Source organism: Papaver somniferum, chromosome 1 (assembly GCF_003573695.1).
Source record: "Papaver somniferum cultivar HN1 chromosome 1, ASM357369v1, whole genome shotgun sequence".
NCBI lineage: Eukaryota > Viridiplantae > Streptophyta > Magnoliopsida > Ranunculales > Papaveraceae > Papaver > Papaver somniferum.
Window position 1 is genome coordinate 200685985 of NC_039358.1, and position 72089 is coordinate 200758073.

A 72089-nucleotide genomic window follows, 5' to 3' on the forward strand; every position below is an offset into this window, starting at 1 on the left:
TGACCATTATTATGGTCAACTTTGTAAGTCAAATCTGATTGACTTAGAGGATCCCCAATTATTCAGGTTGTTGTTATGTGCTTTTAAGTTCTTAGTTGAGTTTTTCTAGACTCTAATACCTGAATCGGATCTTAGCTATGAGGAAATGCAATCCATGAAAATATTTTATCTAGACCCTTTTATAGAGCCTGAACCTGAACTAGATATAGTTGTCTTAAACAAGGGTATGTTTGGTATCTTCTTGGTCTGTTGCAGTTTCCTCTTCTTGTGGTTAGCACTTTTTGATCCAGAAGACCCACAGTTATTCCGGCTACTTCTATATGATTCTATGAGGTCACTAATTCCTTCTGATGTCTGGCTGAAGACTTTAACCTTAGCACTTCTTGGGAAGTTACCCAATCTCATGCAAAACGGTAATATCTTTCCTTAACTCTTTTGCTTCAAATGGTAACAGTTTCTCCTTGTTCATATGATTTTAATTTTATCTTTAGAACATTAAGGATAATGTTAGATTTAAGTTTGGGGGTGTGGGAGAAACTTTTTAGTTGCAATAAATAATCTCCAGAGCCTAGAAATTTATGCCTATTAAGGATAGCACTAACTAATCTAAGTGGATGGGAACATTTTGGTTGTAGGAGTTGAGGAAGCAATCTGATTAGATGGAAACATCTTGAAGAGTCTATTCATAAAAGCACAGAGCTCAGGTGTTAGAAAAGAAAACATGGTAGTTTCGCCATATCCTCGTGATGGAAACATCGAAAGAATCCTGATCACTTCTTTTTTCTTTTTACCATTACTAGGGTGAAATAGAGCGACTGAGATACAAAATAAATAAATTGAGAGCAGACCAACCAGAATAAATACAATAAAGTCGACCACTAGTACCCTTGTATTTGCTAGTGAGTTGACCTAGAGTTAGGATTATCGACTACTGGTTCCCTTGTATTTGCCAGTGTGTTGATATTAGTCCAAACCAGTATCTCAGTCCATTAGGATAGGTTCACCTTAGTCAACATCATCTACGTTTTTCTCTACATCCATCTTCTTAATCTATCCATGTGATTGGTTGACTCCGGTTTATGATGTCCAGAAACTATCAGTGTAGGATCAGAATTTCGCGACAACGATACGCTCGAGAAATTCTTAACAACGCATTACAAAAATGTCGTAGAGCACTTTGAGAAACGATACAATAGGTGATATTAGCTTAAACATAAGAAAAATGTAATAACTTTGCGAAGATTAGAAGATCTTCGAAATTAACATTTGTAAGCTTGCGATATCATCGCAAGCCAGATCCGAAATTAGGGGAAATCTTAGCTGCATATGAGCTGTCACCCACTAGGTAGAATCCTATATAAAGAGAAAGACAAGAGAGAGAAAGGGGATAGATAATCAGAAAGAGAGACACACTTTAGGAGAGGATACATTCTGTAGAGAGATAAAGTATAATTGGTTGTATTATTATTATCTCCTTCTTCTTCCTCCTTCAAGAACCTAGAGCTCCAAATACTCATTAATGGAGTCTCAATTGTAATCCATATGTAATTACAAACAATCATAGTGAAGATCCCTAACCCCGTGGATGTAGATCATATTGATCGAACCACGTAAATATTGTGTCTTATTTTCTATTTTCATTATTTTTATCTTTATTTTCATATCAAATAAGTTTAGATCTAGAAATTATAGTCATGATAATACAAGGGGTGTGTTGTGGGATTTCCTGCAACTACATTTTGGCGCTAAAACAGAGACGAGTAAAGGATTTATCCTTCCTGTAACCTGTTGATTCAAGAAATTTTCATGAAGATTAGCTACTGTTCATATTTTCTAGATCTACAAAATTTAGGTTCAAAAATGGAAATTTTATGGAAGAAATCACACTTTCAGGGAGTAAACATCATCAACAATTCAAAGACATGAAAAGAGTGAGAGAAAAAAATTAGTTGTTGTGGTGTAATTTAAGGAGAAAATGGATGTTTCAGTGGAAGATTTTCATGTTCAGGAGAAGAAGGAAAATGTGAAAGAAGTTAAGGAAGGACGAAGAAAAGATAAGAGGCAGATGCTGCATTTTCTATCACAAACAGAAATTCGCACAGATGGTTTGAGCTGGAGCGAGTAAGCGATAGGTCACGGGTTCGAATTTCGCAGAGATACATATTTTTCATTTTCTTCTCTTTTGCATGGGAGAATAAAAGAATAAGAGAAAAACATTGTGCGTTTATTTCGCAAAGAGATTCTTGAACAGTTGGTCAAGAGAACAATATGTACGTTCGTGGTCGCAAGTTCGAACTTCCCTGCAAGCATAGTTTTCTTCTTTTTACAGATAGCGAAAAATGAATAATATTGCAATATTGTTTCATTAGTTCGCAAACAAGAGGTAGCACAGTTGGTCAAGCTTCGCTAGAGTAAGTTGTAAGACTCGAGTTCGAATCCCTCATCAAGCTTAATTTTTCGCACATTTTTGAAATCCTAAAGGCGAAGAAATGGAATAAAGCACAGCATTGTGTGTTTCTTTCGCAAGCAACAAGTAGCGCAGATGGTCAGAGAAGGAGTATGCAAACTAGAGGACATGGGTTCGATTCTCCCTGCGACCAGATAATTTTTGCTTCGCAAATATTCATTTCGTAGAGTTGATATTTGATTACTTCGCACAGTCTTTGATTATTTCGCAAGAGAGGGTTAGCACAGTTGGTCAGGAGGTATGAATGCAAGCAGCAGGTCGTGGGATCAATTCTTGCTTCTCGCATGTTTATTTTTATTATGCGAAATTTATACATAATTGCCTCTTACACGGTTGGAATTTGATTACTTCGCAAAAACTTTGATTATTTCGAAAGAGAGGCTTAGTACAGTTGGTATGGTGCGAGAAAATCCAAGAAGCAGGCCAAGGGTTCAAGTCTCACTTCTCACTCTTTTTTTTCCTGCGCGAAATTCATACATTTCAAGGCATTTATTCACTTCTTTGACAGCGACTCACATGAAAGATAAGTATCACTTCCTTGAAAATTTTAATTTATACTAAGAACGAATAAAAAGATTTTTGATTTGATTTACAAAAATCGATTCAATCACACGATTACAAAGATTTCAAGATTTCAAATAAAGATTACTAAGATTACAGAGACTTCAAAATTACAGAGATTTCGAGATTTAAAAATTACTGAAAACTGAGAAAATTCAATTTATATATTTCTCTAGAATATTTATTTTGCAGGGAATAAAAAGATTTTTGATTTGATTTACAAAACGCGATAGAATCGCAGAATTACAAAGATTTCACAACTATAAGGATTTCAGATTTACCATGTATTAGAATTTCTCTTGAATATTTATTTTGATTCAAATGATATGATATTATGAAATGAAAAAATGAATGAAAGAGATGACAGAAATGAAAAAATGAATGAGAGAATAAAGAAACGCGAACATTTTGCAGAAACAAAGAGACGCGAAAATTTCGCAGATAGGGGCGAACCTTTATGGCGTACACTCTAGTTCGCGAATAAAATTTCGCAAGAGGAAAATGTAAGACCTAAAGTACGTCATATAAGGGGGTACCTGTTGCATGGCTCAGGGAAAGGTTACACCGCCCCCGGAACCCGAGTCATGGAGATTTGGGGTCAATAAAGCCCATCCGGGAGAGGCACCTTGGATTCTCAGCTTAAGCATATGACTTAGGTTGGGCGACTAAGGTAATAAGGACTCTCCCAAGGAGTGCAGAATCTGATCAAGCCGTCGAGGTACACGGTTGAGTCAAGAGTGTCAGGGGCGTTTGAAGCGTCCTTGCCATTCTTGACAAGTGTTGGCTTATACTGAACTCGGCCCGAAGAAAACCCCACTTAGGGTGCAGTCTCGTAACCATAAGATCTATAGGTAAAAGGGATAAGCGGCTGCGAAAACAACTGGTTGTTTTTAAGACCGGATGGGAGGAGATAACCTTGTATGGTAGAAGTACGCCTCCTTGAAGGGGCAACCAGGGGGAGATAAGGGCGGCACCCTCCATTAAGGAGCTGATAAGTGTCTTAAGACGCAAATTTCATGAGGCTTTTTACTCGCAAGGGTATTAAGGCTTGTCATATTTGTGCAACAATCCTGAAGAGGCAATAATACTAGAGAAAAAGATAAGACGAGATCAATGGGTCATTACATGAAAGTGTGAATACGTCCTGCGATTTCGTCGCAAGACGGCAATGTCATGGGGATTTATTTTCGCAAGAATATTTAGGCCTATCATATTGTCCCAACAATCCTGAAGAGGCAATAATACAAAAGAAAAAGTTTAAGGCAAGATCAATGGGTTTTTACATGAAAGTGCAAAGACGTCCTGCGATTTTGTCGCAATGACAAGAGGTGGCAAAATAAGACCTTTAACTAGGAATGCAAAATAAGACCACATAAGAAAATGAGTAAGCAAGTAAGCTTGCGAGAATGATTATATGTAAGCAAACAAGCTTGCGAATATGTACATGGAAATGAAACTGAGGCAGTGAAAATGCCGCAGACTTGATATTATGATCATACTGTTATGAGATACTAATAGTGCAGGAAAAAGGAAAGATGGAACACAAGTAAGAACTTGTGAGGAACAATAACTACACGAAGAGGAATGCATACACTAAAGAAAAATCCAGAGAAATGGAGAATGGAGGCAATTTAAAGCTACATCAATTTTAGCGTGCAAAATGATCTAAGTAACGCAAACATTAGCTATACATTGCAATAGATAAGCATGCTCATTATACAAACATCATACTCGCATCATAAAAGCATTGCATAAGCATTTCATAGCATAAACATCGCATACACATTTCATAACATAATCATCACATAAGCATTATATTCGCACAAGTACTTTACAAAACTGTACGGAATAATATTGCAGAACTTCGCAATAATATCGCAGAATTTCGCAGAATTATTCAGAATTTCGCAGAATTATTCAGAATTTCGCTGGATTATTCAGAATTTCGCAGAATGTGTCAGAATTTCGCAGGATTATTTCAGAATTTCGCAGAATGTGTCAGAATTTCGTAGGATTATTCAGAGTTTCGTAGGATTATTCAGAATGTGTCGGAATTTCGCAGAATGTGTCAGAATTTTGCAGAAGGTGATTATTTCGCAGAATGTGATTATTCCGAATGATATGATCATTTCGCTCAATTATTTCGCACAATTATAAGAAACTTGAAGAGATTATATTATCGCATGAGCACAAAACATGAGACAGAGGAAAGATGAGAATGAAGAAACAATTCGCACATTCAACACTTTCTCAAAGATTCTACCCTCATAGATAAAGAACAGAGGCAACTTGGATTACCAAGAAAACATTTTATGTTCTTTATCTTCTCGGAAAGAATCACCAAAAATGGAGTAATAATTTCACACGAATAGAGGCAATACTTATTATTCTCATTCAAGATCGAATAATTCTTATACTTCATCAAGGATACTTCATGCTTCTTATACTTCTTCAAGGATACTTCATACGTCGCATACTTCAAAAGATGATACTTCTTATTTACTTCGTAACATTCCGGAACTTCACAAAAGAATAGAGGCAAGTACGTACTTTTCAGATCCAGTATTCTTTCGCTCGTTCCTTCATCAACAAAGATCAAAGACTACTCCAACAACACGTATCTCTCTCCAACAACTACAACAATGGATTTTTTTTCCTGAAGATCGCTCTTCAAGCAATATTCAAGAAAAAAGAGGCAAGATGTAGGATCAGAATTTCGCGACAACGATACGCTCGCGAAATTCTTAACAACGCATTACAAAAATGTCGCAGAGCACTTTGAGAAACGATACAATAGGTGATATTAACTTAAACATAAGAAAAATGTAATAACTTTGCGAAGATTAGAAGATCTGCGAAATTAACATTTGTAAGCTTGTGATATCATCGAGCCAGATCCGAAATTAGGGGAAATCTTAGCTGTATATGAGTTGTCACCCACTAGGTAGAATCCTATATAAAGAGAAAGGCAAGAGAGAGAAAGGGGATAGATAATCAGAAAGAGAGACACACTTTAGGAGAGGATACATTCTGTAGAGAGAGAAAGTAGAATTGGTTGTATTATTATTATCTCCTTCTTCTTCCTCCTTCAAGAACCTAGAGCTCCAAATACTCATTAATGGAGTCTCAATTGTAATCCATATGTAATTACAAACAATCATAGTGAAGATCCCTAACCCCGTGGATGTAGATCATATTGATCGAACCACGTAAATCTTGTGTCTTATTTTCTATTTTCATATCAAATAAGTTTAGATCTAGAAATTATAGTCATGATAATACAAGGGGTGTGTTGTGGGATTTCCTGCAACTGCAATCTGAGTAGAGCTCTGTCACTTTATATGAATTTTAGTATGCTTGAGTGCAAACTCGTGTACATCAATTGGAATTTCGCATCAGGGTACTTCCTCCTGTAGTCAATAAGTATGCCAACCAAGGAGATTATTTAGTGCCTTCCAAGGTTCTGCATAGATAGCTAGGGTCTGGAGTAAAGGCTTTGTGGGTACACCTTTGGTAAACCCCCCGGAGACAACACTCCGCCGCTAGGGCCACCTAGCGGTTTAACGGCTTGCTGCACATGCTAAGTGTAGACTCTAATAATAAGTTTGGGGGTATTTGATAGACACATTTTTGTGTCTAAATTGTCCTCAATTTTCTCTATGTTGGTACTCGATTTTGTACTTATTTTGGTGTTTTGTGTGTTTGTAGGTATTTTTTGAAAATAAACTTTTTTGGAAGAATCGGCTCGAAAAACTGCTAAAGGCACCCCTGGAGGACATTTTCTAAGCGGACCTCAGATTTGGCTAAGGGGAACCCGCAGTAATGTGCAGCCCAAAGTTTTTCTCAGCATCCAAATTACTATCGGCACCCCAACAAAAGGATAAGAGGCACCCTTCATCTTCAACATTCAAAAAGAATATTTGCGGGAAATTTGGTTCCACCGGTAAAGGATTTATTATCTTTAAGATAAGAATATCTTCTTGCCTTATAAACAGGAAGAATTTGAAGAAAAAGGAAGTTATCTTGTATTAAACAAGAGAGATATCCTTGGAAGATTTTATCTTGGATTTTATTCTGCGAATTAAAGAAGATATGAGTTTAGTAAAGAAATATGGAGAATAAAGAGAAAGAAAAATTCCTGAAGATATTTTTAATTAAAAAGAAGAAGATTTTGGAGTTATGGAAGAATATATTTGAGTAATGTGTACTTGTGTGTATAAATAGAGAGCTAGAGAGCACATTTGAGGGGAGAGTTGGGGAGAGAAAATAAAATCATTTCGTTAATAATTTTCTCCCATTTTCATTATTTGTAAACACTTTGAGCAATGAAATTATATTTCGAGCGTGTTTCCAACCTAATGAGCTAAACCCAACATTGGGATGACGGAGGAAGCTGGATTTCATCAATGTGGTAATTTGATTAATTATTTTATTTACTTTTTGCACCGATTTTAAATGATTTATGATTTCTATTAATCAATTGTCATCTTGTTAGATAGTGTATGCTTAGTCTTAGGTGCTTTAGATACACTATGCTTGTAATTTACAATTGATGTTTTACGAAATCTATCCTTGGCAAAATATTAGAGTTGGTATTTCTTTTGTTTGAGCGATAAATGTCTAGGATTAATTTTTGAACCACTTGAATATGAAAGCAGTGAAATCATGAGTCCCAGTGAATTCTTCATCCCGTGACATATTTTGAATATAATTTCTTATTTTTTGTATTTTTATATTTAAGCCTAGAATCAATTTCAACAAGTCTGAGTGAACGACAACTCTACTTACCACTATCAAAATTCCAACAATACAGCTTGGCTTTGTTACAATATGAGGATAATGAGGCAGTCTAATGCAAGTTTTTTCCATCTAGCCTCGCAGGAGAAGCCTTGAAATGGTTCGATGGGTTACCAGTAGGAATAATAAAGTCATTCGAGCACTTACAGAGTCTGTTCTTAGGGCAATACATCAGCATTAGTATGTTAAAACCAGGAATCGAAAAAGCATTCAGCCTACGAAAAAGAACAAACGAAAGTCTGCGAGACATGACCAACAGATGGAGGACGATGAGTAGTGAAATGGCGGGGCGAGTGGATGAAAGAAATATCATCTTGTCATACATCAATGCACTGCTACCAACTGACTTGTTGTTTACACAGATCTTCAGAATGAAAGACAGAATAACAATGGCTGAGCTGCGCGAGTACCAAGAGGAGTACATCGCACTCGAAGGAAAGCATAGGGATATGGAGTGTTACCCAATCGCAGTAGCGAATGAAAGGACATGGAATGCTAGTCTATTACCAAGGATGGCAAATGCAGTTGCAAGTACTTCGCAGGGAAGCAAAGAAAAATTAATTGCAGAAGATCAATCCAGGCAAGTTGCAATGAGTAGCAGCGACCAAGAAATGTACGAGTAAGAATACAGAGAGATGCAGTATAAAAACCACGGAGGAAACATCAAAGTAGCAAGATATGATAATCATGAAGACGGGTATGGAGGAAATAAGAGGTATTACAATCAGGGTGCGAACTACAGAGGAATGGAGGTCAGAATGCCACCTCTAAACACAACAGCGGAAAAAGTTTGGGAAGCTGTTATATTGATGGAGGAGATAACACCACCACCCAACCTTGGGAAAGAACCACCGTCGGAAAGAAGAAGCAAAGATTTTTTCGCTTATCATCGTTTCCACGGCCACACAACAAATAACTGCAAGAATATTCAAAGAATAATATTAAGAATGATCGGACAAGGAAAAATTAATCACTTCCTAGCTACGCCACTACCTCCACCACCACCAGTGCAACCAACAACAGGAGGATCCTCGTCAGGAGCAGATAAAGGCAAAAATACCTTTTTTTATTGAAGTGGGAGCGAGTGCCAAAAATCTACAATGCAATTCAGTAATACACTCGTACAAAATCATAGAGGACTTCCATGACAATGTGTTGAGTCGGGTATACGCGAGGGATGCTGAAGGTAAAGAAATTCTTAATTTAGCAAAGATACCAAAACTTAAGGAATGGCAGAAACAGCCAATAACATTTAGCGCAGAAGAAGTAACTGGGGGAGGAGAATTTCACGACAGTCCATTAGTGGTTAAGTTAGAAATAATCCCGAAAGAAAACCCGAACAAGGAAGAAGGGAAAGAAGACCTCACGTGGGCGATAAATAGGATATTAATTGATTCAGGAAGTTCTGTGGATATTCTCTTTTACCACGCATACAAGGCAATGGGAGGAAGAGATGAAGATTTCATCCCGTCAACATACAAAATAAACGGCTTCAATGGGACGGCAAACAAGCCGAAAGGATAAATCACCATGCGAATACCACTTAAGACAATCTCTACCGAAGTAACATTTTGTGTTGTAGATGTCGAATCTCCATATAATGCACTCATTGGGAGACCATGGTTACATAGCATCCTGGGCGTGGCTTCAACATACCATCAGTGCATAAAGTTTCATTGCCCCAAGGTGTTGGAATCATAAAAGGAGATACTAATGAATCAAATACATGTAATGAAATAGATGTGGAGAAAAGTGAAGAGCGTGCGGTTAAGAGAAGGAACGTCTGGAAGCAAGATGCAAAAGAAAGCAAGAGGAGCGAAAGGCTGATGGTTAATTTCATAACAAAAGAAGGGGATGATGATAAGAGTGAAAAATCCTCAAAGGAAGAAGGGAGTAATAGTGACCTAACTCAGAAGAAAGTCGAAGGAACATAAGGGCTTAAGTATGTGAAACAATCCAAATGGGAAGACTTTTAACCAGGAGAGTTAGTCTTAAGCTAAATGCCACCTTATCGAAAACAAGGAAGAAAGAAGAAAGGAACAAATATATGGGTTGGACCGTATGTGTTGAAGAAGTATGTTGGTGATAGGATGTACCAGCTGATGGAAAGGGATGGAGGAAATATGGATAAAATGGAGAGTCGACTTTACAATAAGAAGTACTTGAAGCAACAGTATGGTTAATATATTATGTGCATGCAAAATGAATGAAGGGATAAAAGGAGTGAAGCAGTGACTAAGTTTTTAAGTACTAGTAGGATATTTATATGTGTGCGAATAAAGATGAAAAAGAGAAATCAGATGTGTAAGAGCAAAAAATATTGTGAGAAAAATTCTATTTTTCATATATATGAGTATTTAAAATATGCAAAAGAAGGACAAGACAAAAACAAAGTAAGACCTCAATAGGGGGAAATAAAGCTTAAAACCTCTAACTAGGGAGGCTGGGTAACCAATTATGGCGTGCACCCTAGTTTGCACTTGTGCAAGAGACAAAATAAATAAGCCCTAACGCGCGTCATAATTGGGAGAAACCCTAGTAATGCATGGCTCAGGCGAAAATAACCTAAGGCAAAAATAAGTCCTGTCAACATGGGAGGTTGATTAAGACCTCTACTTAGGGAGGCTCAATAAGACCTCATGAACAAACACAATAGACCATACTAACATCATTTTTGGAGACATCAAAGGAGCGACCAATCCATGAAATACAACCACGCACAGGTGATCACAAATGTAACTTGAAAAAATAATGATTTAGAAGAAGCAATCACCCTGATACGAATATCAGAGGCAAGAAGGGGATTGTAAACTTAATGGGAAGATGATATTCGCACTAGCCTGATTTCTTTGAATCAAACTTGATAACAATTGAGAATTCGCACGTATGTTAGACCCCCGCACATGTATTATTACATTCGCACATATGACAACATTATAGCATTAACAATTATTCGCATGAATGATAGATATATACCATATATTATTATAGTTGTACATATGACAGGATCATGCCACGTATTGTTATATTCGCACACATATAATACGCATACACTCCTATTAACATATTCTTATGAATGATGAACTTATGCACATAGGTTATCATACCTAACCTTGAAACTGACATAAGTTGTTAGAAAGACAACATTCATTCTTTGATCAACAGCCAGAAAAAGAGGCGAAATCTATTAAAAGAGGAAATGTGTTCAAAACATTGACTTCGATATTTTGATCGTATACAAAGAAGAAGATGTAATATAAAGAGCGTTAAAGAAGAAAGCATTGAACGACTAACTCTTCCCAACATTGTCGCTATCAACTCCAGAGTCACGATCCTCCTCAGTACATTCATCAGTTTCAGAGTCATCACCATCCTCCTCAGAGTCCTAGTCCACAAAATCACTGTCAGAAATCTCAGAACGTTCCTCGTTTGGAGGGGGATATGCGGACTCGTAATGTGAAGGAAAGAGAATGTGATGCTGAGAGCAGAGCTCGCCCAATTCTTCTTTAAGGGTTGAATCACGTATACGAATAGCATCCTTAGTAAGATTTGAAACAGTGGCCTTGAGATTTCTTTTGAGACGACTATACTTGATATTAGGAGCATCAAGCCTCGTTTCCAACCTCTGGATTTCAGCCTGAGACTTCGCCTGCAGACTTTCAATATTTCGTTGATAGACCTTCTCCTTTTCAAGAAATTCCTTTTCTGAAGTTGCGAAGAGAAAAGAACAGATGTTAAAATCACGCACAACTTATAGCCAAGGGGAGAAATAAAGCGGTATAAAGGGAAAAAAACAAATGGGAAACCTTCTTTTTCGGAAATAATGGTTTCCACTAGGGAATCATAATCAGAATTTAAACTAACACTCATAGCCAATCCCAATTTAGCATTATCAAGGACTCTAGAAGCCCATGCGAATTCAGCATCATTCCCAATCAGAAGTCAAGAGAGAATTTCATTCTCGCGAGCGAGTAGAGCATTCCTGTCATTAATAGCACGATCTATTTTAATTTGAACTTCGACTATAGTATCATGAAGATCTTTCAAAGCTTTCGCACCATTAACAGTCACCTGATCTTTCTCAGAGATAAGAGCATTCTTTTTGGCCTCTAGGTTTTAATTGTCTTCTTATACTCATGGGTACGACATTGAAGATTCCTACAGCAAACTAGTAATGGCCTATGGTCACAAATGAGAGCTTCATATTTTTGCCTCAGCTCTTTCCATCTAAGATCCTCAAGACCACACATGGGAAAATTATCCAATGAGGTGTTAAGGAGCTCTAAAAGGGCATCATTATCATCTGGGAGTCTGGACGCCTCTTCAGTCAAATTATAGAGCTCTGCAAGTATAAGTAATAGAAGAAATATAAAGATAAAGTAAAGACGATGTGAAGCAAGAAAATGGAAAAAAAAAAACACCTATTAATTGGTTATTTCTCTGACGAAGGGTCTCGGAGTCCTTGGTCTTATCCGAAAGTTCCCCTCTAAGCTTCGCGCACTTAGCTTCCAAAGATTGGATCTTCCTTTGTGAGTCAGAGGCAACTGCATGAGAAGTTCGCGCCGCCTGTAAATATGGGATAACAAAGGAATTGAATCAAAGTACAAGGGAGGAATGTCAATTTCGGACTGACACTAAAATACAAGAATAAGGATACAACATACCATAGAAACCAGGAAAAACAAGAATTCTGGAGAAATAGCTGAGGCAGATCCTCGCAGGGATTCGTCACTCAAGGTATGAGTGTCGCATACGGTTGAGATCAGCTGGCATGTGAGAATTAAATTCTCATCACCAACAGTTGTGAAGGGATCTTGGAAGATGATAGACAGCTGAGACATTAGAGAAACCGATGAAGATGCATCAGGAAAGGACAACTCATCTCCCCGAAGCTGTGGAGCAGAAGGATTAGGAGAAGAGGTTGTAGAAGAAATCTTCTTTTTCTTCGAACGGGTGTTCTTCTTACTGGCATTTTTTGAAGAAGTTTTAGAGGCAACAACCTTGCCCTTCGCACGAGCAGCAATTTCCTCTTCGTGCTGAGAAGAATCTTCGTCACCAGAATCATCAGAATCCTTCCCGTCCACCTTCGCACACTGATAAAGATAAGAAACAGAGGCAAAAATATTGTTAAAGTGCGAATAGAAGTATTTCTTACTTCATCAGTGATTGAATATAGCGCTTTCAGAGTACTTGGTCTTTTCTTGGCCTTATAATCCTTCTTTAGTTTGGCTACCTGCGAAAAGGAAAAGAATATTGTTAAGAAAAAGAAAGAAGAAAGATTGGAAAGGGAGCGAAATTCAGAATGACATACCACTTTGATCTCCTCGATCCAGTTAACTTCCCAGGGAGAGAAAACTAGAAAACCCTCAGGAAGAGGATTTATCGATTTGTTATCACCATAACCAGTGATATAAGGACCTACAAGAACTACATGATACACATCCCAACGATTTTCATTGGAATTTCGTGCAGCACGATTGGTCTTGTCATTAAAATCAACATCTCGCATGATCCTCTGGTTCTCTGCAAGGCCATATTTTCTCTTTAGGCGAACATCCCAGCGAGACGACTCATACTTCATGATCTTTACTTCATAATTAGCAAAGAAACTGTCAATTGTATAATCAACGGGATTAATTTCTAAACCAGCCGACGCTGCATTCCTATATTCTTTAGGATAAAGGGATTCTAATCCAGCTGCACGACGTGCGAACTCCACCATGATTCTTATACCGTTCCCACTCAATTGAAAAATCGCACGCTTAAAATTCTCATGCGATAAGATTTTATAGAAAAGAGGAATTCGCGTATCTATAAGAGGGATAGGAAGACCAGCAAGAAGTTTCCCTACTGAGATTATGATCTTCTGATCGTTCCGTTGATCAAGCTTGAAGAATTTAGGGTTAAGCGTCATAGTAGGTCCTGACCAGGAAGGAGCGGATAGTGTGTAACCCCTATCTCCAAGTTCAACCCGAAATCTGGTGAACTGTTCTACCATTCTCCACCCCGCTTTATGACCCATTGATTACACTAACAGAAGGGGATTGTAAATATCGAAATTGATAAAGACGATCAAAAAAGTGAGATAAATGGGAAGTTGAAGCAAAATGAAGGAAAGGAAAGTTATAGAGAAAAAAAGATTGTAGAGAAAAGAAAGTTGCAGAGGTTGAAGGAAGAAGAAGGAGAAAGTGAAAAAGGGAGAAAGAAAGTGAAAAGGAGGTATATAAAGGATTTTGTTCCCCCGATGAAAATTCACTTTTATGAAAGCATTGATGGATGAAAGGATGTGAAGAGACGGTTACGGATATCAGTCATAACGTGTCCAAAACTAAGACGAGGAAAGCGACACGTGGAGTAAAAGAGGCCGAGATCTCGGAATGCTATCAGTTAAAGAATATGGACAGATAAAGGTGTGCGAAAGTCGACATGTAAAGGTGCGAAAATAGCTGAGAAAGAATTTCTCTCATCGCTCATTCCATGATCAAGAGCGATAAGAGAAGAGACAAAATGTAGGGGTTAAGTATCGCACACATGAATAATCGTGCGAGGCAACTGAATTACTAAGGAGCGAACGGAGTTCGCATGTAGCGTATCTTAAATGACGTCACAAAGTCACGAGTAAAGTGTGAGAGCTGTGCAAAGTCCAAGAGTATGTGCGAGAAGACACAATGTACGGGAGCGAGCAACTCACATGTTATATCCGAAAATAGGGACTTTATTAGTTGTCCCCCACTATGTAAAATCCCTATATATAGGATCAGCCACCCTTGTGGTAGGGAAAGATCTTTTTTAAAGTAGAGATAGAATTCTAGGAGAGAGAAAGTAATTTGTTTCCCAAGTTAGGTTTCTATCTATCATCTTTGTATTGGTTTTTATACTTAATGAAATTATTCTTTGATGTTCTTCATAATGTTTTCTTAGTTTGATATATAGATTGTTTAAGGGGTGTACGTAGTAGTAAGATTTTCTACTACTACAAGTTCATATAGGCAGTAAAAGATAACCCTTCTTAGTTCAAGCCCGTGTACACCTATAGCCAAACCACCGTAATAATAAGAAAAAACCAAATTTATGCGTGAAAGAAGAAAGAAGTTTTCTTTTCTTATATGTTCATCCTACGGGAGAAAGAGGGAAAAGGAGAAAAACCCTTTGTAAGATTACTTAACTGATTTGATTTGATCCAATGGGTTACAGATAAATTTATTATTGAATCTACTAGTCAGAAAAACGTCCCAAAATTTTTTGCATCCTTCGGCCGCCTTATATCATGTATAAATTTTTTTATCCAAACCTCCCTTAATCTTTAATCCTAGTTCCCCTACCGGTTCCACTATTCTATGGTAACATCGGCTAATTGAACTTGTAAAGTTCGGGAGTAGTTGTTCTCCAACCACCGCTGCCCAAAATAAAACCAGAACTTTTATCCCCAAATCTTTGTCAGTCTCAAAACTATGCTTTTCCAAAATAAAATATGACAATTCTTCACTTTCCACAGAGTCCATATGACAACTAAAGGAATCATCTCCCAAATGATTTTCCCAGATATTCAAAAGGGAGGATGATACCAAGCCATTGCCAAATGAATTTGAGACTTTCAAAGAAAGAAAGATCTATTTCTAATTTCTGAAAACAATTTTCATCTGTGAAAAACAGAAACACTTGTATTTCTGATCGACAGGTAGGATATTTGGAGGTGGAGCCATGACATACTTACATTCGACTAATTAGTGCATGCTCTTGATCTTTCGTCGACATGAAAATGATCTAAGACGATAATTTTCACGTGCATAACAATAATACACAAAAAACATCACCAACTTGCTATTAACTGTTAAGAGTTAAAAAGAAAAAAAATGATCATTTAATAGACAGTACACTCCTACATTCCCCACTATAATTTGCACTTTTATTGTGGCTAAAACGCGGGCTTTAAAGACATAACTGAAGTGATGGATTTTGAGGTTCATTTTCATTTGCGTACAACCGTAGAATTCATACACTAAAAACCCAAAAAAAGAAGTCGATTATCGCATAAACCAGAAATCCAATCCATTCGAAGCTTTGATAGTGTTGTTTCAACTTTAGGACTTTGATTTTAATTAAGACTTTGAGAAACAAAATTCATTAATAGTTATCTTATGCATGAACATCTACTCATATATTCATATATGTAGTCCAAAATCTTAAAATTCGATCAAATCAAATGAGTCATCGACCGAAGAAAAAAATGCTTTTTATTTGGTCGATGTAACCATCTCACTCCACCTCTTTTTTTCTTTTTGACTTAAATGGTTAAATTCATAATGGTACACAAAAAAGGAGAATATGCAAGAAGAGAAACGCCAAATAGTTACAAAGAGAAGACTAAAGACAACCTAAGGGCAATTTCTATGGAATGAACAAATTTGGAGTTTGTTCATTTTACTCCCACTATGGAGTGAACAAACACAAAATATGGATGTTCAAATGAACAGATCTGTTCATTTGAACATCGAGTCGGAATATCAGGCGCGCGTTTATTATAAGGACGCGCGACATCCCTACTAACGCTGGCGTCAGAAGAAATTTTGTTGAGCCACGTGGATGGTCAAACGTGTTTCTCCACATAGATTTGGTTTTCTAGGTAATGTTTAAACTCAAAATTTTGTTGAGCCACGGGTCCTATCGGGTCCGGGTAGTATACTACCCAGAACCGGATCCTATTATTTTAGCCGATTCCGGATCCTAGCGGTTCCGGGTCCAGTTCCCAATTTTATGGACCCAGAACCGGACCCGATAAAAACACCGGGAGTTACTGGGTATCATGAACTCTGGTTTTAATTTTTTTTCCCTGTACGTCTTATGTTGTTTTGCCGTCGCGAACAACAATGATAAGATTAAAGAGAAATATAATCCTCGAGTGGCGGCCACTTGGGTTAATCGAATTCTCAACTACTGTTAGTCAAGTTCACATCTTCAATTCATTTTACCACTACATGACAGATCTAGCTTTGTCTTTTTTTGGCTTGGATTTAAATAATTTTTATAAAATTTATTATTATTTTTTATTAATGTACTAAATAAAGATTAAATATAAGAGAAAAATTTAAAACAAGTAAAATATCAAAGCTAAATCTAGCAAAAACATGAATAAAAGTATGAATAAACGGGTACCCGATATCCGCGGGTACCCAACAGGAATTACCCGTTTGGACCCGTTTAAATTCGGATCCAATCGGGTAATTACCCATCGGGTCCTAAGTTGTTAATGGGTCCAACTTTAGGATCCGGAACCGGATCCAAGTCTACCGGATCCGGATCCGGATCCGGTTCCGGTTCCGTGTAGTGAGTACCCATTGACAGCCCTACCCACCATACATTAAAAAAAAAAAAAAAAAAATTCGTCCCTTGTTTTCAAATCCGAATACTTCTGATCCTGCAAAGCTTGAATACATCCTCAAGACAAACTTGAAAACCGTGAGAATGATAAAATTCATATACAAATTCTTTTTGTTTTTCGTTCACATGAATAAATAAATTAAAGATCGATTGGTATTTCCTTTTGCTTGCGTGGTTTGAAAATATCTAACCAAGATCTCAAATTAGCTGTTTTACTTTGCTGGTCTATTCTCCATTTATCTAAACCATGCAATTTGAGATCTCTAGTATCAGGTTGATACTTTATTCTAAACCAACGTACACGGAGACGCAGACATATACAACGGTCTGAAAAATCTGTTCAAACCCATCTTTAGAAACAAAGCAAGAACATGAAAATCCATGAAAACAGACCAAAACCAAATTGAAATGAAGTTGAATCGAATAAACTCAAGTGAAGGAAATTGATACGCTTATGAAAATCTTAATTACAGTATAAGTATGGATGTACGATCTAGATGAAAAACAACAGAAATGGAAGAGTAGCCATTACAATGACTGATAGCAAATTTTATACATTTTATCGAGTACCCGGTATCCGCGCGTACCCGTCGGGTAGACCCGATAAATACCTGATACTAATCGGTTCCTTATCGGGTCTACCCGACGGGTCTGAAAACTGTTAATGGGTATCATATTAGGACCCGGAACCGGATCCGGATAAGCCGGGTCCGGTTCGGTTCCGGGTAAACGGATACCCATTGGCAACCCTAGTTTAAACATTATCATAGGAACTGCTCTAACACACACGGCTTGAAGCCAAACCGAACATAATACACAAAACCCGGACACACAAGGCAATTGGAAAAAGACTAAGGCCTTCTATATGGGTCTTTTACCTCTTCTTAAAACCCGAAAAACACAAAGTTTTGTTATAACAAGATTCCGACTCATATCGTTAATATCATGTTACCACCAGTTCTGCAGTTCAGAAACAAACAACTTTGACTACTCTATTTGAGACGCATTGATTTGAACCAATAATAACGATTCAGGTGTACTTGCAATATGGTGGAAATTCATCTAATCACCTCGGTGCGGTTATAATTGTCGAGACATAAGCAAAAAATTAAAAGGATTTACTGTTTAGTCCAGAAAACCCGATCCAGGTTACTGGCTAGTCCAGCGCCAAAAAATATTTACTTCCTAGTCCAAAAAAGTTTTGAAAAGAATAAAATTACTCTACTAACCCTAATATATAACATTACGTATAATAATACATATGTTAATATGTAGTATACTAGTTACTACTAGTATATAGTAATAACATATGTAGTATGTAATATACTAGTAGTAACTAGTATGTAGTAATAACATATGTAGTATGCTAGTATGCTAGTAGTAATATGTTATGTATTGATACTACATATTGATATGTAGCATGTTATGTAGTATACTAGTAGTAGTTAGTAGTAACTAGTATAATAGTATGTAGTATACTAGTAGTAATTAGTAGTAACTAGTATGCATATGTAGTATGTAGTATACTAGTAGTAATTAGTAGTAACTAGTATGTAGTATGTAGTAATAACATATGTAGTACGTAATATACTAGTAGTAACTAGTATGTAGTATGTAGTAATAACATATGTAGTATGTAGTATACTAGTAGTAATATGTTATGTATTGATACTACATATTGACATGTAGTATGTTATATATTGATATGTAGTATGTTTGATATGTAGTATGTTATGTATTGATACTACATATTGATATGTAGTATGTTATGTATTGATACTACATATCAAAAAAAATTATTATGTATTGATACTACATATTTTACCATTAGTACTAGTTACTACTAGTATACTAGTTTACTAGTATACTATACTATAGTAGTATACTAGTATACTAGTTTAATATAGTAAAGTAGTTACATAATTTATTAGTAACAATAAGATATTTTTGTTACTACTAGTACAGTACATATTAATATGTAGTATCACCGTATTGATACTACTAGTATGTAGTAACATACTACTAGTAACATTTACATGTGTTGATACTAATTAGACATGGAAGGGTATTTTAGGAATTTATAAAATACACTTTATAATCTCCACGAAATTTTTGGACTAGAGAGTAAATCTTTTCCACGGGTGGACTAGCCATTAACTGGGTCTGCTAGAACTGGACTAGCCAGTAATTCCTACAAAAATTAAATACATTATGTTTGATTTATGAGCACATTTTTGTCACGAAATGCTGAGCACATTTTTGCTCTTTTGACATAGCAAAGACAATAATCGTTGTCCCATATTCGTTATTTACACCAAACTATCGTTAATGTTCATGATTATAAAGGGGATACCAGTTCTAATAAGTGTTGAAACAACGCTAAATGCCGAATGTTTCGGCGCCACATAATTTTATTTTTTTTAAAAACTAATCGTTATCTCTCTCTCAACCTTTTTCCTCTGTCTCTCCAATTTTTTCCTCTCTCTCCTTTTTTTCCTCCCTCTATCATGTTTTCCCTCTTTTTTCCCTCTCTCTCTCCCTCTTTTTCTTCTCTCTCCATCACATTCTCTCTCAAAAATTAGTAAAATATATGGAGCGCCGAATGGTTCGGCGTTTATGTCACTTTTTGAGCGCCGAACGGTTCAGCGTTTCAATCTCGCTCATAGTTGGACTGCGAGCACTTGCTAGGTGAGAGAACTATCAACTATCACTGTTAACTTTTTTCCAACACTTTTTTCTTGATTTGCAACACTTTTTAGCCAATTTAGCACTCCAATCTAGTCCATAGGGATTAGCCTTAGTAGGACTGGTATCCCTTTATAAATCATGTTAATGTTCGACCATGTACTGTTTGGTGATCATCAACGTATACCCAATTTCCATCCTGGCTAGTTGATGAATTGGGGGAATCCAATTTTCAAACTTTGACCTAATTTCAATAATGTGACTCATGTCAATGCTATCAACCCAGCCGGTTATGCTTACCAAATTATTACAGTCCTCTTTTTTCTTCCTTTCTTGCGCTTTTCATGTCTTCTTTTTTGCTTCATAATGGAATTGCTTTGAACTACCAAACAAATTTTTGATACACAAACGAGATGTAGGGCTAGGGCGCACCTCTACTTTATGTTAGAAAAACTTTAACTAGCTTTGGAAATCAGCTTACAAACAGGTGCGGAGCCAGCTTATGACAATCTGCTCACCTTATCTAGCTCTCAGACCTAATGCGGCTATTTAAACCTTTGTATGTCATAAAATGAGCTCCCAAGGCCAAGGGCCAAGTCCCAACCACATTTTGCACCCAGTCCAGATTATGGTTTCCTAAGTGTACTTGCGGATTATTCTCACTTTTGTGCACTATTTCTGAGTACTTGCTTGCAAACTTCAAGTTGATGAATGACAGACAAGTTCCATGAGTAATTTAAATTTCGTTTCAACAATGGTTGTGTCAGCATGAGCATAGCCCAGCCAGCACGCTAAAATTTGAGCACAGCCCGGCCCATCACGTGACTTAGGCCAACACGGCACATCAACAATAGATTAACGGGACGGGCTGGGTTTGACTAATCGGCGCAGTACCACAGCACGCGGCACTGATAAGCACGTGGCATGGCATAGCACATCACGTTAAGAAAGCACGTCATAATATGTGTACAAATACTACTACACAACATGGCATAATACTACACAACATGGCACATTTTGTGTATATTTCACAAAAGAGCCATTATTCTAGCCAACTATTGACATTTTTATTATCATTATGTTGACATATTTTCATAATAGCACATATATTACCTAAATATTTGGAAAACATTTTTATTGGAAAATATAAAATAAGTGTGCCCGGCAGCATAATACGACACAACAAGTTTATTTTTGTGGCACAATTCTGCCCAACACGTCTTCTAGCACGGCGCAACACGACACGTCATAGTCTCCGGCACAGCCCAGCACAACACATAACGCTAAACACGTGATTTCATGGATTGGGTTGTGCTGGGCCTGCACCTTTTACACCTCTAACGGTAGAATTCATACACTAAAAACACTAAAAAGAAGTCGATTATCACACAAATTAAAAATCCAACCATTCGAAAACTACTTTTCATTTTGATTGCGTTGTTTCGACTTTTAGGACTTTAATTTTATTTAAGACTTGAGAAACAATTTCATTGATAGTTGTCTAATCCATGAACATCTACTCAAATTATGTAGTCTAAAATCTTAAAATTCGATCAAATCGAAATGAGTCATCGACCAAAGAAAAAAGTGCTTTTTATTTGGTCGATGTAACCATTTCACTCCACGTCTTTCTTTCTTTCTTTCTTTTGCTTTGACTTAAATGGTAAAATTGGATACCCAAAAAAGAGGAATGCAAGAAGAGAAATGCCAAACAGCTATATAGAGAAGACTATCACTTAGTCTTGTGAGCTAGATTGAGCCGCTAGATAAGCAGAAAAGTATTGCAGTTCAAAAAAAAAAGTGTGGTCTATTTGTTAACACTAATTCTCTCTCCTAGCATGTACTCGCACTTGAACTATCAGCCATTCAGCGCTAAAAAAATGACCTTTTCGCTGAATGGTTCGACGCTGGGAAATTTATTTTTTGATCTGACGGCTGAGATGTAACGCGCTGAACCAAATAGTGTTGGACGCTGAACCAAACGGCGCTGGGCTGACGTGACTGAGGAAATAGTCCTAGCTGATGTGAACTACTAATCTAGCTGCTAGATTAGCACACCATAGGACTAAGCCTAAAGCAAACCCTAACACACACCGCTTGAAGCCAAACCGAACATAAAACACAAATCCGAAACACGCAAGGCAACTGGAAAGAGCCTAAGGCCTTCTATATGGGTCTTTGACCTCTTCCTACACCCCAAAACACACAAACTTTTCTTTTAACAGGATTCGAACTCAGATCGCTGATATCATAATATTCAGAAACCAACAACTGGACTACTCTATTTGAAACGCATCTGATTCAAACTAATATTAATGGTTCACGTGTGCTTGCTTATGGTGGAAATTAATTTAATCAGCTCAGTGCGGTATAATTTCTGAGACATAGCCAAAACAAAAAAAATAATACGTTATGATTTTAGTTAAAGGTGTTTATTTTTGGTAGAATTGCCGGGAATATTGGTGCAACATAGATGAGCACATTTTTTGGAGTCTCTTTTGACGTAGCAGAGACAATATATATATATATATATATATATATATATATATATATATATATATATATATATCGTTATTGTTGTCGACAGACAATGTTGGACCATGTACTGTTTGATGATCATCAACGTATACCAAATTTTCATCCTAGCGAAATCGGATAGAATCATCCAAACTTTCACCTAATTTCAATAATGTTAATGGGACTCATGTCAATGCTATCAATCCAGTCGGTTATGCGTTACCAAATTACAGACTTACGGTCCTCTTTTTTCCCTTTTTTTCCTTTTTGCGCTTTTCATATTTCTTTTTGCTTCATAATGGAATTTGCTTTAAACTATCAAACAAATTTTCGATACCTAAAGTGTGTAAAAAATAAGCAGTCCGAAAGAAAGAATATGACCACATCTTCCAAATCTTGGATATGGCATTCCGAACCATGACATACCCTTATTTCACTTTTTGGGTGCATTTTCCTTATGTTTTATGTTGGCGCTCGAACGATGTAGCGCCTTTGGAACCCAAAAACATCTACTAATTTCTACTGAGGAATTCCATAGGTCTTAACTAATCTTGAAAATCGGCTTGCAAGCTTCTAAGTGAAGCAAGAATTATAAAGGACCATTTACAGAATGGTCATACTTTTTGTAATTGGATCACAAAATGGTCACACTTTCTTAATTCGTTCACAAAACAGTCATACTTCCATCTGATTTAACACTTTTGAACAGAACGGCGTTGTCTTTTCCTAAAATACCCTCCTTCAAAATACCCTTCTCATTTAACTAATTAGTTGAAGTGGTGGTGGTGGAAGCTTGAGAGTCTTCACTAAACCTCAGAGAGGAAGCGGTGAACCCTTTGGGTGAAGGAGGTGTAACGAACCTGAATACGGTGTTACGATCCTGAATACGGTGTGTAAGTGGCGCACCACCACCTACAAATAGCACCACCGTCAAAACAATTACAATGAAGACAAAATTTAAAATTGTGTATGAAAGGATAAGTACGAAAGACACATAGGTAATTTGGTTAACATATTTAACTGTGGGTCATCACTTAACTCTCTTTTTAATGGAAGTATAACCATTTTGTTAATAGTTTGTAACAGCAGAATGGTTTTGTGAATCGGGTCCTATGACCATTTTGCAATATTTCCAATTATAAACTAGTACTTGTTGATTATTTTCGTGTTTATGCACTATTATTCTTTTTCTTTTTTTCTTTTTTTTTTTTGATAGTTTTATGCACTATTCTTGAGTACTTGCTCGCAAAGTCAAGTTAGATAATTGACGGATACTGCACTAGAAAAGCCTTGAAAGAATCAAATAAAGATATATGAGAGAATGAAATAATCAAAATGAAAGGATATGCCTGCTGATGATGAATGAAAGAAAATAATTCATGGCCATGGCGTGCACATCTCTCCCTTTCAGCTATCTTTTTTGCCCATTTAAAAACCAAATAATTTTGGTCCCATTTCCTCTTCCATACCAGAATATAAATTTGGCTTTACCCTACATCATTGGAAAATCAAAGTAGACCGACTTTTATTAAATTATAAACATAACTCGATTTCTATTATAAAACAATTAAGGAAGAAAATCACAAATAACAGAGTGGATAGAATTTGTTTCAAAAGAAAATAAACAAAATAAAGTGGATAAACTTTGTAATTACAAACATTTTTAATTTCGATCAAGGTCGACCACCTTTACTAAACCTGTAAAATTTTGTAGTAATACATATTGAACTCTAGTTTAAACTACCTTTCAAATGGTACAGTACCGGTAAAAGCTAATAACTGACTGAAATTATTAGTTTTGAAGAAAAAAATGCCGAGAGACAAAAACACTTTACTATGCGACCACTGTTGACATGCCCTGCCCCTGGCCTTGATTATACTTTTCCATTAAATTGCGTGTGATTACTAATGGCGGGTACTAGTTGGTAATAGTTTTGTTATGACCGGTACCAATTCAGAAATCTATGGTCGGGATTCTGTTGTTTTATATGGATTCATACCAGCCCTAACAAAGCTGGTACCCTCATGCAATTTTAAAATTTCGTGAGAAATGTTAGCTAAAAGATGTTTTATGCCGAGTTTTTTTTTTTTGCTGAGAAAGACACTATTTCATTAAAAGAAAAGACCATTACAAACTGCATTTAGTGATACTTTCCTCATAACATCTTCTAAGAACAGAGGAGGAGAATCACAAATGTTATTCAATCTAAACCTTCTAGCTCTACGAGCAAGTTTGTCTGCCAACTTATTTTTACAACGCTTAATATAGCCAACCTTACAAGATAAAAAAAAACTAGATAGGGAAAGACGACAATCTTCTAAGAGATCAAGACTTCGCCAATCCAGATCACCCTTGCCACTATTTACATAACCAACCATCTGAAGACAATCACTAACTAAGAGGACTTTAGACAGATTCAAATCTCTTGCTCAAGAGATCGCCAAAATGAGCGCGGTTGTCTCAGCCCCAACAGCGCTAGAAATCAGTCCAAAATCCGCTCTAAGACTCTTTATTGTCCCTGCAATATCACAGAGTATAACGCCAACACCCAAGTTAAAATTTTTAAAAGAACCATCCATGAACATGACATAATCAAAATCATGTTTTGGAAAAGTAACTTCCATACTAACTGAATTAAGAGACAAAGAAGGAGCTATATAAGTATTAATAAATCTTCTAACATCCAGCACAATCCTATCAAGATTGATTTGCACATGTTTAAACACAACATCACATCTCAGCTTCCAAACAGACCATAAAACAATGGCTCCAACACTTGGCCAACCCACAAAGTAAGGAGAAACACTAAGAGAATTATCAAACCAGGACAAAAAGATGTCTTCAACCCAGTTCTTATCAATATACCCTAAATGTTGTAGAGAAAGAGCAAACCAGATATGTGAGGCAATCGGACAGAGAAAGAACAGATGCATCACAGGCTCAGAATCATTTTTACAAAGAGGATAGCAATCATCAATATCAGGATTGTAGAGCTTAAAAACAGAATTAACAGGTAACATATGCGCGAAGATTTTCCACATAAAGAACTTTATCTTAGGTAAACAGTCCAGATTCCAAATTTTCTTCCAAAAAGAAGCTTCATCAGTTGAGTAGACTTCATTTAAGAAGGTTTTATAAGTTGATTTAACAGTGTACATGTCATTAGAAGTATGAGCCCACATAATTTCATCTTTCTTGGTTGTATTAATTCTAATAGATCTTATTCTAATTACATCTTCAGAGGAGAAGAGAGAAGAAAGAGTAACTAAATTCCAGTTATTTTCAACATTATCAATAAGTTCACCAACATACTTATAATCATCACAGTTTGAATTAGCTAAAAAGGGAGGAGAAAAACTACGTGGTATCTAGCTTGAAGACCAAATTTTAATGGAATTACCATCATTTATCTTATACACCATGTTAGCTTTTAAAAAATTTAAACTGTTAATAATATCCTTCCAAATCCACGAAGAATTGTTGTGCCCAATTAATACACAAGAATATTTACCTCCCACCCAGTAGCTAACTAGGCAGCTTGGTGCAATTTTGTTATCTTAAACCAACCCCACCAGGCCAAGAAAACAAAGACCACACTAGAAAAAGTAGTTTTTGACGTATATTCCCCATCCATGTTTTTTAAATTCTTCATGGACCAGTAAAATTTGCATACGTAATTCCTCCTCCACCATTAATTCCATCCTTCCTTAATCTCAAAGAACAAAAAAAAAAAAAAAAAAAAAAAACAAGTAGAAATTCTGTTGCTATCATGTCTTTGTACAAAATACTAAGACATGGATGCTGCTTTTTCAACTTAGCTAATTAATGAGATTCCTCAACCACTAATCTCCTTCCATGTGTCACTGTTTGTCATGTCTTCCTTCCTTCCTCTCAAAGTCTGCTGCTGTATAACACTGGCTCTGTTTGGCCTTTGCTTTCTTTGAACATTTCAAAGGCTACAAAAAGAGAAGAGATAGATACCACTTGTTTTTGTCTCCTTGAATCAACACGAAGTAGAAAACAAGAGTTTCTATTTTTTGAGAAGATTAGAGCTCAAGTTTATCTTCTTTTGGGTTACAAGATAAGTTTGAATTTGGTTTGTTGTTTTTGGGGTTGTGGATTAGAGTAGAGAAATAGAATGGAACGTTTTGAAGTGGTCAAGGAAATTGGGTCTGGGAATTTTGCTGTTGCTAAGCTTGTCAAAGATAAATGGTCTAAAGAACTTTTTGCTGTCAAGTACATAGAGAGAGGTCAAAAGGTTCTTAATCTTATTCTACTCCAACTTCGAAAATTTGATTTTTCTATTATGGGTTCTGCAATTGAATTTGATTATGGTTTTGCAGATTGATGAGAATGTGCAGAGAGAGATTATGAACCATAGATCTTTGCAACATCCAAATATTGTCAGATTCAAAGAGGTGGGTGGAATTGCCTTTTTGCTTTTGTTTTTCAATTGTTGAAATTTATATTCATCTTGGTTGGATTGATTTGGAATCAAAGAAATGAATTCTTATTCTGTATCTTTGCTGGAGTGAAAACAGAGTACTCTGTTAAATCATGTCCTGTTTTTTTTTTTTGTCTTTCTTTTTTCTTATAATTCAATAGTGAAGTACTATTCATTTGGTTGTGATGAATTGACTTAAGCCTAATTGAGTACAGTTCGGAATCATGGAGGATTTAATTTTGAGGTTCTGAATTGTTAGTTTTGGGTGTCAGGATTTCGGAAATAATCCTGATTAAAATGATCTTGATCCATTTTCAGGTTCTTCTAACACCAACTCATTTGGGTATAGTTATGGAGTACGCGTCCGGCGGTGAGCTCTTTGAGAGGATATGTAATGCCGGTAGATTCAGCGAAGATGAGGTACATATTCGACTACAAATGATATGTTCGTTCTTTCTTGAGTGATATCTGAGCACTTTCTTATCTCATACAGGCAAGATTTTTCTTCCAACAATTGGTATCAGGAGTCAGCTACTGCCATTCAATGGTATGATATAAAACACTCCAATTTTTCTCACTGGATCAAAAATAATTGCTCATTCGGTTCTTGTTACAGCAAATCTGCCACAGAGATTTAAAGCTAGAAAACACCCTCTTGGATGGGAGTATCGCGCCTCGTTTAAAAATATGTGACTTTGGATATTCCAAGGTAAATTAATCTTCAATCAAAATCCGCTTTGGTTGGTTCAGTTTGCTAAAACTGAGAGTTTTCTGTTTTGTAGTCATCGGTGTTGCATTCTCAACCAAAATCAACAGTCGGAACACCTGCCTATATCGCACCTGAGGTCTTATCCAGAAAAGAGTACGACGGAAAGGTGCATACCCATTATTAGATTTCTTTCGAATATTAGCATGTTGAGTTGTCAGTATTGGTATGTAATCCTTTAGAAATTATGCGTAAATAGATTGCAGATGTTTGGTCTTGCGGGGTTACGCTATATGTGATGCTGGTTGGAGCTTATCCATTCGAAGACCCTGACGATCCAAGAAACTTCAGAAAGACAATTGGGGTAAGTTGTGGTTGTGGTTAGTTTCAATTCAGCGCTGCCTATATCTTCAATTTGACATTCATTTATTCCTGTTGCAGAGAATCCTTAGTGTTCACTACTCAATTCCAGACTACGTTCGAGTATCCATGGACTGTAAGCATCTGCTTTCCCGGATATTTGTAGCGAACCCTGAAAAGGTAATTGAGGTTTAATCTCAAGCAATTTTAGTTATTGACAAGTAGAAAACTGCTCATTTTGCCTGAATTTGTATCTCTTCAGAGGATAACCATGTCAGAAATGAAAAATCATCCATGGTTCTTAAAGAACTTGCCAATCGAGTTCACAGAAGCAGGAGAATACCGAAACAATGACGACATGGGTAATTCTTCGCAAAGCATAGAAGATATATTGGCTATAATTCAAGAGGCACGGAAATCTGGCGATGGCAGCCAGCCTAAAGTTAGCAGCGGGCTCTTGATTGGTGGCAGTATGGATCTTGATGATGAAATGGACGCAGATGTAGACCTAGAGGAAGATCTCGAATCGAGTGGTGAATTTGTATGTGCAATGTGATTTATATCAAGACAAATAAGTTGGAATGACGATGTTTGTCACCAGTTTATATGTTACTTGTAACCTCTGTTCTTTGTACAAATATTAGTAAAAAATAAAAAAAGTGTGATAATTTATCGGTTTTTGCAATGTTCATTTTTTTCTGTTTGTTTAAACTTTTTGCTGCTAAATAATTTAACACTTTACAATGTTTTAGAAAATGGTTCCGACAAGAAAAATTCCTTAACATTCAAATATGTTGTTGATTTCTTCAGGTTCCATCAATTTTACCCATCAATTATCCCAATATTAAAAGGACCGTCTTCCTATCAGTGATAAGTCCCCGGAAAAATCGACATGAGTGTAAAATTGTTGGATGGCTTATATTGCACTAACAGTTTAAAAAGGCAAATGAGATTGACATGTCACGGAGCCTAGTACCTATATAAAATCTGGGACTGGGTTTATGGGTTAGAATCTTTGAGATGTCACAACTCATAATCCTACTTGCATATTTTATGCACATGCATCTCATAAATTAAATCAACTGCAGTCCATATACACAAAATTAGTACTTCTTAGGTCGGTAAACAACCTACCTCTTTGTAAATTGAATGGGTAGGTAACATCGTCTGCAGAGCGGATCATGTTGGCTTTTGTGTCAATGTTGCTAATGAAGAAGACAATGTATTTTGTCTTTGCCGTTAAATACCATTTCATGTCTTTGTTGCCAAAGATATCGCCATAGATACGCTAAAACGCCTAAAGGCTGCGAACACTAAACAGATGTGCGGAAACTACTGCAGCAGATTTATTGACAACTCCAGGTGACAAATGACTAGCAACAATGCACATCGATCACGGTTATAACCTATGTGGGTAACTCGATCTTTCGTCAATATTAGAATAATAATATCATTAAAAATGGGTCTAAGACTTTTCAAACAAAATCTTGGAGATCTCGTATTTAAGATTATCTTTATATATTTATTTATTTAAACATTTCAAACTATACTTCTATAACAAGGCTTAATCGGGGGACAAGACCCAATTTATATCCATCCCATGAAAGATAAAGGGCTTCCAAAATATTGTGAAAATACCAATTTAACCTTCTCTAATAACTACCCTAACAATCTCATTAACCACTAACCTAAGAGCATCCACAGTGGGCGAGTATAACCAAAAATTTGGGATGAGATCGTAACACAGTGGGACGGAGTAAAGATCAAATCCCAACCAAAGATCAAATTCCAGACCAAATATGGTCGCGACCAAATCCCAAATTCTAATATAGTCGGGCGTAAATTTAAAGTACGCTTGTTGCTGGGCGTAAATTTAAAGTACGCTTGTTAATGGGCGGAGATTTAAATTACGCCCGATGAAAATTCAAATTAAATAAAAAAGAAAAAGAATGAGGCGGACTTTTAAAGTCCGCCTAATGAAAGTTACGAAAAAATGGGGCGGACTTTTAAAGTCCGCCTGATGAAAGTTACAAAAAAATATAAATGGGGCGGACTTTTAAAGTCCGCCTGATGAAAGTTACAAAAAATATAAATGGGGCGGACTTTTAAGGTCCGCCTGATGAAAGTGTAAAATGGGGCGCAGCCATAACAGTCCGCCTGACGAAATTTTAATCATGTACCGTTGCGTCACAACACGGACTAAACCCAAAATTTGGTCTTTTTTTTGATCTTTGATCTTTGGTTTTGATCGCAACACTGCAGTTGCTCTAAGCCCCCAATCTTCATTTCAATCAAAACTTCTTCTCCTCCCATTCTTCTTCTCCTCCGCTCCCTCCCTCCCACTGTCTCCCATTCCATTAACGATTTTTGAGGAAAAAAAATTCTCGGATTCATCGTCATAAGTGAACTAAAACCCCCTAATCTAAGTTGGGTTTGCGTTTAATTTGATTTGTTGATTGAAAAATTAGGTTTTCAACTGCAAAATTGCAGTTACAGTTCCAGGATCGTTAACCACGGTTTTTTATTGCTTAACGATTTTTGATATGCATGTTGAATTGATGAAAAATCGTTAATCATTAGGGTGTAGTAGATAACGACCCTAAACCCGGTTTTCTGCCCTAGAATAGTGTCGTCCAGGAATTTCTAAATCATTAACGATTCTTCTAGACGACCCTTTTTAAATACGAACGACTCTATCTTATGAAGAACCACCTCTCTGTCCCAAATAGTGATAGGGTCGTCAATATATTTCTAAAGTATTAACGATTCTTTGTTTAACGACCCCTTTATGAAACTAACGACTCTATATGATACAAAATTTGTTCTCTGTTCAAAAAATAGGAAGGGTCGTCATGTCAAATGGTTGTACTCGTTAACTATGTTGAAGGGTCGTCATGCCAAATTTTTGAAGTCGTCAACATTGTTGAAGGGTCGTTTGGTTTTATAAATTTTACCAGACCAACCTAAATGTGTCTAAATAGGCCCAACTCCTACCTGACCTGCAGCGGTCCAAGACAAGCCATGTTAGCATTAACATGCATGTCGAATCATATGAAGCGTTCTAAACCCATTTTCCCCAAATGCTTGATTAGGATGCATTTGGAGTACGCCAAACAAACACATGCAGCAAAGAAATAAGAAATGATGCAGCCATATCGTATGCATATCGACATTCAATCACTTCGATAAAAAAGACGCACTAGTTGCTTTATAAGATATAGCTTGAAGATTACGGATGCGTCCATATGCATCTAACCACTTCATCCAACCATCATGTAAGTATAAGAGCAAGTCTTATGGCGGAATTCATCCATCTTCCATCTTCCACGCCACCTCATCACTTGGAACTGTGGATGGAAGCGCAAGTGTAATGATGGAATAGTAGAAACGCTATTCTTAATGGAGCTAAAAAAACGCAATTAAGAATGGAGCTTTTTTTACAGCCGTTAGATTTCAACAACTCATTTTAAATCTACGGATAAAAAAACGCAATTCTTAATGGCGTTTTTTTAGCGACAATCTTATTTGCGTTTAGCGCTATTCTTAATGGCGTTTACATGGATTCCACAAACCCTTCCACCAAACCATGGAATCCTCCTTGGATTTTTTGTGGAAAGCCCCAACTTGGAAGCCGCTAGACTTGATATTCCATGATTTTTCCATACCTGGAATAGGTTGGATTCCACCGTACGCTCGTTTAATAAAAGATTAAATTATTTTCAGCTTGTTGTTGATTGTACAATCATTTTTATCGGCAGGTAAACACTTCTTATGCAACGAAAATGACTCCATTCTCACGTCAGCTCAACTTTGTCGCGTCCCTGACTTCCATCTCTTCTCGGCTAAACTCTATTTTCCATCTTTTTCCATAACAGCAGTCAACTACCAATCACTCACTGGTTCATCATCTATTGCCGTCTCTCCAAATAATCTATTCACCGTTCTTCCTTTGCTCATTAGCGACAGCGCCACCAATCTCGACAAACCCATTATCTCTCCGTGAACTCAACTGAGTTTGAATGATATATTCACTAGAAACTCTTCCATGGATTTCCATTAATGGCAGCATCATCAATCATTCTTCCATCGACCCATTTTAATCACTGCCATGCTCGAGTTCTTCTTCTCTGTTCTCCATGCCATCGATCACCGATAACACCACAGTTTCGAACCATCAAAGAAAGCAAACTACTCTTCTCGAGTCAATTAACCACCAAAAATCCCTGCTGCTCTTCTTTCTATCATACTGTCCAACTCGAGCTCTCGATCTCTGATCACGATGGCAGCAATTTGTTCTCATACGATCCATTATCTACTGTCGATAATGACAGCATCTCAATGCTCATCTTCACTGCCTTCAGTAGCTAGTGACAGCAACAACTCAAACTCGAGCTCCGAGAATCCATGAACAACAGCACCATCCTTCATCATCACGATCACCACCGATCATCCATCATCACTGGCGTCGAAGTCGCGGCTCCAAACTCTACTCGAACTCCATTATCGTTCACTTCCATCACCTGAGCTCCATCCCTGCCATGCTTGAATAACTACCAATGGCAGCAACAATCACATTCCGATCATCATTCATCCATTACCGTTTATCGCTGGCAGCAACCCAATGCTCAACGCAGACTCGAGTAATCCTCAATATCTCTTTTCAGTACAATGACCATCGATGGCACCAATCAGTTCGAGCCACAGACGGTATCCAATTGGGAGACGGTATTCTCCTAATTTTCTGTTTTTTGCTTTTGTTTCTGCCTACCTGTTATAGACATTTATAAATTCTTATCTCCTTAATGAATTTCTCTATTCTTATCAAAAAAAAAAAAGGCTCGAGCCACAGACTCCACAACCACGAGTTTGATTACCATCACGATAATTCCATGTCATAAGTGGCTCGAGCCGCAAGTGATAGAGTCGTTACTATTTATACATGTGGGGAATGACGACTCTCATTAATCTATGAAATGGCTCGCTAGGGTCGTCAGTATATAGGAATGCCACATTAACGACCCTAAGAGTAACATTTTCAGAGAGTAAAAAGTTTTAGAGTCGCTGGGTTCTAAATATATTAAGCTAACGATTCTGTGTGACCTAACTAGCTGGAGTCGTCAATTATATCACACTTGGTTGGCGATTTTTCATAACCTGCAAATGTTGCAGGTTTGAGTCGTCAAAGCTTGTGTCAAGTAATTGACGACTCCTTAGAGTAGTTCATTTATTACCCTCTCGATTTAACGACCCTCACTCTGAGTAGTTGCATAGTGTACATGAATCGACCACTTGGAGCATCATTCATACAATTTGAAGAGTATAAGAAGTTTACCTGATTGTTTTGAACTTCGGGTTCTTCATTTTGAGGATTGGTTCCTTCATTTCGAGCAATAGGATTCCTCCACTGGAATCATTCATTTCAAATAACCCTAAATTTTCGCCAAAAACTCAACTTCTTCCTCTCCACAACACAAAAACACAATTTTTTTTAATCAAAATTTTATCCCTAAATCTAATTTTAATCTATCCAAATTAATTAACAACTAATCAACAGTCAATTAACACTAATGATTTAGGATAGCTTAGCTATTTTAAAAAAATGGAATAACGGATAACTCCCAATTATTATTTCATGATCTTCTTTTATCATGTAGCTAGGGGTCCTCAATTATTTTTGAGGGCCCCAATTCAGCCTTGTTCTATAATTCTATAAATTATATCATCCATCCAAAGACTGTGACGAAATGTGGATCATGAAATAGTAGACTCGTCCCATCTCTCATAAAATAATACAACTTTGTCAACGTATGTTTCAGTTTAATATTTTATTCAAGCCAAATACTAATTAGCTTTGCAGGTACTAACCAAATAATTAACTCCTGTTAAGCACCACGTCTAGATTCATAATCACTTATAATTCAATCACAAAAGACCTTTAAAAAAAATGTACTTAGCCCATCAAATACATCATGAAGATGAGAGAGGACCACTTTTTATGGGACGGAGGGAGAGTAAATTACGACACTTCATACCTCTGTTATCCAAGCTTCACTCTACATCTATAGAACATTATATCGAACGCATCTTTCCAGAGAATTTCATTTAGGCGTTTTGGAAAATCACCTCGTTTGATCTCACTTAGCTCCTCATCACCAGGTGAACTCCTTTCTCCGTTGTTCTCAGCTTTAGGTCTTTTCATTTTTGCTATATAATGCGCGGCTCTATTGATAACCATTGGATATGCATCCAAATATTGTAGCTTTTGGCCATGAAGTGCCATAGCTTCAATTTCCCTCACAAGAGGCATCACCGCAACCCTCAGCGTAATTAAAATAATTCAAACACCAGTCACAAGCAGTAGATCAATTATCTGTGCTTCTACAATCAGCAACCGTGCATCGCCCTAAGTAATCAACGACATGCAGAACTTCATCCGAATTGCATATGACACGGAGTTGAGAAAGTTTATGCTTCTTAGCAAGTGCGATACCAGCATGTACACCCGTGAGAACTTGGCTGCAGCAGTGGTTGGCTCTGCTAACCAATCGCGTAAAAATAACTCCATATCCTCCATAGTGTTTTTCCTTACTGTAATAACCATACGCATTGACCCAAACAAAAGGTGTTTGATGATGTTTTTTCTCTACCCATGAATCAACCCAAATTTTCAGTTGTTTGTTCTTCGCTCTGCCGGCAATAGCTTTCCTTTCTGATTCCGACAGATGATTTTTCTGAGCCACGTCAGTAGTTGGTACGGCCTCTTTCTTCCTTGCTGTTGCTGTTGAATCTTCGTCTTCGTCTTTGTCTCCTCCTCCCTGTGTGAAAGTCGGCAAAACTCATCGACAAGGCATCTTCTTCTCTTTCATGTCTATCAGATTCTTTTTTAGGATCTAGTAAGCACTCATAAACAGCGTAAGCCATTGATATGATCTCTTCTCGCTGTTTGAAGACCTGTTATCATCACCGAAAAGATCTTTGCCTTTAATAATGCAAGATTTGATAGGGTACCAATATACACGGCGTTATATTGCAGGTTTAGAATGGTCAGTTCAGCGGGGTTATTGTGAACACAAAGATCATTGTCATCTGAGTATTCACAAAAAAATGCGCGCAGACTCATGACAATACAGTAAATAAGCTGCGCCTGAGGGGGATGAATTGGTTATGTCGAATCCTTGACTCAGATTTCTAATACTCTTCCTCGTCTCATCAACTACAATCATTGTTCTTAGCTCGCACAATAAGATAAATAATAGATGAAGTATAAACATACGAACATGATATACCCTAAGTATCGAATCGAACATGTAAAGTATAAATGCATGAATATAGATGAAACGATTAACTTATATGATTCATCACTCAAATCTCTGTCTGCGGGTATGGGTTTTTCATTATATGTATGATGGTTACAGAATTAGTCGAATGACTTTGAGATCAACATAAGCCAGCGTAGCAGGAAGAACTTCACTTACACTTTCTCTATCTCTCTGTCTCTCTCCTCTCAATGTTTTTCGGATCCCCCTCTTCACTTGGGAGAGAGGGGTATTTATAGGGAGGTTACGTGGGGTCCATTTCTGAAGCCCGTTATAACCTTATCCTCTTGTGTCTTGTGCCGCTTACGCAGAAGTCTTCGTGTCCTCGGCTGCATCTGCGTGTTCTCTTTGAATACGCAGTGCTATCTGCGCTTCCTACACAGGCTGACTGACGCGTATGCTGTTTGAGGGTATTTAATGCGGGTAGTTGAAATGTTTGTCCACGGTAGACAGCTGTCCTCTGCCCCTGTCTTGTCTGCGTCAGTCGGACTATCCCCAGCCGTAGATCTCAGATCTTTCTGGGGATAGGATAAAGTGACTCTTGGTTGTCCACGTGTGATATCATATCTTGATGCTCTTAGCCGCATGTCCTCCACGTGTACCATTGTGGACACGTGGCGGAAGATGAAATGTGTACCTACAATTTGCCCCTTTTCCTCCTACTGGGTGGTTAGTCGAAGTGGGAAGAAAAAACGTGTTACTCTCTTCATCTTCTCTTTATTATTTTTCTAGATTTTAGGGCACGTTCCCCACTATTTGCAATAACTTCTTCTTGGGTAGTGGAAAAACGTATTGCTCTCTTCATCTTCCTTTTACTATTTTCCTAGATTTTAGGGCACATTCCCCACTATTTGCAATAACTTCTTCCTGGGTAGTGGGCGGTTTTTACTTCTCTTTGCATATATATATGAGAAGGAATGTGAAAATTCTCTAATCATAAATTTCATTCCTTCTCTTTCCTCAGAACTTTATTTTTTGTTCTCTGCTTTTGTATCCTTGTTATTAATTGTTGCTGCTACTGTTGCTCCTCAAAGCTTTCTGCTGCTACTGTTTGTTGTTCCTCAAGGTTTTCGGCTGCTGCTCCTGTTGTTCGTCGAGGTTTTCTGCTATATTTTTTGTTTATAGGTAGGTGGTTTTACTGTGTCTGATTATCTTTTGATCAAAAATATATTCGTTTTCTGCTGTTGCTATGTGTTTGTGATGAAGAACATATATATGAATGTGTGTATGATTGCCCATGTTCGTTATTACAAACAGTGATGAGTTCTTCCTTCGTATATGCTTGCCCCTATTTGTTATTTCCCCTTTTATTCAGGGTTTGTTCTTATTTTCCATCTGGTTCATGATTATGAAGAACTGGATGAAATTGGGTTTTTTGATTTTCGTTTTGTCTCCGCGGAAATCTGAAACTTGTTTGTGTACTGCGCAGATATGGATGACCATTCGCGGGTTTCTTATCAAACTCCACCACCGAGTCCGCGTAGATCTCCTCCGCGTAGAGATCCTGATGTTTCTCCGCCTGGTGGAGGTTCGTCTAAGTCTTCCCAAGGTGATGCCCGCGTTCATAGGGTTTCGTCTTCTTCCGGTCAGAGGTACTCATCTTCTAAGAGGGGTGAGTCGCAGAGAGGGAATACGCAGAAAGGGGACCGTCCAAAAGAGGCTCCTGGTTCCCGGTATGCTATTTCTCGTCCCTTAGTTAATCCGCGTGATGATCCCAAGAGAACGCGAGATGTCCCACCTCTTCGGTCAGTGGAGCCTCCTTCCGCGTCTCAGCAACATCCTCTACCTCCCCCTCCAGTTTATCAACCCAAGGGGAGGTCTTCGAAAGAAGTGGTTTCGAAGACTGACGCATCTAAGGTTCATCCTAAGAGGAAAGCTTCCGATAGAAACCCTTCGAAGGGTTCTGCGCCTGATCCCGTGGAGGAGGAAGATATTTCTCAGGAAATACGCAGCGTTACTGTTAGGGAGAAGAAAGTGACCTTCAAACATATTGATCTGGAGGTTTTTAAGGAAAAGCATGGTCTTCAGCTATTTGATGTTCGTTTTTACGCTGTTGATGATGATATTACTTATGCAGAGGAAGAATGCTGCGGTTGTCAAGGTAAGATTTCCATATGCCTTGTCCTTCTTTAGTTGAGGCAGTTTTAATTCTTTTCAAAGTCAGGGATTTTTATTCTTATGTGCCTTGTCTTTTTAGGCGACGAAGAAGAGGAGGATAAATCCCAAGCAGTCCACCACCGCAACAATCGAGGAGGCGGAGGTTCATGAAGAAGTTAACAGTCATGTGACTGAGCTTGGAGAGGATGAAGATATGTCTGATATGGAAGAGCGTACTGATACATCTCCTCCGGGTCATGATGATGAAGAATTTGTTGAGGGGAATACTACCGCTGGTGGCAGCGGTATTGGTGGTGAAATTGATCCCGCGGGTTGTCATGATGTTGGTGCCGAAGCTAATCCCGCGGGTTGCAGTGATGCTGGTGATGATAACATTGGCCTTGGTGATCAGGGTGTTGGTGGTGAAATTTCCGCTACGTCTCAGGAGTTTTCCTTTGGTCGGATTTATTCTGCGGAGAATAGTTTTGACATAAACGCTGCCCTGGGCCTGGCTCCTGAGTTCAACCTGCTTTCCCCAAACGATGATTGGGATGTGCTTGGTAACTCTAGCAAGGAGGATGGAAAGGTTAAGGGAGTCGTGGATGCTAGTGATGTTCCAGAGGGGAGCGGTGCTAGAGACCTTCCAGATTTGGATGCGGGAGTAGCCTCGAACTCTTCGGGTGCTAAGTTCACAGACATGGGTAAGGCCTCGGTTGGGTCTTCTGGAGATGATTTTCCTCAGTTATTGATCCTTGAGGGTGATGATTCCATCTTAGCTTGGTTTAAAAAGAAGAATTTGATGTTTGTACCCAATCAAGCTCCTGTGGTGGAGGGTGAGAAGAAATTTGATGCCTATACCCGTAAGATGATGCAATTGTCTCCCAAGGACCAGGTTGCAGAAGCATGGGATAAGAATCTTCGGGCCTTGGAGGCTTCTCTAGTGGTCGACGCTCCCTCGACTGTTGCTGATATGATGGCCTTGGTTGATGGGTAGCAGTATGGATTTCCCCAACAGCGGATGTTAGAAGTGAGTTCTCTTATCATTTCGCCTTGTATCAATTTTTAGCAATTTTACAGTCAGGGTGTTCTAATCTTCTGGTTCGCAGATGATGAGGAGTGAGCATTGCAACCACATGTTGTACCAGTTTTTTAAGGCCAAATCCCTTAAGTTGGAGGCTAAGCTTTGTCTTCGGGAAGAGGAGCTTACTGCGGCTGAGACTGTCATCGCTGATAGGGATAGGGAGATAGGTGAGTTGAAGAGTCTCCTCAAGGCTAAGGAGCAACAAGGCAAGGAGGAGTAGAAGCTTCGCTTGGATCTTGCTATGGCTCGTAGTGAGTTGGAAGAGGCCAAGAAGAATTCTTCGGCTTTTACAAGTTTGATTATCTGTTTTCTCTTCCTTGTTATTGTCCTTTAATGTAATTAGTGTTCTGTCTGAGTCTCCCTCCCACACCCTATCTTCAGTGGGTGGAGTTCCTGAGTTAGTATGGCTTTAGAAAGAGCGGCAATGTCAAAAATCTCGCATCGCAGAGTTGGTAGAGAATATAAAGAGCGAGGCTGATAAGTGGAATGCTCGTGCCGATGAACATAATGCTCTGGAAGAGGAGTGGAGGGGCAGACGAGTCCAAATGATTGATATGCAGAACAAATATAACAATGATTGTCGTTTTTTTAATGGAACATTGTTGTGGACGCGTGATAATCTTCGTGAATCCCGAAACAGTTCTCATCTTTAGAAGCTAAAATCAATCTCTTGGAAGAAGAATTGCGTCAAGCTCGTTCTTCTCAGTCTTCTGATGTTAGAGATTACATTCGGCGTCTTTCTAGGGAGACAGATGACGCTAGGGCTGAGGCTGGTGCTCTTAGCAAAGCTTTAGCTGCGTCTAGGGCTGATGTGATACGCCAAGCTGAGTCTGAGAGAAATCTTGAAGTAAATATGTATCGGCTCAACAAGGGTCTAGAGGGTTTAAGCAATGAGGTCAACCATCTTCGTCACTTGGATTCAATGAAACAGGTAGAATTAGATGCGAGTCAATACGCCCTTTCAACTCTTCAAGCGGATTATAAGAAGTTTTCAGATGAGTATGACTTTCTTGATGAAGCCCGTGATGCTGTTGTTAACGAATATGAAATAGCTTCGGAAAGAGTCGAAGGTATATGCTTATATTATCGAGTGTGATTCTGTAATTTCCTGGACCTAACCATCTGCATTTTTCTTTTCCTTGCAGAGCTCCAGGTACAGCTTCGCACTGCAAATGAAGAGCTTGCGAAGGCTCAATCTAAATTAGTGCATCAGGAAGGCCAGATTAATTATCACAGAGGTTTAGCTACAGCAAGGGACGAGGCTGCCCAATCCGCTTCGAAGGAGGTGAGTCTCCTTTCCTCGCTGTTGTCAAAGGCTGAGATGGTGAATACTGTTATCGCGTACAAGGCTCGATGTCAACTATTGGAAGAGACTAACAAGATTCTGGATAGCATAGAGTATGATCTTAAGACTGAGCATGGCCTTATCAAGGGCTATCCGCGTCGTGAGAAACCCCCGCCTCCTACATCTGGTTCTTCAGGGCCTTCCTCGGGTGGGAGCGTACCTTCATCGCAGAAGGGGAAGATTTCTAAACCTGCTGGTGGGGTTGAACTATCCAAGTAGATTATTGTAGAAAATTGATCTTTGTTAATTATGAGGCTTTGTGAAATTCCTTTTGTATTTTCTTGTTCCTGCGTATCATTGCCAAGCCTGTAATCAAATTTTAATGAATTGATCATTGCTTTAATTTTTATCTGTGTTGTCCGATTTCCTTTTAAGTATTGTTATGGTTAATTTGGAATATAACTGAATGTAATCAAGGATAGCGAAGTGTTTGAGTGTGAACCCGAAGATATGTGTATCTTCGTGAACGTCTTGAGACCTGTCACCCCGCTGGCTAATCCTGGGCCAGAGGATTCCCAGACGGTGGGGGTCGGGGAAGCGTTCTAGGATATGAGTTTTTTGGAATGTACATTCATTCCGTCAACCCGCTGCCATAAGATTGGTTGGGTATCTCTTTCTGCTGGATGCCTTCCCCATGGTCCTACACTTATAGGCGCTGATAGGGGAGTCCCGAGAGATTGTAGGTGACTACTTTCCCCAAGTAAAATAAAACAACAATTAACACAAGTGTTTACATGGTTCGACAGCAGAGTGTCTACGTCCACGGGTGAAAGAGGGTTAAAGTGTTTATTCAGTTTGTTGAGTTACATTTAGAAGAATCCCATTGATGGAACCTCTGAGGTAGTAAATAGCAAAAAATAGGAGGATGAAGTATTGACGCGGAGGTCATTTCTCTGTATTTACAGGTGTAGGGTTCTCATGAGGTGTTGTATTTACACGCAGTCGTCTTGTTTCTATGTTGCTCCATGTATTTTGACTATTTTTTGCCAAAAGTTTGTTTGATTGATAGGTTGAGGTTTGCTATTCCTCTCTCAGAGATAGAAACATGTCGATCGCAAGCGTCATTTTCTTCTTCTGGCGCTCCTCACGCAGATGCAGGTTTGCGTTGCCTTCTACGGGTAGTATGGCTTGAGATATTTTGCATTCCATGGGTGTCTGAGGATCTCCCCTTTTAAGTTGCGCAGATAATAAGATCTGTTTCCTGCAACATCATGTATGATGAAGGGTACCCCCCCCCCCCATGTTGGTGCTAATTTGCCCCACTTTTTTTCTCGTTGGTATTGGGGAATAGTCCTCAGCACATACTGCCCTTCTACGAAATTTCTAAGCTTAACCCTCTTATTGTACTCCCTTGCTAGTTTCCTTTGGTAGTTTTCCATTTTTTGTAGTGTTGCCTCCCTCCTCTCTTCCAGATCATCCAACTTTTCCAACATCATCTCCGCTGTGAGGTTCTTCTCCCATGCTTCAGTTTTCGTAGTTGACATGATTATTTCTGTTGGGATAATAGCTTCGGATCCATATGTGAGTAAGAATGGGGATTCTCCCGTGGCTGATCTTCGAGTTGTCCTATAAGACCACAAAACGTTGTGTAGTTTCTCACACCAACACTTCTTGTATTCGTCCAACTGCTTTTTGAGGATGAGTGCGAGGGTTTTGTTTGTGGCTTCTGCCTGACCATTTCTTTGAGGGTAAATTGGTGTTGACTTGTTCTTTCGAATTTTGAAAGTATCGAAGAGTAAGTCGATGTTTTTTCCCTAGAATTGCTTTCCATTGTCAGATACAATCTCAGCTGGTATGCCCAACCTGCAAATGATGTTTTGAAAGATGAATGTGAAGACATCTGCGTCTCGGAACCTTGCCAGGGCTTTAGCCTCTACCCATTTGCTAAAATAGTCCGTGGCCACTATAAAAAATCTTCTCTTCCCTGATCCTTCGATTAGGGGACCCACGATGTCTATGCCCCATTTTGAGAATGGTCAAGGTCTCTCTACTGGGTTCAACATTGTTGCGGGTGCGTGGATTTTTTTGGCGAAACGCTGGCATTCTTGGCATCTTCGTGACATTCTTGCAGCGTCTTGTATCATTGTTGGCCAGTAATATCCTTGAGTTTTCGCCTTATCTGCTAGGGATCTCATTCCGCTGTGATTGCCTGCGTCGTCGCGGTGTATGTCTTTCAAAATCAAATGTCCTTAGGATCTGGATAGGCAAGCGTAATAATGGTCCGAGATAAGATTTTTTGTACAAAATTTCTTTTCTCAGATCATATCTTCCTGCCTTTGACTGTATTTTTCTGGCTTGCTTTAGATCCGAGGGTAGTATTCCTTTTTTTAGGAAAAGATGAATTTCAGATCTCCAATCTTCTTCGCTGCTGAAGTCCTCATCTTGGTCTGCCTTAGTCATGATGTCGTCTTCTTGGAAATCATCCGTGATGAATTCTCCCGCGTCATCATCTGCAATATATTCTTCTGCGTTGTTCCCTTGTTGTACAGTGCAGAATTCTTGAATATCAATTGAAGGCTCGTAAATCCTGGTTACTTTGATTGCTTTGATGTCCTCGTTTCTGAGCATTGATGATATGTAGGCCAGGGCGTCCGCGTGCCTGAGCTCCTTCCTTGCCAGGTGTCGGAATTTGATGTTTGGAATTTGCGATGCCAGTGTTTGCACCAATTCCATGTATGCTGATAATGTTCTGTCATAAACATTATATTGCAACCATATTTGTCGGATGACCAGCTGCGAATCGCTTGTCAGACGCACGTAAGTTATGCCCATTTCTATTATTAACTGAAGGGCATGCACCACTGCTTCATATTCAACTATGTTGTTGGTATGCCCCTTGAATTCTAACCTGAAAGCATGTATGATCATGTCTCATGTTGGGGTGGTGATTATGATGCCTATCCCAGCCCCTTCTTTATTTTTCGACCCATCTACGAAGACTTCCCATTGCCTAGGATTTTTTGGTTCCAAGATGTCTATAGGGTCTTTACCTTTGTCCATTTCTGGTAGTCCTGCTGCATTTCGTCCTTCGATGATGACTTCTTCGTAGTTGTCCAACGGTAAGTCTGCTAGGAAATCTGCTAATACTTGTGACTTCTGAGGGTGTTGTAGCTCATGGATGATATTGAATTGATCTAGGTGAGTATTCCATTTTGCAATTCTGCCTACTTTCCCTGCGTTTTTAAGGACTGCTTCTAGCGGAGCTTTGCATGGGACGAGGACGTAATGAGTCAAAAAGTAAGTTCTGAGTTTCAGGGTTGCCCATATTAATGCCAAGATGAGCTGCTCGATCTTCGTGTAGTTCCTTTCTGCTGCGTTCAGAGTATTGCTGATGTAATAGATGGGCTGCTCTATCTTCGTCTTGGTTTTAACCAATACTGCGCTGACTGCATCTTCTGTTGCTGCTATGTAGTGCCAACACTTCATCAGGGTCTGGTTTTTGTAGTATAGGGATCTCAGCCAGGTATTGTTTGATATTTCGAAAAGCTTCCTCGCACTCTGTCGTCCATTCGAATTTGCTTCCTTTTTTGAGAATGTTAAAAAAGTGCTTACATCTATCCGAGGACCTGGATATGAACCTCCCCAGCGCATCCAGTGAACCATTGAGTTTCTGAACCTCTTTTAAATTCTTTGGGGATGGCATTCTTACAATGGCTTCAATTTTAGCGGGATCGACTTCAATGCCCCTCTTCGTCACCAAATATCCGAGGAACTTTCCGGAAGTGACACCAAAAGTGCACTTCTCTGGGTTTACCTTCATGTTGTGCACTCTCATTGCTTGGAAAATATCTTTTAGGTTTTGGTGATGATCTTTGCGCAGCTTGCTTTTGACGAGTATATCATCCACATATACTTCCAGTGTACTTCCAATCCATGGTTTGAAAATTGCATCCACCATTCTTTGGTAGGTTTCTCCTGTGTTTCGCAGTCCAAAGGGCATTCTTACGTATCAATAGAGGTCGTGTGGTGTATAGAATGTTGTATGTTGTTGATCTTCTTCTGCTAGGAATAATTGGTTGTATCCAGAGTATCCATCCATGAATGACATTTCTTCGTATCCTTCGACTGCCTCGACAAGTTGGTCAATGCTCGGCAGTGGATAGCTATCTTTTGGGCAAGCCTTATTGAGGTTGGTGAAGTCGATGCATATCCTTACTCCGCCATTTTTCTTCGGTACGATGACCATGTTAGAGATCCATGTTGGGTACTTAACTTCTTTGATGAATCCTGCGTCCAGTAGTTTGCGGAGTTCTACTTCAACTGCTCGATGGTATTCTGGAGCTACTTCGCGCACCTTCTGCCTAAAAGGGGGGGTACCTGGTTTTATTCGAAGTTTGTGATGAACTAATTTTGGGTCAATTCCCGGCATGTCCCCCAATTTCCAAAAAAAGATGTCTGCATATCCCTTTAGAAGTTTGATTAGCGCGGCTTCTCTTTCTTCATCCATCAAGGTGCCTATTCTGATAATCTTCGGGTTTCCCTCAGTACCTAAGTTGACTTCTTTAGCTGCTTCGACAGGTGTAAACGTGGGTTTGGTTCCCCCAAGAGAGGAACATTCTTTGATTGATATTTGGTGGGATCTCCGTCTTCTTTTGTCGCGGAGGTGCTTGCTTCTGCGCTGCCAGTGGTGCTTATGTTCATAAGGCTTTTTCCGGAGATTTCTTCCAGATATGTATCTATGGTTATCTCCTTATTTTTGGCTCTTCGGGACTGGTGTTTTTCTTCCCGCTCATTATTGATCTGATTCTGTAAGGTCTGACATTCCCGCGCAGTTACTTGGTCTCCTTTAATTTCCATGCCTCCCAGAGGTGTTGGGAAGCTGAGATATTGATGGTAGGTTGCAGCTACTCCCTTGAGATTGTGAACCCATCTTCTTCCGATGATGGCATTGTAGGGTGAAGGTGCATCTACGACGCTGAATCGAGTGTCCACTTTTATGGGCCCTGCATCTACTTGTAAGACAATGTCCCCGAGGGGATTTGTAGCTGCGCCGTTGAATCCGTAGATGGTGTAGTAAGATGACAGCAGTTGCTCGTCGTTGAGTTCCATACGTTTGAACGTGTCATAGAACAGGATGTTGACTGAGCTTCCTCCATCGATGAGAATTGTCTTGGCATTGCACCCTGCTATTGGGAGTGTGAGGACTAGAGGATCATTATGGTCTTCCATGTCTTCTTCCACATCGTCTGCATCGAAATTCATGGGTGCGTCCATCCATTTTTCTTCCTCGTTTACCTCTTTCCCATCGATCTTATAAATCACAATAATCTTCGAATTGTTTTCTCAATATCTTCCCAATCTGGGCGGTTAGGGATGGTCCTTGAATCTCTGAACATGAAATCGTGTTGAGGGTGCAGTTGCCTTCTGGTAATTGAACCTGCTTGCCTCTCTTGGTTCTATCTTCTTTATCAATCTTCTGTATATATTGCTTCAGGTCTCCTGCGTCGATTAGTTTTTGAATCATTATCTTGAGATTTTTGCACTTTTCTGTTTGATAACCGTTGAAACAGTGGTATTCACAGTATTCCTTGGATTTTTCTGATCTAGGAGGCTGCTTTCCCTTGGACCATGGCCAATCGAAGTTCTCCATCACTTTGATCTCTCTCAGGATGCGCGAATAACTGGTACTCAGCTTGGTATAGACTTGATCTTCAAATTTTCGATCATCTCTTCGTCTATCATCCCTTCGTTCTTTCTTTTCTTCGTTGGGACGCTCTTCTGTGATTCCTCTTTTGGACCCGCTGGCTTGATCCACGGAATTTGTGTGTGTGGGACGTTGAGTATGAGCTCTGGGATTTTCACGCTGAATTTCTTCTAACCTTGCATGCTTTTCTATGATTATCCGGAGATCCCCTTCGATGGTGGGGATGGTTCCGTGGATCTCGACAAATAAAGGACTCATCTTATCCATCCCCCATTTGTAGAAGTTGATACTAACCACGGGATCTACGTTGCCAATAGCTTGGAAAATCTTGTGCCATCTATCAGTATATTCTCTGATGGTCTCTTTGTATTTCATCTCCAGCGAGAATAGCTTGTCCATGCCGGTATTGACAACCTTGTTGTACATGTATGTTGCTAGAAATTTTTCTGTGAGTTGGTCGTAGGAGTCGATGGAGTTTGATGGCAAGTTATCAAACCACGACAACGCGGACCCTTTTAAACTTGACGGGAAGTATCTGCACAGTATGGAGTCTTCGTTATCCCAACGGTCCATCATTCGATTATAATATCGAAGATGAGACGCAGGATCAGTTGATCCGTCATAGCAATCGAAAGCAGGAACCGAACACTTCTGCGGTATGGAAGCCCTGGCCAAGTGTGGCGTCAGCGGGGTAGTGTTTGATTCCTTCATCACTTGCTCTAGTCTTCCGCCTCCCTGCCTAGTCTTTAGCTCCTTGATTTCTGCCAGCATCTCAGCACGCAGATTTTCCGTTGCAATCTGGTGATCTTCATGAATGGTAGATTTTGCTCGCAGGAGGGTGGTACCGTCGTAGTAGTCCGAGTTCTCAGGATTGTAATCAGGGTATGATCTTTGGCTGTTCCTTGCTCCTCTTCGATTCAATGGAAGTGGGTTGTTTGCGATCACCATTCTTCTATCTTGATTAGGTGTTACGGCCTTGGAGTTAGCTTCGTCGCGTTGGTTTTTTACCTCTGCGCTATGGATGATTCTTTCCTTGAGTGTTTGGTTCTCTTGTGCTAATATCGCCACATCATCTGCGTATGCCTTCTGGTTCTTCCTTAATTCTGTCAGCTCGGCCATCATCTGAGCGGAATGATTTGGCCCTTGATTTGGTGTTCCTGCCCGCAATTTCTCATCAGCGGCTATGGTTTGTTCCTCATCCACGATCTGTATTACTGGTTCTGGTGGGTCTAACCGTGCACCTTGGGACCCCGACGGTTGTTGTGAGGGTTGACCTGCTATTAAAAGCGGTTGCTTTGATGGAAAAGGTATGTTATGTTCATTGGTTAAGGGCATCCATAGAGGGGTTGTTGTATTCCCGACTCTGCTACGACTTCTTGATGTTCCTGTAGTTGAGCATTGGTTAATTTGGGAGCTCCAACTTTGGATCCGCCAGCTCTTGAAGCTCCTGCTTTGGCTGCCGGGGCATCTACTACGTTTGCTGCGATGATGTTGGCATTGATGGGGGTCGTGCTTTCTGCATTATCCTGCTCCATATCCGCTGCCTTTAGCGTTTCACCTTTCTGCTTACTCCTAGTTACCACTGGGGTTGTCCTTGGCATCTCTTTTGACGAAGCTTTTGCCTTCATGACATCTTTTCTTTTCTCCATCTTTTAATATTTTCCTGAAAGAGAGAGAAAAAATCACGAAGACAATGGGCCCACGTGATATCAATTAGCGTTTTGAGTTCTCAAAGGTGTAAAATCTTGAAAATACTTAAGGCGCCCATCTATGTAGATGACCGCAGATCTGTTCGAAGTTGTGATTTTCAAAGACGTGAAAACTTAGAAAATGCATGAAGAATCAGATCTACTTAGATAAACGCGGATCTGTTCATAATTTTGGTTTTTGAAAGGCGTGGAAACTTAGAAAATGCATGAAGAATCAGATCTACTTAGATAAACGCGGATCTGTTCAAAATTTTGGTTTTTGAAATCATGAATGGAAAAAAAACCGTAGTGTTCCATGCATCGTTATTTTCAGAAAACGAAGCCTGAAACAAGTCACAAGAGAAGATAAATCTATTACCGGGATGAAGATCCCTGTTTCTAGCGCCAGATTGTGAACACAAAGATCATTGTCATCTGAGTATTCACAAATAATGGGCGCAGACTCATGACAATACAGTAAATAAGCTATGCCTGAGGGGGTTGAATTGGTTATGTCGAATCCTTGACTCAGAGTTCTGATACTCTTCCTCGTCTCATCAACTACAATCATTGTTCTTAGCTCGCACAATAAGATAAATAATAGATGAAGTATAAAACATACGTACATGATATACCATAAGTATCGAATCGAACATCTAAAGTATAAATGCTTGAATATAGATGAAACGATTAACTTATATGATTCATCACTCAAATCTCTGTCTGCGGGTATGGGTTTTTCATTATATGTATGATGGTTACAGAATTAGTCGAATGACTTTGAGATCAACATAAGCCTGCGTAGCAGGAGGAACTTCACTTACACTTTCTCTATCTCTCTGTCTCTCTCTTCTCAATGTTTTTCGGATCCCCCTCTTCACTTGGGAGAGAGGGGTATTTATAGGGAGGTTACGTGGGGTCCACTTCTGAAGATCCTCTTGTGTCTTATGCCGCTTACGCAGAAGTCTTCGTGTCCTCGGCTGCATCTGCGTGTTCTGTTTGAATACGCAGTGCTATCTGCGCTTCCTACACAGGCTGACTGACACGTATGTTGTTTGAGGGTATTTAATGCGGGTAGTTGAGATGTCTGTCCGCGGCAGACAAATGTCCTCTGTCCCTGTCTTGTCTGCATCAGTCGGACTATCCCCAGTCGTAGATCTCAGATCTTTCTGGAGATAGGATAAAGTGACTCTTGGTTGTCCACGTGTGATATCATATCTTAATGCTCTTAGCCGCATGTCCTCCACGTGTATCATTATGGACACTCGGCGGAAGATGAAATGTGTACCTACAGTTATAAGAAAAGGTTTGATTCAAAGTGTTACTGGTTCTATTCCTTATGCAACGCTGGGTCGGCAGTTACGTGCGGCTAGGTAAGATGCTGCTCGTTTCGAACACGAGGTTAAGATACTGCTGATAAAATTTGTAACCTTGTATTCCCCTCCAAAGGGTGGCAGCTTAAGATAAATTTCCAAATCGATCTTCCATAACCAAAATGTTTCCTTCATCCCAGCTATCAAACAACAAGAAAAATAGTATGAAGTTACCATTCTGATGGGGATTACATACCAGATTAATATTCTTGAAGGTGTCCCTGAATCACCAAAAGAAATGGGGTTTAAATCGGTGGTGCACCAGACATTTTACTCTATGTGCACTCAGAAACTTCCTGGTGGTGATTATGGTGAATAGCTTCACGAAAGATTTGGAGATGTTTATAACAATTACTTGCAATCGAAAGTTTAGCAGCTATCCAAGAGAAGCATGGTAATGATTCTTGTTACGAGAACTAGTTAAAATTATGAGGTGGGCAAATTATAAAATTTTCTACCTGATTTCAAAACGGGGTTTAAAAATTTGAGCATCCCGGAAACTTGGGATTTATATTGCATATTCATGATATTAGCACTAAATCCAACTTCAACTACTGAATATTTAGTCTTTAATGTCTCAATTCAGGTCTATGGTTAAATGATGGCACAGACGAAGTGAACCAAACCTTCATTTTATTAACAACAATACATCTAGTACATAGCATGCGCTTGGCCACTTTTACACAACTCACAATGTAACTCATACTAGTAACAGACAGTAGTAACATAATACTAACAAAGGCAACATAGGCATTTCATACATTTCTGATCGTGATAAGCTTCTTCAGGCAGCCGAAGTACCGGAAATCTCAATAGACTTTACTTCAGGCTTCTTCTGCTCAACTTTAGGAACACAGACAGTAAGAACTCCATTCTCCATAGTAGCTTTCACTTCCTCCATTTTGGCATTCTCGGGCAATCTGAACCTCCTCAAAAACTTTCCGCTGCTACGTTCAACTCTATGCCACTTATCGTTCTTCTCTTCACTTTCTCTACTCCTTTCTCCACTTATCTGCAGCACTCTCCCTTCTTCTACTTCAACTTTGACTTCTTCCTTTTTAACACCGGGAAGATCAGCTCTGAAGACATGAGCTTCTGGGGTTTCTTTCCAATCGATCCTTGTGTTTGCTAATTGCGATGTCTCTCTTGCAGCATCAGAAACACCACCAGCTTGCTGTCCGGTTAGAGCTCCGGTAGAGAAAGGAAAGCCTTGGAAAGGATCCCAGATATCAAGAGAAAATGGATCAAAAACATTGCTCCTTTGGTTGCTAAAGAAACTTGGGATGATCGACATTTTTGGTTTTCTAGCAGAGAAAATTGAGAACTGATGAGAAAAGGGGTTTATTCAAAAATTGGATTTGCAAACAGAATTGACAAATTGCTTGGCAGTGAGTAAAACTTAAAGCTTGCTTTGCTTGTGATTGGTTTTGATTGATGAGCAGAATGTCATTGCTGGGTGGAATTTATAAAGAGGTTTTGCTTAGAATACATAAATTCTGGCCGAATCTTGAATTTTCGAGAAGCACCTAAAGAATTTACTTGTAGTTTCTTCTACTGGTTTCTACAAGCTTCTGGAAATTGACGGATCATCATCTAACCTTGATTGGACACCTAATAAAGCCCAGCCCAGCTCTATATATGACCAGGTGTCCCCAATTGTACTGTTTTCTTATGGAAACTGTCAACTTGGGGCGGTGGCGCAGTTGGCTAGCGCGTAGGTCTCATAGCTATATACTGAGTGATCCTGAGGTCGAGAGTTCGAGCCTCTCTCGCCCCAACATTTTTTAATTTGTATTTTTCTTTCTTTTTCTGTCATTAGCTTCTTCTTTTTTTTTTCTTATTTGTCGAGTTAATTATAGGGTTTGGAGTCTATGGACCTGAACATCCAGAGGGAAATTCAGTTTTCGATATGTTGGTTTGTCATTGAGATGGAGATTACAAACCTGATTGATATTCTTGAAGGTCTCCCTGCACTACCGGTCGATATGGAGTTTAGATCCGAGATATACCAAAAAATTTACTCTATGTGCACTCAGAGAGAGCCTCTCGGTAATTATTGTCAAACAGCTTTACGAAAAATATGCAGATGTTTGTAACAGTTACTTGCAGTCAAAAGTTTTACCAGCTATATATCCTAGAGAAGCATGATGATGATGTATCTATAAAGACAGGGTGTCTCGCTATCTGCATTCCAGTACTGAGGAGAAGCTGTTGAAAACAGTTCAAGGTGTGCTTAACACTACTGCTCAAACAAGTGCTTGAAGAGGGAGCAACACTCACTCTTGCTGGTTGCTGCCATGCCCTGCTAAGAGGTTACAAAAGTAAACTGATGATCTTTCTTTCGAGGTGTACATTTACTGTGCATGCAAATCCAATTCTTTATTTCTGGTACACACTTTAACTGCAAATAGACTTTGAAAACTTCAATTATTTTTCATCTTTTGCTTTTGATTACCAAAAACACCATGATGCAATCCTAAAATAGCGGCTACCATTGCTTGGTGGAATCACAATTGGAACTCCATGTATTTTCGTCACCAACAAGCTGCAAGTAATCACTAACAACACTACAGTACAACAACAACCAGTCCTTTAACCGTCAGATTAGCAGTTAGAAGAGAAACTCCAGAATCATCTTTTCCTTAAATCTAGTAACTAGATTGTAATAATCTTAACAAATCCTTCAGTTGTGAAGCAATTCAACATGACCTTGGAATACCTCCATTAGTTGAGGAACTTCTATATTTTCTCAAACTTCCAGAAAAGACTCATCTACCATTTTAAAGTGAATTTCTAGAAATCATCTCCTTAATCAGGCCCTTCTTACAAACTACAATCCTGGTAGCAGAAAACCTTGGGATCATAACATAACCGGAAGCAAAAATAAAAATGTACACAAAAACGAATACTTACCACTATACTACAACGACTTGATTTGTTAATTTAGCCCTGATTAAGTAAACAAAACATGAATTTGCGAAGAAGGATTGCCCAAATAATTTTCTTAATATCTAAATTCTTTCCAAGTCGGGAGATGTCTGGATCACCAAGTGTTCATCAAATTATAGAAATAAGATTGGTTCCTCCCTGACTCGTGAAGGAAAGAGTGAGTGAGGGAATCGAAATTTTTTAACATTATACAATCAGCTTGCTAATAGATCAGATTCTTAACTGTAGATGATCGTTTTACAAAATTCTAAGTTACCTAGTTTCATGAGAAAACCGAACAGGCAATTGGCAGCACTCAAACAGAAATACTGGCTAACGGCACCCGCAATCAAACTCCTGACAATCAGCTCTTGATTCCTGCAGTATGCAAGCCTGACAGCAACTGCTGGCATCTTGCTTGATTCTGCTTGATTCTCTTACGTTGCTGCTCTAACTTCATTGAAATCTCCTGCAAAGTTGAACATTATAACCAATTCCAGCACTTTCGACTTCTCAGATATGAGAAATAACAATATAATTCCAGTCGAGCATTTTAGACTTTTCAGACATTTCCGAATCCCAACCAAGCCTTTTGGAGAACTCAGAATTATTTATACAAGCAACTAACCCGATTCGGCCTGTTCTAAAGTTTATCTTGATTATTGCCGACAATCACAGTTTGGTAATAGTCAACATACAGTTTACAACTGCACATATAATCTGAGAAGTATCAGAATGCAGTATTACAAATCCAAGTTAGTACCCAGATAGAAAGTTGAAAACATAGACAAGTTTTAAACTGGGCAAGGTAGTGAAGTACTTGGTATTAGAGCGAGGCTACCAACCTTAAAAAGGAGAATTCTTGTTTGAGGAGGCAGTTAACTATTTCTCAACATTAGAGTTCCACATAGATGTTTCTCTTCAAGAAAGCTTCGCAAGCAAGATACTTTGAGTGGGAATTCTCATTTTACAACCAAGATTTTAGTTAAATTTGCAAAATTCAATTACCAAACTTTTGCGTGTAATCTAGCTCTATTCCGAGTTTTGTTTTAAACATCTTATGGCTATGGGGGGGAAATCGACAGAACTGAAGGTGTCTTTGCAATCTTAAAGTGTGACATCTTACCGTTAGTCGTTTGAAAACCTAAGCCAATGTTGAAAAGTTCAGCTATCTATCACTATAACCACCAAAGAGAAATGGGATCGATTGTCATGCAGCCTGACTGTTGGATGAATTAAATTTCTCAATATCACAGTCTGCCCCCATGACCATTCCATTCCTCTAGTTTCAACTTAGAAAATGGGTGTGAATTAAGGTTCCCTCGGAGTAAGAGCAGTAAATGATAGATTAAGTCATTAGCTAACCAACGGTTCGCTATTTGAGCTGACAGGCATGCATTTTATCTAGAGAATGGGAATGCCTTTTTTCCATATTGTGGTATGACATGAGATTAGAGATGCTTATCCGCAGTGTCTATCATAGTTTTCAATGACTTTCTAGGGTTAGACATCATTCCCCTATTCTCACGGAACACCTACTTCTAAATAGACACCCAAATGTACTGAGAAATTACTAGAACAAAGAAAACACGTAAAAGCAATTTAATGTATCTTATTCATTTGTATATGTTAGCCATGTAGGCTTACCAGAAGCTAACCTTCCAACTTCAGAACATTTAAATCTCCAAGTTCACAAAGTCACTATCAATGAGATCCTCCATTTGGTATGAGAGATCAGCTAAGATTAACCATTTTAAGCATTATCATTGACATCTCTAAAGTATCTCACTAGAATCCATTTTGACATCATACCTGGTGAGCTATTCCATGCAGCTGGACTTCATAAGTGCTCCGGATTTACTTTCTTGACCAAAAAGGTACTGCTCAAGCAGGATTCTTTGCACACTCAGGTTGGCCTTTGTTGGCACTGCAGATAAATAGCCATGTAGTTAGCTTTACAAAACAGCAAAAAAAAAAAACATTTCCCAACACCTTTTGGGAGGAAATAAAGCAAAATACAACACTAAGGAATTCATGCTAGTTGTACTGTAAATGAATAGAACCAAGCATAATTCTAGGTTAAAGTACACAATCAACCTAAAACGGCATTTATAGAGTTACAAATAGAGCATGTAAAGATGATAAGAACCTAGTAAAAATAACTAGTAAATCTTATCCTGGAGGGAGAGGAACCAACAAATGCTGTTTAAAATAGACATCAGAACACTATAACCTGCTTTACCAAGACACCTCCACAAAAATTCATCACTTCAAGGGCCCACTAGGCGTATATGACTCAAAAAAAAAAAATACCTTCCTCCACAGAGGTTTTCTCACAGTTTAGAAAAGCTTTGTCAGCCAAAACCTTCCTCTATTGGGGTTAAGAATTTCTGACAACAAAAAAAGGACGGCAGTTAACAGTCAGATTAGTAGCCAGAAGAGAAACTTCAGAATCAATCTTTTCCTTAAATCTAGTACTACCTCAGTGACAGTGTTTTTCATTCTCAACCTCATAACCTTCTTCATCATCAGAATTTGGGTTCATACTGATTGAATGGAGAAGCAAGAATGTGTTAACGGTGATGTTTGATTATTTATAGGTCAAATTGCATCAATAATTCTCTCTCTTGAGTATCACTTCTTCTCTTTTATCAAATCGCAGTATATATACAAATGAACCACTTACTTTTCTTACTTACATTCTACTTGCATGCAACTATAAACCCATGACATATATCAAGATGTTCATACATAGGAGAGGACATAGTACTCACTTTCGAAATATAGAAACAAGAATAACTTACATGCAAACGTCCTACCTATGTGACAGATTACTGAGAAGAATGACAATTAAAAAAAAATTGACGAGGCTATTAGGATTTAAGAGGGATTGCTTGATTTCGAGAAGCGAATCAGAATTCAGGACCAGAATTGACTAATTTCAGGAGGATCCTTAGCCCAAAAGTAACTATGCAGTTATAGGATCATTCAGAACAATAAGCTCCAAGACTTTTTAAAATCCATAGAAAATGACGATTTCACTATCCTCCATACAATTCGCTTTCTTTGTTGGCTCGGTCCTTCTTCTTTACACAAATTTAGACCACTTGTGGCATTTCCCTAATTGAAATAACATGTTAAGTTGTTTCACTCTTAGGCCCTTTAATAACGTGTAGGTGAACTCATTTAGCTAACTAACAGCTTGCTGTTTGAGCTGACAGGCATGCGTTTTATCTGGAGAACAGGAATGCCTTGTTTCCATATTGTGGTATGACAAAAGGTTAGAGATTCTTACCTGCAGTGTCTATCATAGTTTTCATTGACTTTCTAGGGTTAGACATCATTCCCCTATTCTCCAAGTTAAAATTCATAATTATTACTTTTAAAGTCACTATCAAAGAGATCCTACATTTGGTATGAGAGATCAGCTAAAATAACCATTTTAAGCATCAGCATTGACAACATACCTGGTGAGCTAATCCCGTGTAGCTGCACTTGATAAGATGCTCCGGATTTACTTTCTTGACGAAAAAGGTACTGATCAAGCAGGATTCTTTGCACACTCAGGTTGACCTTTGTTGTCACTGCAGATAAATAGCCATGAAGTTAGCTTTACCAAACAGCAGAAAATCCCTTTCCCAACACCTTTTGAAAGAAAATAAAGCAAAACACAACACTAAGGAATTCATGCTTGTTGTACTGTAAATGAACAGAACCAAGCATATTTCTAGGTAAAAGTACAAAATCAACCTAAAACGCTCTTTGTGGAGATCCAAAGTGAGAATGTAAAGATAATAAGAACCTAGAAAAGATAACTAATGAATCTTATCCTGGAAGAATCAACAAATCCTGTTTAAGATACACATCGTAACACTATAACAGACTTGCTCTACCACACCTCCACAAACATCCATCTCTTCGAGGGCCCACTAGGCGTATACGACTCAAGATTTTTTTCTTCCTCCACAAAGGTTCTCACAGTTAAGAAAAGCTTCATCAGCCAGAGCCTTCCTCTGTATGGGATAAGAACTTCTGACACCAAAATGGCAGCAGACCATCCCATCTTTTACCAAGAACATCTACCACAAAGGTTAGTGCGGCTAGCTAATTGCCAGCACTGTCACATTCATAATGGAGCGCGTATAGCTAACACGTGTTTCTCCAAAAATTGGAACCTAACAGATTCGTATCGATGAGATGATAAAGAGAAGTGATTAACCAGATTCAGTGTTGTAACTAATGAGCCTGGATTCCAGAAGGCTAATCAAAAGACTTGCTTGAACAAGACAATCAAAAATGAGCTTTTAATAACTTTGGTGACAAACATGCTTTAGCCTCATCCTTCTATACTATATTCTCCTATTTCTTTCCTCCCTCGAATTGAAGGGCAAATTTTTCCTCCGGATCTAGGATCAATTTCTAAACTGGTCATGCTAAACCCTCGGTACAACATTGTTGTCACATTGCAAGAAATCAGCTTCTCTTTGGCAGACAACTCTGCAACTTTGATAAGATATTTGGCTGCTGACAACAGATAAAAGCCTCTCAATATGCCTTAATATGTTCTCACATAGCCCCCGGATGTAGATGTTTTATAAGTCTATTATACCCACTTAACATGCCAACAATCAAGTATACCTTCAGCACTTGTTTGCGAATGTAAATTGAAATAAATAATAATTAAAGTTTCTTTTATGAATTAACCAGGATTATGCAAGATCTGGTACCTAGAAAACTAGCTTAAGTATCATTGGGGTATCAAATAAGACGGACCATCTACTCAAGCAATTGCTTCATACAAGACCCCTTGATTTCTATAGATTCTTATGTACAACAACCCTCTGATAAGCCACCGCAAATATATATATATATATATATATATCCTAGTCTTAAATGGATCAAAAAGCAAAACACACTTTTTGGTTTAAAGACAAAGGGAAGAGTATTTACTAAGACATATCACACATTTGCTATACTATAAGATGTACTAGTTTACAATGTTCTAGTCAGCTCAAAAGAGCGACAATTAGAAACTGATCCAACAACTTGGCTTCATGGTGAGACTCTTCCGTTATTACACTATACTCCTTTGGGCAATCCATCTATGGTATTTCAATGGACAAAGACTCACAGGGTCAAGAAGGAAAAGTGCTCTCTAGTTTCACCAATGAAAAGCAGATCTAGTAATAATTAGATAAAATAAAGCAACCAAGCGCACTGTAACCAAAAACAAACGCTTATATAGGGCAGGGAAAAGAAGAGCTACCCAATCTTCCCATTCTCTCCAAGTTCCCCGTATTCAAGCTCCTCGTGAGTGCCATTTCTACGGGACCCATCTCCATGATCTTTACGATGTATCTTGTGCCCACCTTCACTACCAGAATCAAGCGTGTATGCATGCTGCCTACATGTGAAAAAGGAAAATTCAAATTTTTACAAGCTATGATTCCCGGAATTAAGGAACAATAGATAAAAAGTGAACGCATGATATTATTACCTTTCTTGATTTTTTCCTAGAACTACTGTCTTTGTGATTTCTTTGATTCATCTTTCTCTTCCTTCTCAGAACTCATGTCATCAGCCCCACTTTGATGTTGCTTTCCATGATTCCCTTATCCTTGTCCCTTTTTCTCTCATCCTTCACATCAGATGCATCAACAGCGTCACTCTCTGTAGTCTGTATCATCCTTCTTGGAGCCTCTCTCTCCTTACCCCTATCACATTCCCTCTCCTTCTCCTTACAGTTTTTGTCCTTCCTTCTCTCTTTATAATCTCTTTCTTTTTCTTTCTTTGCCTGTGATCAATAGATATGGACTATTAGAGTAAAATATATTGCCAAGAATTACCAAGAGAAGAGGAACACTAAAGATTGGGAAAATTAATGAAATTAATTCCAGAACTCATATTTGCCAAATCTTAGTCCTCCAAGTAAAATGGCCACAGACAAATTTTACACTTTTTTTCAGATTTTTACCCTTGTGAAAATTAAAACTGCCTATCATACTCGAACTCCTGGAATCACATGCAAAGCATACACAAGATACCTAAAAATGAAATGTAACTCACATGCCTTATATCATCTTTTAGCAGCACACTTAAAACGCAGCCTTTACCAACTTCACTTACATTAGAACCAATTAACAGTACACTTAAAAAGCAGAGGATACTAATACATGAGTCGAAACCATATGCTGACATGCATACCTTCTCTTCCTCGCATTTCCGTCCCTTTGCTTTAGCCTTTTCTTGCAAATGTGTAAGTAGTCCTCAAGTATGTCTTTCTTCTCACTCTCTTGTGCAGTGGATCTGAATAAGCATATGAACTAATTAGGATATCGTAAATAGAGGGGTTTGACAGTTGTTTATACATATAAAGTAGAAAGTTCCCAATACCTATACTCTTGGATGTCCTCTAAAAGTGGCAAGCAGTCCTCCCAATTTGAAGATGTCTAGAGTGAGAGAATATATGAGTGTGAATACTTGCGGAGACTATCATCTTATGAGTATCGCAGAGTAAGGATATAAAATAACTCCTAGTGCTAGTATATAATCATTGATATACCTTAATCGAGCGTGATAGATCAGAGAAGTCAACATTTAGACGTTGACACTTTTTAGCCTCCTCCTCATCTTTCTCCTAGATCCTTTCCAGTAGCTCTTCAAATAAAAGCTGCAAAACATGTTACAAGTCAGTCTACACAAACATCAAAGATAGAAAAGAAGAATAAGCAGGAACATGCCCACAACATTTTTTTACCCTATGTACTGACCGGACCAACTTCAATACTCTCAAGGGCTAGAAATTTACGTCGATATAGAAGAGGAAAATCACTACAATTTTTTTAACTAGGTACTGTGGGACTTATAAATCAGAAGGAGAATTACCTTCAAGTTAATATCTGATACAGAGTTCAAATCCTCGGCATTAACAACCTTGAACTCCTCAGAAATCAAAGCAGTCAAACAGATGACACAGCAATCTGCAAAAAAAAAAAAATGAAATCACAAACAAACCCAAAATTTGCAATTAAACGATTTCTGCAAATAAAATGAACAGTTGAAATAAGATATTACCTTTCCCAACAGTTTTATCATCTCGGTACTATAAGGAAAATAACGAAGTGTTACATGGCAGAAAAAAGAAAAGTATCTAATTAATGGACTCCAACGGACAGTTAAACGAAGTTACTAAATTGTCAACCTCCGAATCCATGATATATATTCTTCAATTTTTTCGTATGTGAAGCATCTCAATATTTGTACCCGAAATAACAATAGAAGCATAAACAAGAGCAGAGACGCAGAGCTAAAATATGAAAGAGAATCAGAAATTAAACAAAATTGGCAAAGATAGCGTACACTATAATTTGAGATTACCAGTAATTACCGTGTATTCATCTCATCAAATCTTTCAGTTCTGAAGTAGGTGTTGGTGATTAAGTTGGCATTGTGATACCTTCATTAGTTCAGCAACTTCTTCTTCGTACTTCCAGACGAATTTCTCCAGAAAAGACTTGTCTACCATTGTTGAAAGTGTACAAATTCTCACCTGTATCAGACCCTTGGAGACCAAAATCCTGACAACAGAACACCTAGGGATAATCCAGTACTTCAAGCTACAGAAAAAAAACCATTGGGGTTCCGGATGCATAATGAATTATAACCCATTTCGTTCACTAGGAAACTCATAATCCCCATAATCTTCTTTTCAGAAGCCATCATACAAGCAGGCAGGGTGTTCCCTAAATGATGTATGAATGTGTTGGGTGCAATAATCAAAAACAAAGAAAAATCAAATAAGCAAAAGTTATTGATACTTAGCTCCTTTATAATGGAAGTGATTGCTTTGACGAAACGAACAAGCTCCCCGTATCTCCGCAACAGCAACAAGGCAAAACTTTGGAAAATAGAGTGAGTCACGTGTTCAACACGCTGTCCTTAAGACATTAGCGCCCGGCTACACTCAAGAGTGATGCTATAGCCCTCACAGGACGGATATCTCCAGGATAAAACACCCTAATACACCTACTACTAGCATATGTAGTAGATGCTCAACTTGAGCTTGGCAACTCCGAAAAAACCGTTAAGGAAAATCGCGAATGCTTAAAAACCGCTATAAAATATTTTTCCTTAGGTGTCCCTCTAAAATATAGAGCAACCCCTTTCCCATAGATTTTACAAAAGTAGTGAATTTCTTTATATAATTGACAAATACAACTTAAGAAGAAAAACTCCCCGATGTGGGACTAAAAGCTTTATATAGTTTCTTAAAACTAGTAAAAATTGGAAACTCCACGATGTGGGACTAAAAAGTTTCATTCACAAAATAAAACAATAAATTATAATTTTTTATTAAAACTTTAAAAAATTATTTTTTTATTAATCGTTTTCCAACAATCCCCCACATGAATGAAAACTCAATAAAACATGAAAACACAGATAGATCTTGGTAAATAAACATCCCAACCTCACGATCCAAACAGACTGATCGTGCAAGTGTTGAAATCATACTAGTCATTTATACGTCCTCTCCCTCACACAAAAGTGTGTTGACCCCAGGGTCATACTATGGATTGCATAAATCATAATAGTATTGAGAGCTTTCATCTTTAATTCTCACATGGTGAGACTATAGGTATCTTTCACCAAAGTGAAAAAGCATGAACTAGTGAACCCTTAGTGACCTTTAGGTCCTAAGTTCCAGTAATACCAAAACCATCAAAATGAAAATCACATAAAAAAACGCAGGAAATACCATTTTAGGCAGAGGTGTCCATGAGGTCTTGAACCTTTGCTTAGTGAGATATTACCAGAATTACTTGCTAGAGACAGTGAACTATGTCTTGAACTGCTAGCATTTGATGTAATTCGTGATAACAACCACGGGTGATATCTCCAAGATTGCTGCCAAGCTCGTGCCGTTTTGTCCGTTTTGGCCCTGGACGTATCCTGTTTCTCAGAATGCTCTAGAGAATCAGCTAATATTCTCACAGGAAGCGACCCACTTCCTCATTCAGATAGGTGAGTTTCCATAAAGAGTGTTACTGCTACACCCCACTTCAATCTTAAATTGAAACTATATAACTCATTAAGACTTATTAAAAAGTCATCCTCCACATGCAGTCACACTATCACATCTACACCATAGGGAAGGGACAGAGAATGAAAATCTCAGATAGTGTTTACCTTTACCCACCATAAATTAGTTGTCTCATTCGAAACCTTGATCATGGGATCTCCAGTCAGCAAGGTTGAGTATCCTTCATGGAAAGTTTAATATATGAGCTTAAGCACCAACCCCGTTGATGCATTTTTAACTATCTCTTTGTACAAACCTTTCGTCAAAGATTTCGCGATATTCTCCTTGGAATTTATCCAATCAATGGAAATAACGCCGATTGAGATTAGTTATTTCTTAGCTTTAACTATTATAGCTTGGCTAACACAATGTATAGATATAGCTGGCACAGGCCTATGCCAAAGAGGAATGTCTTCTAAAAATCATCTTAGGCACTCGGCCCCCTCTCATGCTTTATCTAACGCAATACTCTCAGATTCCATAATGAATTGAGCGATATGTTTGTTTGGAAATCTTCCAACAACAAACCCACATGTTAGAGTGAAACCATATCCACTCGTAGACTTAGACTCCTCTGAGTCAACTATCCAGTTTGCATCATAAAGTCCCAAGGACAACAAGATACCTTTCATAAATCAAAAGAGTATTTTAGGTACCATAATACTCTACTCAGTGCATCTGAATTCTCTTGCTCTGGACTACAATTATATCCACTTAACTTACTCATAATATAGGCAATGTCTGGACTCTTACAGTTCATTAAATTCATCAGACATCCTATAACTTTTGAGTATTCAAGTTAAGATACTCCACTACCCTTATTTTTCTTGAGACTACAAGAATAATCGTACGAAGTACAAGCAGGTTTACAATCAGACTGATTGTATCTCTTAAGCACAACTCAACATAATGAGAACGACTAAGACTTATAAATGTTTGATTATCTTCTAATCCTCATCCCTAAGATTACATCAAAAGGGCCCAAGTCTTTCAAGTCAATGTTCTCATTCAGTGCATGTTTTTAGTGGAATTGATCACATCTATGTTTGTATCAAGCATATCATCAACATACAAGCATACAATTACACAGACATCCTTAACAAGTTACTTGTAACATACTTGTCAGATTCATTAATTTAAATCCACTATCCATTATCACATGATTAAATTTTCCATGTCACTGTTTACGTGCTTATTTGAAAACCATACAAAGATTTTTCAAATTACAAACTTTGTATTCACAACCTTTCACTACAAAGTCTTCAGGTTGATCTATGTAAATTTCTTTACCTAATTCACGGTTTTAGAAAAAGCTGTCTTAACATCCATCTGATGTATCTCTACGTTCTTTATGGCAGCAATAACAATTAGTATCTCAACGGAAGTAATTTCCGTCACAATTGAATTAGAATCAAGGAAATCTACACCTTCTTTTAGTTTATAGCCTTTAGCTACCAACTTAGCTTAATATTTTTCCACAGTTTCATCTACCTATCGTTTCCTCTTAAAGACTCATTTACATCCCATGGTCTTACAACCTGGAGGTAAACTAGCAAGCTCCCAAGTCTGGTTCCAACGGACTGAGTCCATTTCACTAAATGAAGCTTCTTACCAGAATGGGGTTTCAGTAGATATAAGGCTTCTTTACAAGTCTGTGGCTCAGACTAAGCTAGGCATGTTATGAAGTCGGTTTCATAAGAAGTCTCAAGTCTAATTATTTTACTTCTAGGCTCAACATCAACTTCATATTCCTTTAAAATAAGTTCTGACTATTTGAAAATAAATCTAGGGGATCAACAACACATCTCTAATGAGGTACAGGTTTAGAATAAACATGTTCAAAGAACTCAGCATCCCTAGATTCCGTAATAATATTCACACCAATGTCAGAAAAAATCAGAACACACAACCAAAAATCTATTTGTAGAAGTATACTCAATATACCCTATACGAAAACACAATCAACATTTTTGGTTTCAATCTAGTTCTTTTAGGAAGAGGAATTACAATCTTAGTCAAACGCCCCCACACTTTGACACATTCATAAGAAGGTCATCTACCGTTCCATAAACCATATGGAGTTTCATCTGATTCTTAAAAGGGTACTTTATTCAGGATATACTAGTTAAGAGGACTGCCTCCCCCCACAAGGCCGCAGGTAATCCTGAACTAATCAACATGGAAATTATCATCTCCTTAAGGATACGGTTGTTATGTGCAAGGCTTCTAATTGGTTTCCAACTTCAAGTTTATACATCTTAAGGCTTCTAAGGCGTCATCCTTATCCTAAGCAAGTATACAAGATAGTACCTCGTACAATCATCTACGGAAGTTATAACCATCTTTTACCACAGTGATTTTGGGTTGAACTCATGTCAACTAGGCCTAACTGAATTAATTTTAAAGGCTCATAATTACTCTGAACATTTGTGCTAAAAGATTTTATAGCATATTTTGATTCTTCACAGATTTCACTTTTGTGTTCAAAATCCAAACTAAATTTGGGTACGAAGCCTATGCTAGCCAGTTAAGCATTGACTTATAAGTTTACGGTTCCAAGTCTACCACGTAAAACAATCAATCACACAAAGATATCACAAGAATCAATTACGTTCACATCATCAGTTTTTCCGTTAAGCTTATATAGACCCAAAGTCCTATAACTCTTGCTTAAAAAATCACTGCCTAGTTACAACAAGTTTTCCAGATTCAATTAAGATCTTAAATATTTTTCCATCTACAACAGAACAAGATACAAGATTTTAGAATATGCTCGGAACATGAAAACTTCATTCAATGTGAGAATATTACAGATATGAGCTTCTGCTCGACCTTTTCCTTTTATGCAACCTCTATTGCATATGAGTTACTCAATAAGAGTTTCTCGACATCCCCTATCCTATGATAGGAGGTGAACAGGTCTCTGTTTCAACAAACATTCTTGGTGGCTCCAGAGTCCACCTACTGGTCTCTCACATTGGTTATTAAAATAACTTCCGACATCACGCCACCAAACTCGTTCTAGTTTGTTTCAACTAAATCAGCATTAACTTTCTACTTATTAAGGTTTTTATGTTGTCTACAATTTACTGCCGCGTGGACAGGAATTTTACAAACATAACACTCACCCTTAACTAAAGTAATTCTGGATTCAGGTTTACGAAATATACCTTTATCATGAAGACCATGCTTATAGTTGCGTTCGATGTTCTCACCTTTGCCATCTTTGGAAGATTTGTTTCCAACCACATGCAGCTATTAGCCATGTCCCTCGGAGATGACACCTTTATTAACAAATCACAATTCCAAATCAGAAAGTAAAATATGAGTTTTGAAGATAACATCTATATACAAACTTCGTTTGAATCAGCGTTTCAAAAACTCATGGTTACCCCCACAAAAATTAATTTAGTTAACAACAATTTTCTGCTCGTCAGAATTTTTCAGAAACGTTTTTCTGTTTTGTAAAATATCAAACAAATACTTGTACAACTCCAAAAATTCTGAAATTTTACGCGGGTAACTATCAGGATGTCTACTACGTTGTGTCAAAAGGGTTCATCGAAATTCCTTCTATATTAAAAGATAAAATTGAAACTCTACAGCTGACCAGAAATTCGTTTTTGTTTTTCACTCCACAATTAACATCCATGATTCACAAACCAATCAATCGTTTTCGATTATTACAAATACTACTGTCTTAAGATTGTTGGGTGCAATAATCAAAAACAAAGAAAAATCAAATAAGCAAAAGTTATTGATACTTAGCTCCTTTATAATGGAAGTGGTTGCTTTGACGAAACGAACAAGCTCCCCGTATCTCCGCAACAGCAACAAGGCAAAACTTTGGAAAATAGAGTGAGTCACGTGTTCAACACGCTGTCCTTAAGACATTAGCGCCCGGCTACACTCAAGAGTGATGCTATAGCCCTCACAGGACGGATATCTCTAGGATAAAACACCCTAATACACCTACTACTAGCATATGTAGTAGATGCTCAACTTGAGCTTGGCAACTCCGAAAAAACCGTTAAGGAAAATCGCGAATGCTTAAAAACCGCTATAGGGAGGTTACGTGGGGTCCACTTCTGAAGATCCTCTTGTGTCTTATGCCGCTTACGCAGAAGTCTTCGTGTCCTCGGCTGCATCTGCGTGTTCTGTTTGAATACGCAGTGCTATCTGCGCTTCCTACACAGGCTGACTGACACGTATGTTGTTTGAGGGTATTTAATGCGGGTAGTTGAGATGTCTGTCCGCGGCAGACAAATGTCCTCTGTCCCTGTCTTGTCTGCATCAGTCGGACTATCCCCAGTCGTAGATCTCAGATCTTTCTGGAGATAGGATAAAGTGACTCTTGGTTGTCCACGTGTGATATCATATCTTAATGCTCTTAGCCGCATGTCCTCCACGTGTATCATTATGGACACTCGGCGGAAGATGAAATGTGTACCTACAGTTATAAGAAAAGGTTTGATTCAAAGTGTTACTGGTTCTATTCCTTATGCAACGCTGGGTCGGCAGTTACGTGCGGCTAGGTAAGATGCTGCTCGTTTTGAACACGAGGTTAAGATACTGCTGATAAAATTTGTAACCTTGTATTCCCCTCCAAAGGGTGGCAGCTTAAGATAAATTTCCAAATCGATCTTCCATAACCAAAATGTTTCCTTCATCCCAGCTATCAAACAACAAGAAAAATAGTATGAAGTTACCATTCTGATGGGGATTACATACCAGATTAATATTCTTGAAGGTGTCCCTGAATCACCAAAAGAAATGGGGTTTAAATCGGTGGTGCACCAGACATTTTACTCTATGTGCACTCAGAAACTTCCTGGTGGTGATTATGGTGAATAGCTTCACGAAAGATTTGGAGATGTTTATAACAATTACTTGCAATCGAAAGTTTAGCAGCTATCCAAGAGAAGCATGGTAATGATTCTTGTTACGAGAACTAGTTAAAATTATGAGGTGGGCAAATTATAAAATTTTCTACCTGATTTCAAAACGGGGTTTAAAAATTTGAGCATCCCGGAAACTTGGGATTTATATTGCATATTCATGATATTAGCACTAAATCCAACTTCAACTACTGAATATTTAGTCTTTAATGTCTCAATTCAGGTCTATGGTTAAATGATGGCACAGACGAAGTGAACCAAACCTTCATTTTATTAACAACAATACATCTAGTACATAGCATGCGCTTGGCCACTTTTACACAACTCACAATGTAACTCATACTAGTAACAGACAGTAGTAACATAATACTAACAAAGGCAACATAGGCATTTCATACATTTCTGATCGTGATAAGCTTCTTCAGGCAGCCGAAGTACCGGAAATCTCAATAGACTTTACTTCAGGCTTCTTCTGCTCAACTTTAGGAACACAGACAGTAAGAACTCCATTCTCCATAGTAGCTTTCACTTCCTCCATTTTGGCATTCTCGGGCAATCTGAACCTCCTCAAAAACTTTCCGCTGCTACGTTCAACTCTATGCCACTTATCGTTCTTCTCTTCACTTTCTCTACTCCTTTCTCCACTTATCTGCAGCACTCTCCCTTCTTCTACTTCAACTTTGACTTCTTCCTTTTTAACACCGGGAAGATCAGCTCTGAAGACATGAGCTTCTGGGGTTTCTTTCCAATCGATCCTTGTGTTTGCTAATTGCGATGTCTCTCTTGCAGCATCAGAAACACCACCAGCTTGCTGTCCGGTTAGAGCTCCGGTAGAGAAAGGAAAGCCTTGGAAAGGATCCCAGATATCAAGAGAAAATGGATCAAAAACATTGCTCCTTTGGTTGCTAAAGAAACTTGGGATGATCGACATTTTTGGTTTTCTAGCAGAGAAAATTGAGAACTGATGAGAAAAGGGGTTTATTCAAAAATTGGATTTGCAAACAGAATTGACAAATTGCTTGGCAGTGAGTAAAACTTAAAGCTTGCTTTGCTTGTGATTGGTTTTGATTGATGAGCAGAATGTCATTGCTGGGTGGAATTTATAAAGAGGTTTTGCTTAGAATACATAAATTCTGGCCGAATCTTGAATTTTCGAGAAGCACCTAAAGAATTTACTTGTAGTTTCTTCTACTGGTTTCTACAAGCTTCTGGAAATTGACGGATCATCATCTAACCTTGATTGGACACCTAATAAAGCCCAGCCCAGCTCTATATATGACCAGGTGTCCCCAATTGTACTGTTTTCTTATGGAAACTGTCAACTTGGGGCGGTGGCGCAGTTGGCTAGCGCGTAGGTCTCATAGCTATATACTGAGTGATCCTGAGGTCGAGAGTTCGAGCCTCTCTCGCCCCAACATTTTTTAATTGTATTTTTCTTTCTTTTTCTGTCATTAGCTTCTTCTTTTTTTTTCTTATTTGTCGAGTTAATTATAGGGTTTGGAGTCTATGGACCTGAACATCCAGAGGGAAATTCAGTTTTCGATATGTTGGTTTGTCATTGAGATGGAGATTACAAACCTGATTGATATTCTTGAAGGTCTCCCTGCACTACCGGTCGATATGGAGTTTAGATCCGAGATATACCAAAAAATTTACTCTATGTGCACTCAGAGAGAGCCTCTCGGTAATTATTGTCAAACAGCTTTACGAAAAATATGCAGATGTTTGTAACAGTTACTTGCAGTCAAAAGTTTTACCAGCTATATATCCTAGAGAAGCATGATGATGATGTATCTATAAAGACAGGGTGTCTCGCTATCTGCATTCCAGTACTGAGGAGAAGCTGTTGAAAACAGTTCAAGGTGTGCTTAACACTACTGCTCAAACAAGTGCTTGAAGAGGGAGCAACACTCACTCTTGCTGGTTGCTGCCATGCCCTGCTAAGAGGTTACAAAAGTAAACTGATGATCTTTCTTTCGAGGTGTACATTTACTGTGCATGCAAATCCAATTCTTTATTTCTGGTACACACTTTAACTGCAAATAGACTTTGAAAACTTCAATTATTTTTCATCTTTTGCTTTTGATTACCAAAAACACCATGATGCAATCCTAAAATAGCGGCTACCATTGCTTGGTGGAATCACAATTGGAACTCCATGTATTTTCGTCACCAACAAGCTGCAAGTAATCACTAACAACACTACAGTACAACAACAACCAGTCCTTTAACCGTCAGATTAGCAGTTAGAAGAGAAACTCCAGAATCATCTTTTCCTTAAATCTAGTAACTAGATTGTAATAATCTTAACAAATCCTTCAGTTGTGAAGCAATTCAACATGACCTTGGAATACCTCCATTAGTTGAGGAACTTCTATATTTTCTCAAACTTCCAGAAAAGACTCATCTACCATTTTAAAGTGAATTTCTAGAAATCATCTCCTTAATCAGGCCCTTCTTACAAACTACAATCCTGGTAGCAGAAAACCTTGGGATCATAACATAACCGGAAGCAAAAATAAAAATGTACACAAAAACGAATACTTACCACTATACTACAACGACTTGATTTGTTAATTTAGCCCTGATTAAGTAAACAAAACATGAATTTGCGAAGAAGGATTGCCCAAATAATTTTCTTAATATCTAAATTCTTTCCAAGTCGGGAGATGTCTGGATCACCAAGTGTTCATCAAATTATAGAAATAAGATTGGTTCCTCCCTGACTCGTGAAGGAAAGAGTGAGTGAGGGAATCGAAATTTTTTAACATTATACAATCAGCTTGCTAATAGATCAGATTCTTAAGGAAGCGACCCACTTCCTCATTCAGATAGGTGAGTTTCCATAAAGAGTGTTACTGCTACACCCCACTTCAATCTCAAATTGAAACTATAGAACTCATTAAGACTTATTAAAAAGTCATCCTCCACATGCAGTCACACTATCACGTCTACACCATAGGGAAGGGACAGAGAATGAAAATCTCTAATAGTGTTTACCTTTACCCACCACAAATTAGTTGTCTCATTCGAAACCTTGATCATGGGATCTCCAGTCAGCAAGGTTGAGTATCCTTCATGGCAAGTTTAATATATGAGCTTAAGCCCCAACCCCCTCGATGCATTTTTAACTATCTCTTTGTACAAACCTTTCGTCAAAGATTGCGCGATATTCTCCTTGGACTTTATCCAATCAATGGAAATAACGCCGATTGAGATTAGTTATTTCTTAGCTTTAACTATTATAGCTTGGCTAACACAATGTATAGATATAGCTGGCACAGGCCTATGCCAAAGAGGAATGTCTTCTAAAAATCATCTTAGGCACTCGGCCCCCTCTCATGCTTTATCTAACGCAATACTCTCAGATTCCATAATGAATTGAGCGATATGTTTGTTTGGAAATCTTCCAACAACAAACCCACATGTTAGAGTGAAACCATATCCACTCGTAGACTTAGACTCCTCTGAGTCAACTATCCAGTTTGCATCATAAAGTCCCAAGGACAACAAGATACCTTTCATAAATCAAAAGAGTATTTTAGGTACCATAATACTCTACTCAGTGCATCTGAATTCTCTTGCTCTGGACTACAATTATATCCACTTAACTTACTCAATATAGGCAATGTCTGGACTCTTACAGTTCATTAAATTCATCAGACATCCTATAACTTTTGAGTATTCAAGTTAAGATACTCCACTACCCTTATTTTTCTTGAGACTACAAGAATAATCGTACGAAGTACAAGCAGGTTTACAATCAGACTGATTGTATCTCTTAAGCACAACTCAACATAATGAGAACGACTAAGACTTATAAATGTTTGATTATCTTCTAATCCTCATCCCTAAGATTACATCAAAAGGGCCCAAGTCTTTCAAGTCAATGTTCTCATTCAGTGCATGTTTTTAGTGGAATTGATCACATCTATGTTTGTATCAAGCATATCATCAACATACAAGCATACAATTACACAGACATCCTTAACAAGTTACTTGTAACATACTTGTCAGATTCATTAATTTAAATCCACTATCCATTATCACATGATTAAATTTTCCATGTCACTGTTTACGTGCTTATTTGAAAACCATACAAAGATTTTTCAAATTACAAACTTTGTATTCACAACCTTTCACTACAAAGTCTTCAGGTTGATCTATGTAAATTTCTTTACCTAATTCACGGTTTTAGAAAAAGCTGTCTTAACATCCATCTGATGTATCTCTACGTTCTTTATGGCAGCAATAACAATTAGTATCTCAACGGAAGTAATTTCCGTCACAATTGAATTAGAATCAAGGAAATCTACACCTTCTTTTAGTTTATAGCCTTTAGCTACCAACTTAGCTAATATTTTTTCCACAGTTTCATTCATCACCTATCGTTTCCTCTTAAAGACGCATTTACATCCCATGGTCTTACAACCTGGAGGTAAACTAGCAAGCTCCCAAGTCTGGTTCCAACGGACTGAGTCCATTTCACTAAATGAGCTTCTTACAGAATGGGGTTTCAGTAGATATCAAGGATTCTTTACAAGTCTGTGGCTCGGACTAAGCTAGGCATGTTATGAAGTCGGTTTCATAAGAAGTCTCAAGTCTAATTATTTTTTACTTCTATTAGCTCAACATCAACTTCATCTTCCTTTAAAATAAGTTCTGACTATTTGAAAATAAATCTAGGGGATCAACAACACATCTCTAATGAGGTACAGGTTTAGAATAAACATGTTCAAAGAACTCAGCATCCCTAGATTCCGTAATAATATTCACACCAATGTCAGAAAAAATCAGAACACACAACCAAAAATCTATTTGTAGAAGTATACTCAATATACCCTATACGAAAACACAATCAACATTTTTGGTTTCAATCTAGTTCTTTTAGGAAGAGGAATTACAATCTTAGTCAAACGCCCCCACACTTTGACACATTCATAAGAAGGTCATCTACCGTTCCATAAACCATATGGAGTTTCATCTGATTCTTAAAAGGGTACTTTATTCAGGATATACTAGTTAAGAGACTGCCTCCCCCCACAAGGCCGCAGGAATATCCTGAACTAATCAACATGGAAATTATCATCTCCTTAAGGATACGGTTGTTATGTGCAAGGCTTCTAATTGGTTTCCAACTTCAAGTTTATACATCTTAAGGCTTCTAAGGCGTCATCCTTATCCTAAGCAAGTATACAATATAGTACCTCGTACAATCATCTACGGAAGTTATAACCATCTTTTACCACAGTGATTTTGGGTTGAACTCATGTCAACTAGGCCTAACTGAATTAATTTTAAAGGCTCATAATTACTCTGAACATTTGTGCTAAAAGATTTTATAGCATATTTTGATTCTTCACAGATTTCACTTTTGTGTTCAAAATCCAAACTAAATTTGGGTACGAAGCCTATGCTAGCCAGTTAAGCATTGACTTATAAGTTTACGGTTCCAAGTCTACCACGTAAAACAATCAATCACACAAAGATATCACAAGAATCAATTACGTTCACATCATCAGTTTTTCCGTTAAGCTTATATAGACCCAAGTCCTATAACTCTTGCTTAAAAAATCACTGCCTAGTTACAACAAGTTTTCCAGATTCAATTAAGATCTTAAATATTTTCCATCTACACAGAACAAGATACAAGATTTTAGAATATGCTCGGAACATGAAAACTTCATTCAATGTGAGAATATTACAGATATGAGCTTCTGCTCGACCTTTTCCTTTTATGCAACCTCTATTGCATATGAGTTACTCAATAAGAGTTTCTCGACATCCCCTATCCTATGATAGGAGGTGAACAGGTCTCTGTTTCAACAAACATTCTTGGTGGCTCCAGAGTCCACCTACTGGTCTCTCACATTGGTTATTAAAATAACTTCCGACATCACGCCACCAAACTCGTTCTAGTTTGTTTCAACTAAATCAGCATTAACTTTCTACTTATTAAGGTTTTTATGTTGTCTACAATTTACTGCCGCGTGGACAGGAATTTTACAAACATAACACTCACCCTTAACTAAAGTAATTCTGGATTCAGGTTTACGAAATATACCTTTATCATGAAGACCATGCTTATAGTTGCGTTCGATGTTCTCACCTTTGCCATCTTTGGAAGATTTGTTTCCAACCACATGCAGCTATTAGCCATGTCCCTCGGAGATGACACCTTTATTAACAAATCACAATTCCAAATCAGAAAGTAAAATATGAGTTTTGAAGATAACATCTATATATACAAACTTCGTTTGAATCAGCGTTTCAAAAAACTCATGGTTACCCCCACAAAAATTAATTTAGTTAACAACAATTTTCTGCTCGTCAGAATTTTTCAGAAACGTTTTTCTGTTTTGTAAAATATCAAACAAATACTTGTACAACTCCAAAAATTCTGAAATTTTACGCGGGTAACTATCAGGATGTCTACTACGTTGTGTCAAAAGGGTTCATCGAAATTCCTTCTATATTAAAAGATAAAATTGAAACTCTACAGCTGACCAGAAATTCGTTTTTGTTTTTCACTCCACAATTAACATCCATGATTCACAAACCAATCAATCGTTTTCGATTATTACAAATACTACTGTCTTAAGATTGTTGGGTGCAATAATCAAAAACAAAGAAAAATCAAATAATCAAAAGTTATTGATACTTAGCTCCTTTATAATGGAAGTGATTGCTTTGACGAAACGAACAAGCTCCCCGTATCTCCGCA

General features: G+C 38.1%; 4 protein-coding genes, 2 long non-coding RNA genes and 2 other non-coding genes across 8 annotated transcripts; 4 read left to right on the plus strand and 4 right to left on the minus strand.

Moving 5' to 3' along the window:
- Positions 1–8460: 8460 nt before the first annotated feature.
- On the plus strand, positions 8461–9349 carry LOC113357880. The gene is made up of 2 exons (XM_026601371.1): positions 8461–8875; positions 8961–9349. The coding sequence occupies exons 1-2, from the start codon at positions 8461–8463 to the stop codon at positions 9347–9349; spliced, it is 804 nt and encodes a 267-aa protein (XP_026457156.1).
- Positions 9350–26291: 16942 nt separating this feature from the next.
- On the plus strand, positions 26292–28607 carry LOC113312032 (serine/threonine-protein kinase SAPK2-like). The gene is made up of 9 exons (XM_026560809.1): positions 26292–26664; positions 26750–26824; positions 27169–27270; positions 27344–27397; positions 27467–27559; positions 27633–27725; positions 27816–27920; positions 27998–28096; positions 28179–28607. Exons 1-9 carry the CDS (start codon positions 26545–26547, stop codon positions 28470–28472), a joined length of 1035 nt encoding a protein of 344 aa, XP_026416594.1. The 5' UTR covers positions 26292–26544; the 3' UTR covers positions 28473–28607.
- Positions 28608–49076: 20469 nt separating this feature from the next.
- Positions 49077–49942, minus strand: LOC113312038 (17.8 kDa class I heat shock protein-like). The gene has a single exon (XM_026560812.1). The coding sequence runs from the start codon at positions 49752–49754 to the stop codon at positions 49245–49247; it is 510 nt and encodes a 169-aa protein (XP_026416597.1). The 5' UTR covers positions 49755–49942; the 3' UTR covers positions 49077–49244.
- Positions 49943–50148: 206 nt separating this feature from the next.
- On the plus strand, positions 50149–50237 carry TRNAM-CAU. The gene is given in 2 exon segments: positions 50149–50186; positions 50202–50237. It is a non-coding gene; the product is annotated as a tRNA-Met (tRNA).
- Positions 50238–53228: 2991 nt separating this feature from the next.
- LOC113335265 lies at positions 53229–57164 on the minus strand. Its single transcript, XR_003353240.1, has 4 exons — positions 56886–57164; positions 56655–56792; positions 54856–54972; positions 53229–53315 (listed from the first exon to the last, which is right to left on the minus strand). It is a non-coding gene; the product is annotated as an uncharacterized LOC113335265 (long non-coding RNA).
- A 437-nt stretch (positions 57165–57601) lies between these two features.
- On the minus strand, positions 57602–58957 carry LOC113335261. The gene is made up of 5 exons (XR_003353238.1): positions 58776–58957; positions 58274–58368; positions 57951–58058; positions 57782–57837; positions 57602–57694 (listed from the first exon to the last, which is right to left on the minus strand). It is a non-coding gene; the product is annotated as an uncharacterized LOC113335261 (long non-coding RNA).
- A 6661-nt stretch (positions 58958–65618) lies between these two features.
- LOC113312045 (17.8 kDa class I heat shock protein-like) lies at positions 65619–66484 on the minus strand. The gene has a single exon (XM_026560818.1). It carries the CDS (start codon positions 66294–66296, stop codon positions 65787–65789), a length of 510 nt encoding a protein of 169 aa, XP_026416603.1. The 5' UTR covers positions 66297–66484; the 3' UTR covers positions 65619–65786.
- Positions 66485–66690: 206 nt separating this feature from the next.
- On the plus strand, positions 66691–66779 carry TRNAM-CAU. Its single transcript is given in 2 exon segments — positions 66691–66728; positions 66744–66779. It is a non-coding gene; the product is annotated as a tRNA-Met (tRNA).
- Positions 66780–72089: the final 5310 nt, after the last annotated feature.

What these genes read in the sequence shown, in the direction of transcription:
- LOC113357880 (XM_026601371.1), top strand. Translation starts at nt 8,461, where the DNA reads ATGCAGTATAAAAACCACGGAGGAAACATCAAAGTAGCAAGATATGAT. An exon ending in CTCGTCAGGAGCAGATAAAG is followed by an intron (nt 8,876 to 8,960) that starts GCAAAAATACCT and finishes ACAAAATCATAG; the next exon opens with AGGACTTCCATGACAATGTG.
- LOC113312032 (XM_026560809.1), top strand. Translation starts at nt 26,545, where the DNA reads ATGGAACGTTTTGAAGTGGTCAAGGAAATTGGGTCTGGGAATTTTGCT. An exon ending in GAAAAGAGTACGACGGAAAG is followed by an intron (nt 27,726 to 27,815) that starts GTGCATACCCAT and finishes ATGCGTAAATAG; the next exon opens with ATTGCAGATGTTTGGTCTTG. An exon ending in ACTTCAGAAAGACAATTGGG is followed by an intron (nt 27,921 to 27,997) that starts GTAAGTTGTGGT and finishes TTCCTGTTGCAG; the next exon opens with AGAATCCTTAGTGTTCACTA.
- LOC113312038 (XM_026560812.1), bottom strand. Translation starts at nt 49,754, where the DNA reads ATGTCGATCATCCCAAGTTTCTTTAGCAACCAAAGGAGCAATGTTTTT.
- LOC113312045 (XM_026560818.1), bottom strand. Translation starts at nt 66,296, where the DNA reads ATGTCGATCATCCCAAGTTTCTTTAGCAACCAAAGGAGCAATGTTTTT.